At 33.4% G+C, this 72,089-nt stretch overlaps 6 protein-coding genes and 1 long non-coding RNA gene across 8 annotated transcripts; 5 read left to right on the top strand and 2 right to left on the bottom strand.

Annotated features, from left to right (window-relative positions):
* Window positions 1–6,731: 6,731 nt before the first annotated feature.
* LOC139490295 (uncharacterized) lies at window positions 6,732–8,566 on the top strand. The gene is made up of 3 exons (XR_011656269.1): window positions 6,732–6,829; window positions 7,633–7,742; window positions 8,222–8,566. It is a non-coding gene; the product is annotated as an uncharacterized lncRNA (long non-coding RNA).
* An 8,349-nt stretch (window positions 8,567–16,915) lies between these two features.
* LOC139488094 (synaptotagmin-17-like) lies at window positions 16,916–35,293 on the top strand. Of its 2 annotated transcripts, none has more exons than XM_071273476.1 (5): window positions 16,916–17,027; window positions 26,032–26,129; window positions 28,543–29,394; window positions 32,992–33,112; window positions 34,684–35,293. In XM_071273476.1, the coding sequence occupies exons 2-5, from the start codon at window positions 26,109–26,111 to the stop codon at window positions 35,034–35,036; spliced, it is 1,347 nt and encodes a 448-aa protein (XP_071129577.1). In that variant the 5' UTR covers window positions 16,916–17,027; window positions 26,032–26,108; the 3' UTR covers window positions 35,037–35,293. The 2 variants fall into 2 exon arrangements, with proteins under 2 accessions (XP_071129577.1, XP_071129578.1); XM_071273477.1 differs by lacking the exon at window positions 16,916–17,027 and adding an exon at window positions 25,528–25,598.
* Window positions 35,294–40,439: 5,146 nt separating this feature from the next.
* LOC139489918 (neuronal acetylcholine receptor subunit beta-4-like) lies at window positions 40,440–41,723 on the bottom strand. The gene has a single exon (XM_071276765.1). The coding sequence runs from the start codon at window positions 41,721–41,723 to the stop codon at window positions 40,440–40,442; it is 1,284 nt and encodes a 427-aa protein (XP_071132866.1).
* A 3,125-nt stretch (window positions 41,724–44,848) lies between these two features.
* LOC139489917 (neuronal acetylcholine receptor subunit alpha-6-like) lies at window positions 44,849–46,195 on the bottom strand. The gene has a single exon (XM_071276764.1). It carries the CDS (start codon window positions 46,193–46,195, stop codon window positions 44,849–44,851), a length of 1,347 nt encoding a protein of 448 aa, XP_071132865.1.
* Window positions 46,196–46,558: 363 nt separating this feature from the next.
* LOC139489916 (neuronal acetylcholine receptor subunit alpha-5-like) lies at window positions 46,559–47,893 on the top strand. Its single transcript, XM_071276763.1, has one exon. It carries the CDS (start codon window positions 46,559–46,561, stop codon window positions 47,891–47,893), a length of 1,335 nt encoding a protein of 444 aa, XP_071132864.1.
* A 9,537-nt stretch (window positions 47,894–57,430) lies between these two features.
* LOC139489915 (neuronal acetylcholine receptor subunit alpha-9-like) lies at window positions 57,431–58,837 on the top strand. Its single transcript, XM_071276762.1, has one exon. The coding sequence runs from the start codon at window positions 57,431–57,433 to the stop codon at window positions 58,835–58,837; it is 1,407 nt and encodes a 468-aa protein (XP_071132863.1).
* Window positions 58,838–65,800: 6,963 nt separating this feature from the next.
* LOC139489914 (neuronal acetylcholine receptor subunit alpha-5-like) lies at window positions 65,801–66,970 on the top strand. Its single transcript, XM_071276761.1, has one exon. The coding sequence runs from the start codon at window positions 65,801–65,803 to the stop codon at window positions 66,968–66,970; it is 1,170 nt and encodes a 389-aa protein (XP_071132862.1).
* Window positions 66,971–72,089: the final 5,119 nt, after the last annotated feature.

The following is a 72,089-nucleotide window of genomic DNA, read 5'->3' as shown; positions in this document are numbered from 1 at the left end:
CAACTTAAGTCAACTATCATGAATATAAAATACATTTTCGCTTTATTAAAATTTCATAGCAGATTTTGGCAGTATAAAATACCATATTTTCATTTGTAAAAAGAAAAATAGATTTCTCATTATCAGACATATGTAAAAAAAATTCTCATCAACAATACTAGCATGGTTAAAAATAACATTACGAATATCTGAATATACAGGACAGTTTAACAAAACATGTTTTTCATCTTCAACGTCACGCAGCTATTAAATCAAGAGTTCCAAGCTGTGAAATTGAAATCATCCGTTTGTAAGTTTAACGAACTCAACCGCGATTTGGTTGACGGGTATGGAACATCTGTTTCACCGATGATAGCGGACATGTTTCTTATGTCACTACCATCAATTCCCCTTTTCCCCGAATATGACCCACCGAGTTAGACTTATTACCGGGTTAGTACTTTAATACACGAACAACACAGCGGATGTTACATGTGGAACAGGCTCTTCTCAGCGTGCCTTCCAGAGTACATGATATGACATCCAGTTTTTGGCGGGGTTCGTATTGCTCAACCTTAAGTTTTCTATGTTGTGTTTTGTGTACTATTGTATGTCTTTTTGTATTTTATTTTGTTTATCCATATCAGTTTATTTTCGAGTAATGAGTTTGACTGTCTCTCTGGTATCTCGCTTCTCTATTACAAAAGACGTAAATCACGCGAATCCATGAAACGGTTCCTTGCATGGTCTATTAAATTTGAGTTTCAAATGTTTCGTCTGTACTGATTTGCATTTATTTCAATTAACTCCAATAAAAATCAAAAGAAATTTAAAAAGTGATTTTTATTTTCAACCAGTTTATTGAAATCCAGAATTTGAACGATGTTTTCCTTTTTTGCAATGGATGCGACGGGAGAATTCTTTTACGCTTATTTGAACTCCTTAAGTGCTGCAATTTGTAAATATGTGAAATTTACAAAAAGGAAAATGTGGTTTAAACATATTGCTATCAGTAACGAAATAGAAAAAGTGCGTTTAGTGTACCCCAACCACATGTTTTGGTGACTGTCTCAATTCATAATACTTTATAAATTCTGGTTCCAGGAAGGTAAATAAGGTAAAAGTCTTTCAGCAGATTTTCTGAATCTATAAAGTAGTCGTCGACTTGTAGTAGTCCCCAAATGTTAATTCCATAATATGGTTTAGTTTAGTTACGTTAAACTTATCGACATAAAGAACCAAGAACGCTCAAACAAATGATTTAAAAGATGAGAACAATATATATATATATATATATATTTTATGAGTACTCTAACCAAAAAAATAAGACCTAAACAAAAAGGTAAAACCAATAGACAATTACACGAACAAAACTATCATATTGTGAATTATAGTAAAATTGCGTTTAATCCTTTTAGTTTTCGCAATACAGTATAGTGTTTGTATAAATAAAAAGCGATATTCGGATCATTTTATAAGCACACAGCGATATCGCTTTTTATTTATACACAAACACTATCTGTATTGCGAAAACAAAAAGGATTAAACGCAATGTTCGGAAATGTCCACAAAAGCAAAATGCAGGACCAATTTAATTACATTTGTTTGTAGATCCATATGCCTCACATAACCTCAAGGTCGTACATAACTTTCATTGCGGATGATTTAAGTCAAAGCCATTAAAATGAAATATGTGACGGTATTTTGATCAAAACATCAATTAAATGGATTTTCCAAAGTGATGTCACTTCAACCTAATTTAAAGACATGTTCCACTGAATTAAACATTGTTACAATAATGTTAAAACTGAAAATGTAAACAATGTCACATTAAAAATCGTGTTTATTGTCGTTTTTTAAACATACTGTTCAATATTTAAAAGGTATACAGTTTGCACATAAATTATGCTTGTTATATGATGCAACATGTAGAAAATACTATAAATTCATTTACTACGATATAGTTGTCTTTCTTAGAACTTAAATCTTCTCATGGGAGTCAGTATGACGAAGGACGGAACTTTTTGTTGCTTTGTATGTGATGTTACATTGACTTTTATAATTTGGAAATTAGTATGGCGTTCATTATCACTGGACTAGTATATATTTGTTTAGGGGCCAGCTGAAGGACGCCTCCGGGTGAGGGAATTTCTCGCTACATTGAAGACCTGTTGGTGACCCTCTGCTGTTGTTTTTTATTTGGTCGGGTTGTTGTCTCTTTGAAACATGCCCCATTTCCATTCTCAATTTTATTATAATTGCAATGTTATTGTACAATTCTATGGTCTCTAATTATGGCTCTCCAGTAATTCGTTAGTTTACAGTTGGAGCAAAAATTAAATTTGCATTGGAATTCTTAACTCAACTTATTCTAGGAATTCAACAAGTTCGTATCTTCCTTTTTTGCATTTGTGTTCGAAGTAACTGCATAAAATCTGCTTAGAAATGAGAAATTGAGGCATATGAAAGAGACAAAACACACCAAAAGAAGAATCAAAACTCATAAGTCGAAGAGACCGACAAAATTATGACAAAAAGACGAAAAGACAAACAAAAGTCTAAAAAAAAAAACTACATTTAATTAATCATTTGTGTTAATACAAATGAGGGAACAATACGAATCCCGCCAAAAACCTTCATATTAAAAAGAAGATGCGGTTTGATTGCCGATGAGACAACCTCTGAGGAGACAACAGTTCACAAAAGGCAAAATTTACTCAGAAATTAACAACTACATGTACAAATGTATAGGTCACGGTACGGCCTTCAACAATAAGCATGACTATCTCCTTTTGGTATTCCACAAATTAAAATTAAAAGGTAGTGGGTTGAGATCTATTTTAATCTCACCACTTGAGCATGTATCTGTCACATGAACCTTGCCAGTGTTTGTATTTTTCCATTTCATATTAATGACAAATCTCGGATAGTTGAATTTATTAAAAACTTTTATAGACTAGGGAAGATTTAGAACTTTATTAACCAATTGTATAGGCCTTTATTTATGGTGAAGAATGTATCTAAAACTCGAAATGGCTCATTGGCATATACACCCTCCATCTCAAATTTTGAGAAGTCTCATAACTTCAAAATGACGAAATGATATCATACTTAAATACCCAGGTATTACATCTATGCTTTCATTCACTTTCATGAAGTGTAAAATTTAGTTAGAATCGACAATATATGACCTCGACACAGAGCAAATGCCGCTGAGCGGCTCGTACCAAGATAACCTCATGGCTCGTACTGCGTGAATCTCTTGGAACAAAGAAGCTTGTCTACGATTAATATCAATTCTGTATATAATGGTACCCTAGGGAAAAGAGATATGTGCCTTTTATGAGTTGATTTTACAAGATTTGTCAATCAAATAAGCGATTAATTCAATTGTATTGTATAAGTAAACATGAAATAATCTAATTTTAATTACTTCCTTGTCTATTTATAAATCGCTAAGGGTTTATATGACCTTGTTTTTTGTTAGAAGTGTGTTTCTTTTATCTTATACATGACACTGAAGTCTAGACTCAAGTAGAATGAAATTCAAAACAGTGTGGCTGTGGCCATTGATTGACACATTAAATTCATCCATTGACTGGGACAATTTAGGTGAACGTTTGTATGTAACGACCACTTCTCACTATGTACTTTTTAAAGACACTTAAACTATGGGGTCACCAAAGGTTCTCAACACCTTAATAAAGTAATTCGAAAAATTAATCAGAAATAACGCGATGTTTTGACTTATATCAATTATATAAATCAAAACATAAAGGTTATTCCTGATTAATTTTTCGAATTATTTTATAATTAAAGGCGTTAAGAAACCTTTTGTGACCCCACAGTTTAAATGTCTATCGTAGGTACGTCGTGAACAGTGGTCGTTACAGACAAACGTTCACGTAAATTGTCCCAGTCAATGGATGAGTTTAATGTGTCAATCAATGGCCACAGCCACACTGTTTTGAATTTCATTCTATATATAGAAGCGGATGTCATACTTGATTGTTTTGCAGTTTTAACCAGGAAAAAAAGTATCACAAAGGTCACTCGATCGTTTGTTCGTTTTGGTTTTTTTTACCATTATTAGATATTACAATGAATCAATAAGACAGAAACTAATCATAATAAAAGTTTTCAGTAACCACTTTCGTATAACTTTATGGTAATTATATCTAAGATAACTAGCATATGGGGTATATATCTCCAAGTTGATTTTTCCAGGGCTGGTATTTCCTATCATGATTGCCTTGAAAAAAGGTTGCTGCCAACAAGGTAGTTAGTATTTAACACAGTGGTGCCATTAGAATAGTCCCTTCTTAAATTTTACGGACATTATAACGAGTTGGATGACCATTATGAAATATCCGTCTCAAAGATGACAACGGATATGTTCCAATTGTCGTAACTACAATCCGTTCCCTTTTCCCTCGAATGTGACCTATCGTATTTGAACTAACATGAGCAACCCGACGAGATCCACAAGTGGAACTGTATCTGCTTAAACTGAGATAAATCATCCTCATGTTTAGTCGGGTTAACTGAGATCACCCTCATGTTTAGTCGGGTAAACTGAGATCATCCTCATGTTTAGTCAGGTTAACTGAGATCATCCTCATGTTTAGTCGGGTTAACTGAGATCATCCTCATGTTTAGTCGGGTTAACTGAGATAACCCTCATGTTAAGTCGGGTTAACTGAGATCATCCTCATGTTAAGTCGGGTTAACTGAGATCACTCTCATGTTTAGTCGGGTTAACTGAGATCACCCTCATGTTTAGTCGGGTTAACTGAGATCATCCTCATGTTAAGTCGGGTTAACTGAGATCATCCTCATGTTTAGTCGGATTAACTGAGCTCACTCTCATGTTTAGTCGGGTTAACTGAGATCACCCTCATGTTTAGTCGGGTGAACTGAGATCATCCTCATGTTTAGTCGGGTGAACTGAGATCATCCTCATGTTTAGTCAGGTTAACTGAGATCATCCTCATGTTTAGTCGGGTTAACTGAGATCATCCTCATGTTTAGTCGGGTTAACTGAGATCACCCTCATGATTAGTCGGGTTAACTGAGATCACCCTCATGTTTAGTCGGGTCAACTGAGATCATCCTCATGTTTAGTCGGGTTAACTGAGATCATCCTAATGTTTAGTCGGGTTAACTGAGATAATCCTCATGTTTAGTCGGGTTAACTGAGATCACCCTCATGTTTAGTCGGGTTAACTGAGATCATCCTCATGTTTAGTCGGGTGAACTGAGATCATCCTCATGTTTAGTCGGGTTAACTGAGCTCACTCTCATGTTTAGTCGGGTTAACTGAGATCACCCTCATGTTTAGTCGGGTTAACTGAGATCATCCTCATGTTTAGTCGGGTTAACTGAGATCATCCTCATGTTTAGTCGAGTTAACTGAGATCACTCTCATGTTTAGTCGGGTTAACTGAGATCACCCTCCTGTTTAGTCGGGTTAACTGAGATCACTCTCATGTTTAGTCGGGTTAACTGAGATCACCCTCATGTTTAGTCGGGTTAACTGAGATCACCCTCATGTTTAGTGGGTTAAATGAGATCACCCTCGTGTTTAGTCGGGTTAACTGAGATCACCCTCATGTTTAGTCGGGTTAACTGAGATCACCCTCATGTTAGTCATGTTAACTGAGATCACCCTCGTGTTTAGTCGGGTTAACTGAGATCACCCTCATGTTTAGTCGGGTTAACTGAGATCCCCCTCATGTTTAGTCGGGTTCGTGTTGCTCAATCTTTGGTTTTCCATGTTGTGTTTTTATGTACTGTTGTTTATCTATTTGTCCTTTTTTTGTCTTTTTTAGCCATGTCATCGTCAGTTTATTCTTGACTTATGAGTTTAAATGACACTTTGGTATCCTTTGCCTCACTTTTACATGTTATTTGTATGTATTTTTTGTTTTTATGTTTCTTCTACAGTAAAGTACCAAATATTATCTGTTTAAATTGTGTTTCGATGTTTGAATTCGAGTTTGCTGAATTATCTTATTTTGTGGTGTCAATGCAAAAATAGTATTAGATATAATAGACACTTTGGTTTTACTTTCAAATGTAGATTGTTTTGTTAGGTTTTTTATTTAGGTTTTTTGGCATAGTTCCTGTGAATGTTTTTGAATGTGACACCAGTCAAGTGGGAAAAAATCCACTAAAATATAATGGCTATCGTCACTTCTAATAAATAATCTTAGGGTCAACACCAAAATATCAAGGTTTAGGTTTGGGGAGGGGGCGTGGGGTTGTTGCGATTTTTGAAAATACTGTTTCTGTAAAGGCTGTTAATGATAGTCACAATCATTGAAAGGACAAAATAAATGTTCTGCAATATGAGCAGCACACTTTTACAGACCTGTAGAATCAAATAGAACCACAGTTAGTATAACACTCTGCAAGATTTCATCACAGATTTTGAAAAAAATGTATTTAACACAAAAGGCAAAACAATATCTCAGATTTTTGAATATTGATGAAGGATTCAAATCCCAAAAATAACCCTTTGTCAAAATGAAAGGATTCTTCATACCGGTATATGGACAGAGCTACATGTATGGACAAAAATAAAAATATCATTTGTATTTATTAAGCCATTCCAATTGATATTTTATAGGGTGTCATTCTATGTTGTGATATAACACTATTGTTTTAGATAATTTTTTACTAATGAAAATTAAATAGATGAATGATTCATCATGAATTGACTTATTAACTGGTAAGTGCCGAAGTTAACCTCATTGGTTGATATCTTTGGCGGAAGTACATGTGATACATCCTCATTCTTTCAATATCCAAGCTGTGGGAAGGTCGTGCTCCACGTGTTGTCGGCAAAGTAACTATATTCTTTAACTTTTACTTACATTTGCCTTGGTGGCTTTAAGACCTTGGTGGTCATTTATATATGCCTTGGTGGCAAAAGACCTAGGTGGTCATTTATATATGCCTTGGTGGCAATAGACCTAGGTGGTCATTTATATATGCCTTGGTGGCAATAGACCTAGGTGGTCATTTATATATGCCTTGGTGGCAATAGACCTAGGTGGTTATTTTGATGATTTTTCACATTTGTCTTGGTGGCAACATTGAATTAAAAATACTAGCATTGGGGGCGTCAAGACCTTGGTGGTCATTTATATTCGCCTTGGCGGCTTCTTGATAGAACTAGATGGTAATGTTTGACCTTGGTGGCAAAATGTTTTGGGATTTAGACCTTGGGTAGTTATTATCAACCCAGGTGGTCAGATATGTGTTGTGCCGTGCGGGGCAAAGTGCTATCGCTATATAAAATATATGTGGAAGTGGGGGCTCTGGCCATTTTGGAAACCTGTAGTTGAAAGGAGAATAATAAATTGTTTATACAGGGTAAATAGTTTCTTTTGTTACTTTTGAGTGTTGTGGACTCTTCATTGATTATTACATCGTGCATACTGATAGAAAATGCTCTTTAAAGACTTTGTAAGAAAAGAATAGACTTATTGAGAAAGTGGAATAATTTAGTGTGAGATGTCACTTGATATTAATGCTGTTTACCGGAGCTAGTGATGTGTATTGAATTATAAGGTGTCTTCGTCGAGGTCCGCGTTCAGCGGTCTGTTTGATTGTACATAGAATTGAATAGAATGTTTTTGTTTTCAGATGGTGTTACCTACAATGAATGAAGGAGAAGCGATATGACATTGCACGATGATTCATATCAATGAGTTCGAACAACCTAAAAGGAAAGGATTTTTTCTGATCAGAATATGGTGAGAATAAATTGTAATTTAAGTAATGTTTTGATTTCTGAAAATAGGAAAATAATGTATCTGTGATGGAAGCAGCTTTATGTTCAAATGAACCAATTTAAAAGTAAATCTAATAATTTGTCCGTAATTTCATGATGTTTACTATTGGATGTGTATATACTTTCATTGATGTGTTGAAATATGTCACAAAAATCTTTTTTGTCTTGGGAGATTAAACAATTGCAATATTTTTGTTTTGTTTTGTTTTATTTAATAAATATAATGTTGAATGATTTTTTATACTAGTACAAATGTATACTTAAATTTTATGTATGGTTAAAAATTTTAATTTAAATTTCTTTGTCTACAGTTCGAGGGACACTGATTCCCTAGTGGTTTTCCACGTGAATTGTAGGCAAAGGGATTTTTCCTTTTCAAAGTGTGACTAATGCTGTCTTAAGTACAAATAAACAATTTGTTATTGGTTAATATATTTTCAGCAGACATGTGAAGAATCAAGTGGAAATAGAATTGTCAATGTTCTTGATTAGGAAGTAAAGAGTGTGTTTGATTCAACAACAGTAAAGCAAGAGACAAGCCAGCATAGTTAACACTTGGAGGTGAAGTCCCTTTGCTTACAAGCTTTCCACATGCTGAAGATGTTATTAAAATAATGACAATGTTCATTTTGATATGATTTCATTGCCTTAACTCAACTTTTAAAAGTCTGTATGTGGTCAAATTCATGAGAATTTATTGAATTATGAACTTTTTATAAAGAACTGTGTACACGTATCTTGAAATGTTTAGTAGTGTTTTAAAGTAATTATGGAATAGTATTTAATAAAAAGTGTTGAAGATATTTTTGTTTTGAGTATTGGGAATACTATTCCTTAAGAGAAAGCCTTACTAGTGGTGTAATTTGAGATTGGCCTGCAAACATACTGTATGGACTATAGAGTTTTCTATGCCCATAACTTAACATGAACTGGATGCAAGATTATATCAATCACTGAGGATATGTGTATAACCTCATTGGTTGATATCTTTGGCGGAAGTACATGTGATACATCCTCATTCTTTCAATATCCAAGTGGTGGTTGGTTTAAGGGCTATGTTTGGTCAGGCAATATGTATTGCCTGTTTGGGTTGATGAGGTTCCCACCTCTCCCACCCATTAGTACCAAAATGTGGATATGTTTTTGTATTTAATGTATGCATTTTGGGTTGATGAGCTTGAGACAACATTAGAAAAACATAAGCATTACCATTGGATCATGTTGACAAAACAAACCTTCGCTTTATCGATTTTCAAGGGAAAGGTCAATTAGGGCAAGTGTATTGGTATGCTTGTGTTTGTTTTTTCATTACAATGGTAAAAATAAGATTATATATCTCGGATGACAATAATCATGATTATAATGCTTCATTATAAGAGCTTCAGAGTAGTTTTATAACTGAGAAACAACTGTGCACTATATCCAGTGAGCTCTACTGCAATGCATTGTGCATAGACATCCACATTTTGGTTTCTGAAACGTTTAGATATTATCTTGTATTCGGTTTTTTCCTCTAGAGTTTTCTATGCCCATAACTTAACATGAACTGGATGCAAGATTATATCAATCACTGAGGATATGTGTATTACAAACATGAATTGGTTTTTAGTGGTATATGGCCTTTTTTGTTTATTAAATCGATCGATATCTCGTTGTTTGAATTTCCCTACCATGCAGTCTGGAATGTTTATGGTAAAAGGGAGATAATTCTAAAACATTAGAAATCGTTAAAATTAAGAGAAAGTTAATTATTAGTGATGAATAATTAACGCAATGCAAAATGATTTGATTAATTGATTTTTGCATACTACCAAATTGGTTTCGTATTTGCATCTTAGACCTAAGTATGGATTTTTGTGACATGGCAAAATTCCATTCCAAACTGTTCTAATATTATCTTTTTTCATGTAAAAAGTAAAATCACAAAAATACTGAACTTAGAAAAAAATCAAAATAAATAACAAAACACATCAAAAACGAATGGACAAGAACTGTCATATTCCTGACTTGGTACAGGCATTTTCAAATGTAGAAAAATGGTGGATTAAACCTGTAATTTAATACATTTTATATTTAATATTTTGTTGATTGTTGATTATAGCTGGTTTTTTTTCTTTTCATACCTAGATCAAATTAAGCCAAATAGAACTGTTCATTGTTTCCCCCTTAGATCTATCTATCAACCTGTGGAGATGGCTAAATATAGTTTTATAGTTTTGATCATTACTATAGAAGCAGAGTTTAAAAATTTAATATTATTTGATATGAATAATATGTCCTATAAAATATAAGACATATTACATTAAATGTAAGAAATTGGATAGAACAGTTTGTGGTGCAAGCATGCAAGTCAAAGTATATAATTAGCAACAACCCATTGCATACTTTCGAATGTTGTAGACATTTTTCTTCCGGAAAATTTCTGAATAGATCAATTATTCTAATATAAGGACAGTTTTACTATTAAAAAACTTTTCCAAGTTTCTCCAACCTTCCTGAGCCTAATCTTTTGGTATATTGTTTATTCGTTTTTATTTGGAGATACACGAAATTTGTGTCAATAAACTAATGTTTGATCAATCTAACCTGGAACCATTGCGATTTGTTAGTTAATTATGCATTGTTTCAGATCGATTTTGTTATTTCTATCTTGGCAGTCAAATCTAGATTAATCTGGTCGACGATAGACTTGTTTGTCTTATTAATAAAGACTTTTTATATGCCACTCTATGCAAAGTGGTTTCTGTATTCTCTGATTCCATAAGTCATCAAATCGTCGACAGGTAATGAAATGTAAAACAGTCAATTGAATATATAAATGACAAGCGATAGCCTTTCAAAAAGTGCTATATTCGACTCTTAGCTGATGAAAATGGAAAGAGCTCTCGCTTTGTAGATTAATTCATTTACTAGAATAGCCACGTGCATCAATCAACAAATTTTACCACACACGTGAGGTCATACGTTATGAACTTGTAGTATCGTTTAAGAGTTGTACTATTAGCTATTTCCTTTTCTATGTAGTAAAATAACGTTTTCTGGTGTGTATTATGTTTCACTGTTATGTGTTCGAGGAACAGTTAATGTAATGTCCATGATACATCCAGTCAGATACGACAACTTATTCTAGAGCTTCTTTAATTTTGTACTTTGTCTATATACCTTTTTGTGTTTTTTTTTTTATACATATGACGTAGCTCTGTACTTATACATCCCGTCATTGTGTTATTGTTCTATGATAGTTGTTGTATACTTGTCTTTCATTTTATCTGATGTGCTGTGTGCTTCTCTGTAATATACTTGTTTATTTTTATAATGATTAAGATTATAACACAATGTTGACTGCTGGCAATTTTTGACATGTTTACCTATTATGTCTGTTTGTTTTGTTCACATATCGTTATCAATGTAATGAAATATGATGCAACTGTCAAACAAGTGAGAGGTTTAGCTAGCTATAAAACCAGGTTTAATCAACCATTTTCTACTTAAATCCTGTACCAAGTCGGGATTGACATTTATCCATTCGTATGATGTGTTTGAGCTTTTGGTTTTGCTATTTGATTATGGACTTTCCGTTTTGAATCTTCTTCGAAGTTAAGTATTTTGGTGATTTTACTTTCGTCTCATTCATTCCTTCATGCGAATCATATTCAAATTTTGGTTTTATCGCTAAAAAATTATACGCTTAGTATACGAATTTCAGAACATGTACATTTATGATTCGTTGCACATAATGATTCACAAGGCTCAATATTAAGTTTTTTCTCGAGTTTTGTGGACTGTTGTTTATCATAAATTTATGTTTATTGGTAATGGTGCATGTTAAGTGTGTTAATTAGACCAATGTTTTGTCATTGTTTAACTTATCTTGTATAGCTTCTTCTTTTGTTATATATTTTTTCCGACGTAATCGGTATAGTTTCGGTTTGTGCCCTTTGAACTTAAGGACGCTTAACTATGGCAACAGAATACGCATGCTCGAAAATCCTTTCTGTGATTGGACAAAATGCTGTCATGGTGGGTGATTTGGTTGTGTTTGAAAAAACGTCTCGTTAATTATATCGTGATGGAAAGCAAGTGAAAAACTATAAGTATTTGAACTAGATCTTACAAAGATTTATATTTTTATTAAAATAATTGTTTCTCCAATAGCTCTTTGCATCCGTGACAGCTGTTTATTCGGGAGAATTATATATTTTTTAATGTAAACTTTGTTGTACGAACGTACATCATTGTACATGACTTTTAGAACGCACCTACGCATGTGATATTTCCGCGGGGTTTTGGTGAATGTAAACAGAAAGATACGAGAACCGAGAATACTGAACACAAACAGAGAAAACGTTATTTAAATGGTATCTTTGTGCTTCTGAAGGTCATCTAAAATGATAGTTTTAAAAATATACTCAAAGGAGTAGGTCAAGTAACACCCGTTTTTGGCCCCAAAATATAGCCGTTTTACAAAATTGTTAAATTGTAAACTTTTAGTTATTTATTGGACAGTAGAATGCTTCTGCTACATAAATATGGGCTGTTTGCTGTTTTTGACAGTGCAATGCACATATATCGGGTACTAGCACCATTAAGTCATGCTAAATTACTGAAATCTTCACAATTTTAGCAGTTTAGTTAAATTATAGACGGATTTCGTGTAAAACGAAAGTGGCCACATTCGTGTTCATCCTTAATAGTCTATTGAAATGCAAGTTGTTTTTGGTGATAATACATAACATATATAAAGGTTGAGGATGAACACGGATGCGGCCACTTTCATTTTTGACAAAATCCATCTGAAAAGTGACATTTTTCGGCATATTTGGTAGATTTTTCATATTTGAGCTTGAATCGGATCGTTTTTAATGACTAAATCAGTTAAAATCTTTCACATAAACTAATTGAATCAAATAAAAAAGACACTTAAGTGTTTAAAAAGTGGTCAAAATCTTTCGTCAGATGAACCTGAAATTTGAGGCCAAAATTGGTTCTTACCGGACCTACTCCTTTAAATACGTCGGATATCTTTTTTAAAGATAGTTCTTGTTAAGTATTATATTCGGCTATTTTCTACTTTTTGGTCGGGTTGTTGTCTTTTTGACACATTCCCCATTTCCATTCTCAGTTTCGAACATGACAATAACATACATGTATCATTTAGAAAATAACCTCATAATTTGATAGACAAATAAAAAGATAATAATAAAAAATAAGCACATGCACAAAACAATACAATCATGTATATGAACAGTTGCTGATATAATTTTATTTAAAACATTGATACTTTAAGAGTTAAATGGGATTGATCACATTGACTTCTCCAATTCAGCAGTAAAACCAAGGCTAAAGAGATGCGTCGGTTTGGCTGTGCTGATATATAAATACGCAGCTATGTCCGATGGGAAGTTGAAAACATATGTTTTGTGTTTGATTGATACCTTGTTCTCTGCACTTTCAACAGCGATTGAGGGGTTATATAAGTCATCTTGTTGCAAGGTCAGTGTCTTCGCTTATAAAAGGGAATATGACACATACCGATATCTGAGAACCCGGAAGTATGTCTCTCAGAAATACAGACACTGACACGATATGTCTGTCTTGAAAGCTTTCAAAAAAATTCGTGATCATGACTATACAAATTTTGTAGTATCAATTTCAGTCTTTTCCCCTCATAACCCAGTTAGGAAAGGGTTTTTTCGGTCACGAAGTCTAGCATATATCAAAGCTGTTTTTGTAACATCATTTGTTTTCTATTATAAAATAGATCTTTAACCCAATTGTCTCAGACTTAATCGTAGTTATTTTCCGTCGGAATACAGTGTTCGTTTGTCCACGTTGATGATGTTCTCTTTAAGTTCAGTTTCCCCATTGATATTGGAATACAGTAATTGTTTTATTACACGTATCACACTAAGATTGTCTCATCTTCAGGCAATTTCATGTTTGTACTTTGTCACTCTTAAATCGTGTCATGTTTTTAATACCGAATTTCTTCCAACTGTTTGATCAATAAGAATAAAACAGAGCAATGACGTCATTAGAAGATGTATCATCTATTGGTCGACAACACTGCGTCTCAAGGATCCCTGTATAAATACTTATGGTCGACAAAATGTTTTTTAAGGTGGCAGGTGAATAAATTCGTGTTTGCTTTAATTTTTTGTAGCAATATAAATGCATTTTGCCTTCTTTTTATGTTTAATATATCCCAGGTGTTCCAGATGCTGCAATTGACAGGGTGTTTATACCATGTGACAAGCTGTAAACATAAGGACGAGGGGTCTGATGGGGGTGGGGGGGGGGTCTCATCACGATTCACGAGTTGATTTTTTTGCCAATCACGATTCACCGAAAATACATTTCCATGATCACGGATCACGAAAATATTTTAAAAAAATCTCTAGAAAAACGGATCACGATAGCGAAAACGCGCTGATCACGAAGAACGAAAATAACCCTTTAGGCCCCTCAAGGACCAGCAAACAACTTGATCATACAATTATAAAGCAACCTCACAGAATAATTAAAACTTGTTTACTCAAGAAAAAGGGATCGGATAACGTCTGGTGGTAGTATTTTAGCACTAGAATTGACTACTTTGTTTACATTATAATTCGCTGTATAGGCCTGTAAAAAAAAACTTGTAAATAATGACAACAGAAGTATACCGCTGTTTAAAACTCATAAATCCATGGATAAAAAACAAAATCGGGGTAACAAACTAAAACTGAGGGAAACGCATTAAATATAAGAGGAGAACAACGACACAACATTAAAATGTAACACACACAGAAACGGACTAAGCATTAGACAAAATCCTATGAGAATAACAAATATAACATCAAAACCAAATACATGAATTTGGGATAGATAAGTACCGTGACACGTCTTATAGTAATGTGAATTCACATTTAAAAATAAGAGAAAACAAACGACACAACAGAAACACAACGTTAAAATGTAACACACACAGACACGAACTATAATATAACAATGGCCATATTCCTGACTTCGTACAGGACATTTTTAAAGGAAAAAATAGTGGGTTGAACCTGGTTTTGTGGCATGCCAAACCTCCCTCTTTTATGGCCATGTGAAATATAACATTAAAATGACAACACAACATTACAGGACTACAATATAGATAAATAGGAGAACATATTGACAAAGAAACACACGAATAATAGCTAACAAAAGGCAACAAGTTTAAAATTTTAATACGCCAGAAGTGTATTTTGTCCACACAAGACTTACTAGTGACGCCCAGATACAAAAGTTTGAAAGCCGAAACAAGTACAAAGTTGAACAGCATCGAGGACCAAAAGTTCAAAAAAGTTGTGCCAACAACGGCCAGGGTTTTCTGTTAGGTACCAGAACATCTCTATTATTTAGAATAATTTATACTTATAACCATGAAATCGAATATCCACGAAAATACAAAGTTTCCTCTATTTACGAATATTGGTACCCACGGAAAATAATGAATCCACAGTAATAAATTCAGTCAGTCCCGTCAGTCACAGCTTAAAAAAAATCATTCTCATTATCAGAAATGAAGGGACGCATCCAATGATGGGTGTAACGAGTAAAGAGTAATTTTTGTATTATCATCACTTTTTTTTTTAATATTTAGCTAGTTTTAATCTTTAGTCAGTGCAATTGTAAATTATTATAACAATGACCAACACCATTATGATTCTGAAACGCAACAAATGTGCTATAGCCTTTCTTGTCTACATTTAATACATTTTGAAGACTTCGATTTTCTTTAATTCTTCTGTGAACAAAGTAATTACAACCTCTTTGCTAATTATGATTTGAATATATGAAGAGTTATGGAAGAAAGCTCTTTTTACCTACATTTTCAGGTAGCTCAGACACAAGTTTTAAAAAACTATGTTGAAAACAAATGTTCCTGCATTGCTTTAAAGGAAAAATCACCTTTTAATTTTTGTTATTGGTAAATAATATAATTTCTCCTTATATATTCTACGTCACCAAACTTCCGTTTGTCTGAAGAATGGGTTCTAATATCGTATCTCCGTCAATAAGACATCAATCAATTTTAAAACACCGCAAATAACAAAGGACATGAATTTTATTTCGTCAATGAATCTTTTTTATTAATCATAATTTTCCTCTGTTGTGGACGAAGGTCTTAACATATCCTGCATGCTTGCTAATTGGTTCTCAAATTTTTACAGTATATCTGAGTCTATTACTTAAGATGTGACTCTGAAACATTTTAAACAACTGTCAAAAAGGATTATAAAAGTTGAAATATTTTTTCTACATATTTGTAATTTTTAATTTTTATGACATTTTTAAATGATAAATTATACACATCCGATTTTTTTTTATTTTATTATTATTATTTTTTAGGGGGAGGTGAGATTCCTTACTGTTGACATTTTCGTTTCAATGTGATCAGAGTTAGATTGCTTGAATTAGCTTAATTGTGAGTTGAAAGAGGATATTATTATGATGAAACATTTAGTCAGAAAAAGAGAGACGAAAGATACCAAAGGGATATTAAACCCATAATTCGAAAACAAACAAACAAACAAAACACACATTGAATCCTAAATACTGAACGAACACGAACCCACCAAAACCAAATTGCAGCTGCTTTATAATGGTAAACAAATTGTACTCTACATTTTGCACCCATTGTATTGTATGATTTGTATGTACAAATCTTGTGAAAAGTCTAATTCGGTAGTTCAAATTCGAGGAAAAGATGACAATTGGACTGCATATCAATTTCGTTTCATATGAAATATACAAATGAATGATGTTTTAACTTGAAATTTTTAAGGTAATATCACATGCCATTGGCTGTAAAAATACTACACGAGGATTGCATTATGGCATAGTTTACTTCCTTTTCAAAACGTCAATATTCTAATAAATATTTCATGTATTTACATTGAAATCAAGAAATTTCATCTAAAAGTATAAGACAAACGTCTGACGTCATCATGTTCAAGAAATTAATATCAGGTTGTTGACATATTGGAACATGAAGAGCTTGTAAACTACTTTTACTCTCTATATGGAAACACAAAGCTGATACACAACCAATCAAATCTTCAAATCAGATGAGTTGCTAAGCAACTTGAGATTGAAATCAATCAAGTCTTCTCTGTATTCTAGTGTAATGGCAAGAAAAAGTTGACGACAATTTCATGACAAAAAAATCCATAATAAAATCATTCGTTGGAAGGTGCAGGCTGTTCTCTTGTTCATGGTAAGTAAAAATAATGTTAAAATTGTCTATAAGTTTTCTAAACCAACGAACATTGTCAGTATTATTATTTATTATTGTCATTTTTCTATATAAGCTATCTCACATTAAACATTTCATTTCAGTTCTTAAACGAAAATACAATTTTAATCACTAATACACTACGGTTACTTATTAGTATTATAAATGGCTATGTTCTGTGTTGTTTGCACTATTTAATACAATAATAAAATAATCAGAGAAACAAGTCATTTGTCGATTTGTATCTTATCTTTGGTTTTTTTGTGGAATCGTTCAAACATCGAAGTATTGTCAATTCCATTGTTTCGCATCAATCTAATTATAATATGAATCTAGTTTATAGACAGCGTGTTTGTTTTTCCGACGTCATTTATTGTTTACATGCTTTACGGTATTCGTTTTGCATATTGTTAAACTGTATTTGCTTACATTTGTTTTGCCTTAAGTTGGTATTTGCCTTTTGACATTCATACTCCATCTTCGTATTTCTATATCATTTTTTAAAACTTAATTGTCCCAGGGTTAAGGAGAGGGTTGGACGCCTGCAAACATGTTCAAAATTAACCCGTCACATTATGTACGTGCCTATTCAAAGTCAGGAGTCAGTAGTCAGTAGTTCAGTTGTTGTTTGTAGTTATTTCTTTTTTTTATTTTATTGTGTTGTACATGAATCAGGCCGTAAGTTTATTCGTCTGAATTGTTTTACATGTGTCACTACGAGGCCTTTTGCAGCTCTCTATGTGGTATGAGTTATTCTTATTATTGAAGGCCGTGCAGTTTCTAAATTCTACCACTTTTTACCTAATGAACCTATGAAAGTATATAAATTGCTATACCTTATTACATTTTCACGAAAAGTCCAACTACAACATGTTATGAAAAATATCTAATCGAATAAAGTAGAAACATGACTATTAGCCGGATTTGCTATGACATGAGCAACACGACGGTGTCACATTTGGAGAAGGATCTGCTTACCTTTCCGGAGCATCTGAGATCACCCCCAGTTTTTGGTGGGGTTCTTGTTGTTCTTAGTTTTCTATGTTATGTCATGTGTACTATTGTTTGTCTGTTTTTCTTTTTCATCTTTAGCCATGTCGTTGTCAGTTTATTTTCGATTTATGAGTTTGACCGTCCCTCTGGTATCTTTTGTCCATCTCTTAAGCTGATATCCACTGTCAGATTGATCGGAAGGCTCAACTTAATACATGGTCATGCTTTCTGAAAATACCGACGTTCTTCTCTTTTTAATTTTAAAATCTCATCCGACATATTAAGTACGGAAATGAAAATTATTCATTCAAACCTTCAAAAACATGTCCCCTTGTGTTAATATGTCTTTTGATGGAGTTAAGCCATTTCAATTGATATTTTATAGTGTGTCTTTCTATGTTGTGATGTTACACTATTTTTTCAGATGAAGGTTTTGTACCATTAAAACATTTAAACCCGCTGCAATTGTTTACAACTGTCCTAATTAGTCAGGAATCTGATGTTCAGTTGTCGTTTGTTGATGTGGTTTATATTTGTTTCGCGTTTCTTGTTTATATAGATTAGACCGTTGGTTTTTTTCCCGTTTGAATGATTTTACACTAGTATTTTTTGGGCCCTTTATAGCTTGTTGTTCGGTGTGAGCCAGGGCTCCGTGTTAGACTGTTATTTGACCTATAATAGTTTGCTTTTACAAATTGTGAGTTGGATGGAGAGTTGTCTCATTGCGGCACTCATTCCATATCTTTTTACATCTATTAGAGTTCAAATATATATATATTATTCAAATACTTAACCTTTCTCTTTTAATGATTGGCGGAATAACAAACAAAATACTTCTAGACTATAAAAAAGAATAGCGAAAATAAATTTAATAAAAATAGTACAGTCATCAGTGACAAAATTGTTACATTTCCTATTTTGCAAACCGATAAATGTATTTTAATCCTTTTAATACCAGTATGCAAATGAACAACATATACAAAAGTACAAGTACTAGTACAATACCATTTATTACCGTACCAATAAACAGTAAAAAGTCCAATCAAGAGAAAGAAAATCTTACAACACAATTTGGTAAAAGAGAACTTATTATAAGCTTTTCCCGTCCTACATTCTAATATCAGCAGCTGTACTTCAGATAGATTTTATGTAAAAACGTCATATACGCTTACACTCAGGTATACATTAATAGTTATCCCACAAGGACGCGGTGTGTCAGTGTTAGATCATCCCGATGACCGGCGGCAAGAGGGTGATCTAACACTGACACACAAAGTCCGAGTGGGATATCTATTTTACATCCCAACTGTTTTAGATAAGACGAAAACCCATTTACAATTCATAAAATCTAGTTTAGAACTCCACACAACCATTACAATATACTTTATATATTACTTTATGAGGTATACCCTTTTTGACCCCCAAACATACTTAAAGGAAGCAAGATATTTTTATAACTGGGGCGAGTTGGCAGACCTTTACTCAGTGGGGTTTAAACCCTTTTCGTTAAACAAATGAGTTGTCAGACTGATTGTTCAATTTGATTTTACACTTTTTTAAAGTTGGGCGTGTCGGTTACAAGAGTGGGGCGATTTTTTCATTAAGTGGCGATATAGTGTGGGCCGATTGGCCAGTGGGGCGAGTTGACATTGTTTGACATCTACTCATCGTGTTAGGGGTTCATAAAGGGTATAAATCATAAAGTAATATATAAAGTATATTATAATTGTTGTGTGGCGTTCTAAACTAGATTTTATGAATTGTAAATGGTTTTCGGTCTAATCTAAAACAGCTGGGATGTAAAAATAGTTATCCCATTCGGACTTATTGTGTCAGTGTAAGATCACCCTGTGGCCTCCGGCCATCGGGATGATCTTATGTAACATAAAATATTGTCCTCCATCAAATACTGTCTATCCGACAAAATTTCATATAAAATATTGTCCACTGACAGTATTTCATAATCAGGATAATGAAATATTGTCCACTGACAGTATTTCATAATGAAATATTGTCCACTGATAGTATTTCATAATGAAATATTGTCCTTGACGGCAATATTTTTTATGAAATAGTGTCTTTGTCCATGAAATTTTGTCACCTCCTTCTGGACAATATATCACTATGAAATTATGTTCATGAAAATACTTTTCTTTGAAATACTGATCAATACTGGCTTTGAAAATCTTTCTTAATCAAATTTTTTACACAATTAGAAATAGTACACAAGCATGCATCATGCACATTTCTAGATTTATAACTAAAATGGTTTTGTATAGAAGGAATTTATATTATTACCAATAGTGAGTTTCAAATTTGCATAGATACTTTACAAATGGTTTATTATAGAATAAAGAATTATCAAATATATAGGAAGATGTGGTATGAGTGCCAATGAGACAACTCTCCATGGTATGTTTCATTGTATTACATTATACTGTACAGATATAAGTATTAAAAATGTACTGACAATCATTTATTTTGTAAATATATACACAAAAATTCCTATAGACCTTCTCTAACTTGCATGAATATATGTTGATGACCTCCCCTACATGAGACAAAATTCCATGACAATCTGTCTATGAAATATTGTCTCAATACTCACAAAATATTACTTAAATATAACCTCCCTTTAACAGACCAAAATTTCATAGTATTCATCTGTGAAATATTGTCTCAATTCACACAAAGTATAACCTCCCTTTAACAAGACAAAGTTCCACAGTATTCATCTGTGAAATATTGTCTATATAAAGACAAAATTTCACTATGAAAATTTGTCCTTCTCTGGACATTTTTCCATAGACGAGGACAATATTTCATGATACATAGTTATGAAATATTGTCTTGTGGTACAATATTTCATAGGACAATATTTTGCTTTACACTTACACTGACACACCGCGTCCTTATGGGATAACTATTAATGAAATACAAAACGCAATGATTTATCAATAAGAATATTCAATCGGTGGAAACATATATAAGACTTTGTAATTCATAAATAAAATACCATATAAGTAGGCTGTGAAGATATCTGTAAGACATCCTACGCATGTTGTTTTGATTTTATGTCCATAAAAGGAAGAGGGTTACTTGTTTGCTCTCCTCCCTTATAATCATAGTCCAAACACGTGACACATTTTTTTGTTGTGATAAAAACAATTGCAGCTGGTAACAACAGATCGATTATTATCTGAGTTAGTCTTTCATCGTATGTGATTATCACTAGTATTTAATCCGTATCTATCTATGGGCGTGTTTGATATTTCAGCTTATAAGGATCATGTTTTGTATCTCACGTGCGAACAGAAAAAGTACAATATCAATAAATTAAAAAAAATACATAGCAATACAACTTTACATTTACGAAATCTATGAAAACTAGGTATAGTGCTTATACTTGATCTGTAAACAGCGTTTTTGGACCAAGCGTTTTAACAAGTATGTGCAAATCACAAACGGATATAAACACATTTATAATCAATGTTGGTTCGCACAAACCCATACTTTTGTAGTGACTCTGAGTACATGGACAATGTTCAATAAAGAAATCTATTACTGCATAAAAAATGTTACACCAGGGTTAACAAAATCAAAAACTTGTCAAAACATTAACTAAAACCAATACGTGTAAACACAGAAAAATCTATCGGACCTATGACATGTATGCAAATTCGGCCTTTTTAAGGTGTACATCATATTCTAAGAATACAATTAGTGACAATAACTAAATGTTATCATCACTGAAAGGACCTATTCGAAAACGTTAATCAACGTGCAGACATCTTCGACATTCCGGCATTTCACATCCCATTTTTATGGTTAATATATTCTATACAAAGCACATAAAAGGCCATTGACCCAAACCTTGAAACATTTTATTCACAAGAGATATTATTAGATAGTGTTTTCAAGTCATTAAAGATGGCATTGTTTGAATTTATAATGATGCTCTAAAAGACATACGAGTTCTCAAAAACACACTAATTCTAAAAACAGTTGATGACATAATACGGGTTATGTTCTTTTCGTGCAATTTATGATGATATGGTACTACATTTAATTTTAATTCTTACGGGAGTGAATGTAGTTGGTTTTCATTTGATAAAGACAATCTTTCAATCAATATAATTGAAGTCTTGAGCTGGCATGTCAGTTAATGCTACAAGTACTTTGGTAATTTATGTTGGTCATCATCATTTTGTTAGTTTCTTTTGTTACCCGTTTTTACAGCGGAATCGGACTTCTTTTAATCCGCGTATTTGTTGTGTCCTATTTTATTCAACATTGGCTAGACGTAAAGAGGTAGGGTTTAGATCTCACAAAACATGTTTTAACAAATCAAAACCAGACAGACATAATTGGTTAACGTGCCAATACATTGGATCCAACATCCATTTATAGGTTAGACAATACTTGGTCATGTTTTATGAAGATTTAAGCCCAAGGCGAAGCCGAGGGCTTAAATCTTCATAAAACATGACCAAGTATTGTCTGACCAATTTAGAACATATTCACACTTTCGAGTGACCTTACAAAACTATCCTTTCCCATTGTAATAGTCAAACCTAAATAAGAGTTCACTTTTTATAATGAACTAAATATAATACATAGGTAATGGTCATTTCAATGGATGAAATGAAATAGCACTGACATAGTTTGTGATGGATAAATTGTTTTTCTTCTGCTTCAGGTAAAATTTAATACTTATATATCTTTAGATTTTTTTTATTTAAAAAAGCAACACAATGTTATATAAATCCCCTTTTTGAATTTTTTTTTTTTTTATAAATATGAAACTCTCTGTATGAATATTTGAATTCAGACCATACAACATTAAATGTTTACTTTTTATTGATAAATTTAAATGTATTGTGTTTCTCCAAAAACAATCCTCTGCTATATATCAGCAGTCTGGCAATGTTTTTTTTTATAGAAAAAGAAAATAATTCCCTCAAATGTAAGGTTTATAAATGAAATAAATATTCATTTTATTTATCCTTATTATTTTTTTGTGTATTCTATATATGTGTATCATTAAAAAATGCATGAAATTTTGCAAAATTCAAAATATTTTTATTTTAATCTTTGCTCTTTCGTTTCTAATCAGTAGTCTATTTTCCCAAGAAAAATGCCTTAGGGGATTGTACACTTCGTTAGTGCAGCCATTAAGAGTTCACTTTCATAATTAACTGACAATGAAAAGTCATTCATGTATAGCATTTCATAGTGCATGGAAAACCATGTACTATGAAAATTAGAGGGCAAAAAACTGACTTTTCATTGGACGAGAAGGGGTGAGTATGTTCTAATGTGTAAACATACATGATGGTTAAATAAAACTATTGACTTTAAAATCCAAATATTAAACAATAATTAGATATAGCATAGGCGCCAACATAAAAGTTAGTTGTTGTCACTAATTGTATTCTTAGAATATTGTACGCTTTGAAAAGGCTGCATTTTTATACACATGGTGTGATTACTTTTTCTGCGTTTGTAAACACGTATTGGTTTGAGCACGGTCCTTTGCAGTAATATCTTTTCTTACAATTTAAAAAAAAGCAATCTTAGCAGCTGCGTGCAATGCATGTAAGAAACAATTAAAGCAAACACTTTTAAGACAATCATTTTTCTAAATATTGGAGATCAATCGATTACTTTTAAATAAAACATTATGCTGAAAAAGTAAACATTATATCCTTTCACCGAACACAATGTGTTCTTCAATTACATTTCAGCAACATAAAAATATCGTGATAGCTTTAACCTATTTGAGCACCACATGAGACGTGGGACATTGGTACCACTTTTAAAACAATGACCACAACGTAGGTCAGCTTTATTGCTATTTGACATTTCCATCTTTAACCCATAACTGAAAAGGATAATGACAAACCATTGTCAGTATTGGAAAACTACGACTTCAATTCTTTCTATTGAAACAATGTGAACATCCTTTGGTTATCACTGTTACGATGAATCGATGCTCATATTTATACAAATTTTTGGGAAATCTCCTGTTGGAAATATTATTGCATGGTTTATTAAAAGCCTATCACCATAGACTTGGCCTTCAAATCGCCTTATTAACAACGAAAAGCGTGAAATGTATTGGGTACGAGTTCCAGTTATCGTCACTTTTGAGTCAAACATCGAATAATTGAAGTTGTCACTAATTTGAATATTAAAATTGTAAATTACTGAGTAATGGTTAGAATAGAAGCCAATCATATCGTAATTCTGTTCATATATCCTGATTTTCATAAATGCCCCTTTCTCTTATTCTGACCTGATCATAAATTCGTCGGTTTGATTAAAAAAAAATACACTGTGGAGATGATGATGGACGACTGCCTAACGTCCAGCGGCAAAATAATATACATATACAGGACGATTAATGATATAAGAATATTAACCCTGTTTTGTACATGACCGACCCGCTGAGCCCAATTTTTAACGTGCTAGTTCACAAGGTAACTGTCCCCGCGAAGGTACACTGTATTGGAGAGGAGTATAAAGTCGGTTTTTAATTTTAAAAACTTTCTTATTTTTATAAAAGGTTTGTGTTCTTTAGCAGGCTCTCTTTTTAATCTTGTCTGAAAAAGCCGTTTTTCTATAATCGAGGACCTTTCCCCGCATACATATCTTTCACCGTGGTATATGTACATTGTATTATATATCTGCCCATGTCTGAAGTGTAAAACAACCCGAAAAACTCTAAATCTCCCAGTATTAATTGATTGACTGCAGATAACAGCAGTGTGCCGTTATAATTAGAGTGTTTAACAATACTGGTTAATCAATAAACCAGCAAAAGGACAGAATACCGAATAACAAACGTAAGGTTGGCTCCCTTCGTAAAATATTCAGTATGCCTTCGGAATATACAAATATTGTCAAGCTTGACGTCATGACTCAAGAACGGTCGGGTACCAGACTAAATTGCACATTGCTCATTGGCAATAATGCATCATCTACTTATTATAATAGTTATAAAGGTAATGGCGAATCTCTTACATAATGGCGCGAATATTTTATTTTGATATGAATAGGGTATATTTCAATAAACATCTTCCAAGTGATTATTTTACCCGGGAAAAAAATCGACGTCAAAAAGTTAATATATTCACGTCACTATGTCTCACTGATGCTTTTCCCCCTCGAATGGCCTCCGGTCAACATAAAATCGAATATGTCCATCTTTACATTTTTTCAATTCATTGAATCTTTTGATATAGTATGTTATGGCAATCTAACTCTATAATCAGACAATTAGCATGAATATTCAGGTTTACAAAACATACACCAACGTTGATATCCACATAAAAGAGAACTTTTTAAAAAATAAATCAGTAGGAGGATTTGTTTTATATTGTCCTCACTCCATTCATATATATCAACATTATATGGGACATCTGTCATCCAAATCAATATGTCATTTTAATGTAACTGTATAAATTATAAAATATCAATAATAGATACTAAAGAATAAAAAATACTCCCTTTTTTACCTATGTGATACAGATTTAGGACTATCACGCAACACCTTTCGTACGTATAGTTACAATACCGGTATTAATTCTCTGATATAATTAACTTTCTGTTTATAGTGTCACTGAGGTTTCTTTCTTTAACATTATCTTTCCGGTGTTTTTGATATGCATATGCATTGCTTTGTTCGTTTAAACATGGTATAAAATGTAAGATAAAAAAAACTATAACACCTCTTCCGATAAATCATATATATTCTATCAGCTGTCATACATTTTATACCCACTGTCTTACAAATGTATTTTTTCTGAACTCATGTTGTCTCATGTTTATCATATACATGTATATCTGTCGTGTAATAGAAATTCATAATTATTCATGGACGTATTTTTTTTAAATCCCAACAGGTGGTAAACTTTTTAATTAAAATAATTGTAACATATGTGCTTTAACCATTTATTTGGGTAAAAAAACATCTTATTCAATATTTCAGTGATTGAGGATGGCGAGGGAAATAATGGCCGCTGAAACGAAGCATTAATCGATAGACACGGGAAGGAAACTAACATCATGTCCTTCATATTTTCCGTGGTAAGACAAATTTTCAATTCTCTAATTAACTTTTATAGAAATATGTTTCTCCTTATTCTGATTTATTGTTAATTAGTGAATTTTATGTCTCTACCACGATCAGACTGGTAATCTCGTAGTTGTGTTTTTATCATCAGCCGTGACATTTGAAAATTTCAGCCGATGTTTTTAGGGAAAACCATGATATTATGCTTGGAAAGGAATCAATAAAGAGATGTCTGGTTAAATGAGGCGCTAACTATCTAAGGTTACATGTAAGGATTCTGATCAATATTGGAATCATAGTTCAATCAACAAGATATTGTCCATAGGGTTTAATGTCCGTGTAAAAATAACTTCTATACATCATAATAAAGAGCATGCAAGCTTTTATATTACTTGACGCAGAAAGTTTTGTGTCAGTTTAAACAAGCATTTGTAAGGCTTGTAAAAATTTTATGAGAATTGTTTTTACTGATTTTAACAACGTTACAGGTCAATTATGGATTTGTCTACTGATAAAAAGATTTACCATTTTCATTTTGAGACAAACAATTGAATTCAAAGTGCGACAAAATGAATATCGACAGATATATTAGGCTTAATATTAAATTTCATCCAAAACGAGGAAACATTATTCATAAAAAAATCTGTCATACATGTATAAAATTAGTTTTTGATTTATAACCTATGTATTTTGGTTGGTTAATATCTAAAGACTTATGCGTTTGAGGTTTCCAAACATGCTGATTAATCATGGCGTTTAATGGTTTTATTTATATACATGAACATGTTTCATTTGATTACTATGATGACTATCGTACCGATAGAGACACAACATGTAATACCGAAAGTGACATGACATGTCATACCGAAAGAGACACAACATTCAATACCGAAAGTGACACGACATATCTTACCGACAGAGACACATCATTCAATACCAAAAGTGACATGACATGTCATACCGAAAAAGACACAACATTCATTACCGAAAGTGACATGACATATCATACTGACAGAGACACAACATTCAATACCGAAAGTGACATGACATGTCATACCGAAATAGACATAAAATTCAATCTCGAAAGGGACATGACATATCATACCGAAAGTGACATGACATGTCATACCGAAAGAGACACAACATTCAATACCGAAATTTACACGACATGTCATACCGAAATTGACATGACATGTTATACCGACAGAGACGCAACATGAAACACCGTCCGAAAGTGACACGACGTTTTATACCGAAAGTGATACGACACAAAATTTTATTCCGAAAGTGATACGTCACGACATTGTATACCGAAAGTGACACGACATGTTATACCCAAACTGAAAGTGACACGACATTTTATACCCAAACTGAACGTGACACGACATTTTATACCGAAATTTATGAGACATGACTTGTTATACCGAAAGTCATACGTCACGATATTTTATACCGAAAGTGATGTAACATGACTTGTTATACCGAAAGTGATACGTAACAACATTTTATACCGAAAGTGATACGTCACGACATTGTATACCGAAGTTGACACGACATTTTATGCCACAAGTGACGCGACATTTTATACCCAAAGTGACACGACATTTTATACCCAAAGTAACACGACATTTTATTCTTGTTTTGTCATTTCGATTAGTTAAAGTTAATTGTGTTATAATTTTCCCTATAGACAATGAATTGGTAGTGTGATGGGCTTCAATTACAAGCTGTCGTGTACTTCATAATTATGTAATTACCGCCTGTAATGATGGTTGGCAAACATCAAGTGGTCGATAATTTGATATTTTTCTCTATTTATTTTGCTCGCATGTTGAAATTATTAAACACTTCAATTTGCAATGTCAATTATGTGATGTTATACAATGTTTGATTCGCCATTTTATAACGTGGAAAATAAAACATGCTGTCATTTTTATAAAAAAGTAATTTCTCAATATATTTTCATCAAACAGACTGCCCAAGTAGAATTTTCTTTGTGCTTTAAAAACACGGTTCAAGATTGGGAAAAGGGAATACTAATATGCGGCGTTTTACGTTTCCGCAAATTGGCATTACTTTTCCGGGAAAAAAAAGATGACTTTTTCGGGAAAAAAAGTTTACGTTTCCGCAAATAAATATCTTACTTTTCCCACTTAAATATCTTACACAAGAGAGAATATTAACTACACTAGACAGCATTATAACTACACAATAATAGTAAACAGTCTACATAGCAAGGGGACAATCCTTCATGCTGTATTTTTACCCAGGGAATATTAATTAAACCCGGTCGCGTTTTCACACCATACTCAAAATGTCACCACTTTTAAACAAATTGCTAAAGTCAGTGAATCTAACAGATTTATTTCTTCTAACAAAAATCGTTGTAGCTTTATGCATTTAATTCTATTTTTCCCACTATTGCAGTCAAAGAAGTGTTGTGAAAAACTATACGAAATTTTCTGCTGTAAAGAGGTATGTTGCGAATGTTGTCAAGAGGAAAGAAAGAAACTGAGAAAAAGTGACATTCAACATTCTTTCCGTGAATCATCTACTCGACTCGATTCTACAAGTTCCTGTGCAGAGAGTCACAAAAGTTTCCGTGAACGGATAGAATCTGACAGTACGTCAAGGACTGATTCGGTGTCGTCAGCATCTCAGATAAGTTGCGACTATAAGAAGGGTACCACCACTCCTATTATTGACATGAAGCCAATTGAGTTTTGGACGGCTAACAAAGAAAACGTTCAGCCACGGCCAGGTCGGCGGAGATTACCGAGTGAAACCGAAATTACAGTGGAGAATTTCCAAAGAGATTTGTATGATGATGTTATAAATGAACCATGTTTAACCGATGAAGAAAAGCTGGCCAAATTTCAGCTTGGACAAATTCACATTGGCTTACAATATGATGTTGTGAATCGTTTCCTTGTTGTCAAAATAATTGAGGCTAAAGACTTGCCGTTACCTTTTATTCTTGATGATACAAAACAAGATCTGGCCCATTCGAATCCCTATTGTAAAGTGAGCTTGTTGCCAGATCAGAAAAATTCACAACAAACATCGGTTCAAAGAAAGACACAAAATCCAACATGGAATGAATACTTCATGTTTGAAATACCGTTTGGTGAAGTTCAAATGAGGACGCTTGAAATTTTGATAAAAGATTTTGATAAATTTTCCCGGCATTGTATCATTGGCCAAGTATATTTACCTCTGGGTGGCATGAACCTGATCAAAGGAGGACATATGTGGAAGCCAGTACTGCCAAGTACGAAGGTAAGTTTCTTAGAACTGTTGTCGTCTTGTGTTTTTTGCTTGACCGTAGTTACATATGTATATTATACATAATGAAAAAATCCAAATCGAAATAATCGCACCTAACCCTTACCGCTCAAGCTTTTATTTTATTAAAACAAATCACAACAATCAATTGCCACAGTACCGAACGTGAACCTATAAGTCCCAGTAACTGTTCACAACTTTTAAGACTCTTATAAATGCCGTTTAGAGCTTCAGCCATTTAGAGCTTGACATATCTTAACGACTGCTGTTGATGAGAAGTGGATATTGACCTTAAATTATATATATATATATGTTTATCGCATGTCTTATCTTATTCATGTAGGCCATGACGTACATGTATACAACATCCAGTACACTAATCTGATTCATACAAAAGGTTAAATCCGAAAATCATTAAGATATTTCTAACTGTTTTCTTAAACATGAAATCACTCGACTAGTCTTGCTTTACTAGAATGACGCTGTAATTATGAAAACTAAGTTAAAAAAATATCAACTCTGACTTAGAGGCTAATGCTGTATAATTTGAATATATTGTTTAAATTAAGTCTGTCATTTGTTAAAACGATTTGTTCGTGTTTTTGTGAGAGCAGATGTCGTAAATAACCATTAGATTAGCATGCATGAGTTTTTATTAGGTACAATTAGATATTAACTATATATAAAATAGATTTAGAATGGGATAATGATGATTCGTGTGTGATGTAGTACTAATTGATCTAAGCTTAGACGGTAAATAACAGATTTAATTTCTCTTTAGATTTTAGCACAGCTGATCGTGCAAAAAATAAGTATACGAATTGAAGTATCACACTTTCAAATACAAAATATTGCTCAGAAATATTGTAAAACCTTTGTTAACGAAAGAGCTGATGAGACCTTTACTTTTTTTATAAATCAATAATCATATTCTTAAAAAAAGTCTAGTCTATATCATATCTCTGTTACGGATAACTTTTCATGTTCACCGCACATAATCTTAGGTGTCTGCTCAACTAGTTTTATCGTAAAAATGAGTTATTACAAGGTTTCTAAAATATGCATGGAACACCAATCGTCTTCGTTCGCGCGTGCGTATAGGTCTCGAATTTTATTTCTGTACTCTAACTTTAGTTTGCCTCAATCATATGTTCTAAAACTTATACACAATGCTTATTACATCCAATCATCGGTCAAGTTCAAATTTGGATGACGTAACTTTCACTGTTCTCGAGTTACCCCATTACAGCTGTTTGTTATTGAACAATGAAACCACTCAAACACCCAAAATATCTAATGACTACATACAGAAACAATGTCGTCAAGTTTCAAAAAATAAAAAGTTAATAAATATGAATTCGGGTACATTGACCTTGCCACAAACAAGTGAGAGCATCTGTGTCCATTGGATACATTCTTTATTTATTTCAACTTTTTTTTATGGATTTTCGAGGTAATTATTGTTGACGATTCAAACCAAATTATAAAAAAAGATGTCTACCATAAACTTGTAAGCTTGATATACCATTATGTTTTAGAAACATTCATAATGACTGAATAATACATTGGTTCTGTTTAATCATTGCTAGTGTTCTACAAAATACACGTGATATCGATCAGGAAGTGGTCAAAAGTTCATTCCATGTTTGTAAATGTAATAAACTATAATCCATTAAACACGACAATATTAGGTGACTCGTAATTTTTAACATGACCGATTCCTACATAAACTATTAGCTTTCATCAGATTAGATGATAGATGACACTGAGCATACAAGACTCGCAAGTCGAAAGCACAGCAAGTCGGATATACAGGCCAATAAAAGCGGTGATCAATTCTTCATTTTAACCAAAATACGTGATAACCCATTGATTCCGTGTAACCAACAAGTTACCTCTTTTTTCAAAGTATACATGGCAAAGCTGTCAAAGCAAGAAGACGTGTTTACTCTGTAGACATCTTTATTGGTAACGGTCTTGAATGCCCAACAATGAGTTACGACTCCTTGATATCCTCGACTCTGTTTGTACGTATTCGCCTAATGATTTAAAAAAATGTAATATCCCAGATTAACCCATTTACAGTTGAACGTGTGGAAGGTTAACAGTTTAATTCATTTAGACTTTGCAACCTTTGCCGTTTATCAATATATATGACGGGGTCTTACTGGACCTAATCCTTTGCATGAGGCAATTGCAAACTAAAGTTAACACAAGGAAACAAAAATTGAATCATCATCCAATGTAATACTGAAAGATGGACCAACAGTCCCTTAACTTTTTAATGCCTACATAAGGCAGTCTGCATAATGTCTCAGTGGCAAATATTTCAGATATCAGTATAAACAATTCATGTCAATCAAATAATAAAACTAAGAAGTGTATATTATACTGAACTCACTATATTGGTTGAGGGAATATGCTATATTTTGAACAGTTGTGTTCAAGGAATAATGTATTCAGTTCCAGTTATAAAAAAAATATACTGGAATTATATTTTAAATAAGATGGCACTAAGGGGCAATCAAAAACCATAAGCCGAAGAAAAACAGAACCCCCAAAAAACGAAGACATAAAGAGCAATTAAATTACAAAACAATACAACCGATTGGGATGTTGTACCTATCAAAATTCGGTAAGTGACCTCGGGTTGCCTGGAAGTTAGAACTTACTGGCTCGCTGGTGGTATCCATTGTTGCAATTGATAAGTAATATCGTTTTATAAGTCGCATTCGTTAATGTCAAAGGGATTTTGATTAACTCAAAATAAAAATATTGGCGGTCACCAGGGACAAAAATATGCCAATATAATAAAGATATACCATAATAACCATTTGGTATAATTGTCAATTAAATATAAAAAAAGAAGATGTGGTATGATTGCCAATGACACAACTCTCAAAAAGAGACCAAAATGACACCGAAAATAACAATTATTGGTAGTATATAATATCTAAATGGCAATGAACAAAGCTATAAAAGGCCCCGAAATGACTATGTCAAACAATTCAAACGAGAAAACTCACAGCCTTATACAAATATATATATATATATAAAAAAATGAACGAAAAACAAATGTGTTACACATAAACAAACGACAACCACTGAATTACAGGCTCCTGACTTCGGACAGGCACATACATACATAATGTGCCGGGGTTAAACATGTTAGCGGAATCCCAACCCTCCTCTAACTGGGATAGTGGTATAACAATACAACATAATAATGAACTATAAAAATCAGTTGAAAAAGGCTTAACTCATGAGATGGACAAAAATACAAGTTGACGTGGCCGGGTACTTGTACACCCCAACAACAAAAAAGACACCAGCATGATTGTATCGTTAAAACTATCGCAGATATAACATAAAATTTACCATAGAAAAGACAAAATGTGTAACTGTCTTATTTACCGGTAGAAAAGATTCATGTTAGAAAAGTTATTATTGAGGTTATTATACAAATACATAATACAGACCGCAATGCAACAAGCAGGCCCTCTTATTTATATATTATTCTACAAACTTAGCCGACAAAAATGGAAAATTACAGAAAAATTCAACTGTAATGGATTTTTTTATTTGTTATAGGAAAGAATGGATTTAGGTGAGATTTTGTTATCTCTGAACTATTTACCTAGTGCTGGACGTTTGAATGTTGACATCATCAAAGCCAAACAACTTCTACAAACAGATATGATAGGAGGTTCAGGTGGGTAAAAACATTGTAAATACTGTATATATGGCAGCTGCAGATACAAAGAGTTTATAAATAAATAGTAAACAATAGTAATGGTAAATACAACCATGATTTAAACAAACCAGTAAATAAACAAAACTAAATGAAAAAATAATGTTCCATATGTCCAAAGTGCTTTTTTTTACATTTAGCGTATGCGCTAACATAGTCTAATATATCCAGCATACAGTCTAGCTGTTATTTAATTAGTGACAATTAGGGACATACCCTTAATGTCGTGTTGTCTGATTTTACTGGTTTTTGTGCAATGTGGATGTTATACAATATGTCACATATCATTGAAGATATACATAACAATATGACCTACCCTGGATGTTATACACTCCGACATATCCTGGTATAATACAGTATGACATGCCTTCAATGATATTCACTCGGGCATATACTTGGGTTTATATAGTTTGACATACTATTGGTATATGCTTTGAAACACTAGATGTTATACAGTCTGATATACCCAGGAAGTGATACAGAAGTGATACAGACTTATACCCTCAGAACGAGACAAAATTGACAGAACAACAGATATGACTTGCAAAGTGGTTGCAAAGTGTCCTCTATTTTGTCTTGCAACATGCCACATACCAGCTCGCTAAAAATATTGAAATGTTTCATTAACGTGGGGAGAGCTTGGCACTCTACTCTACATTAACTAGAGATCGAATTTTAACGTCCTTATCCCTACCGGACATATCTGCGTTTTTAACTTTTTATACATCCCGCACAACCAAAACAACCGCCCTCATTTAATCCACGTGACTGTATTTCCTATGATCTTTTGAAAGGAAGACGAAGAAATTCCACAATGCATGAGCATTGTCGATTAGGTCAAACTGGGTAAATATAAAGGGAGGGAGATGGGGAATGCTGTTAAGATAGAAGTCATTTTGGTTTTTGCAGAATTTCTTCTTGAAGCAGTTTACCTTAAAACCCGTATGTTACAATGTTATAAAACTTACAATGACGATGGCAATCTGCCAACGTTTGAGATCATATTTTATTCAATTATTTTCAACAAATATTCATATAATTTTTCATTTTGTGATGAAAAATATATATTAATTTTCTGTACTCATACATGGATTTGTTTTATAAATCATTTGGAAGCACTTTTTTCATAGGTCAAGCACAAGTGCAAAAGTATGACTGATCATTAATTTGGAAAACTTAAGTTCAATCTCTGATTTAAAGCTGTTTCCCCCAAGATCGAGTATGTGTTTTCTTCCTGCGTTGCAGGAAAAGCAGTGCGAATAATTTCGAAAGATTTTGACCTCCACAATATCATAAACCATCAACCTTAAACAAACTTGTATGTTGAAAAAAATTCCAGGCAAACAAAAGAGAAATAGATGAAAGATAAGAGCCTCATTGGAAAAAATGCTTAATAAAAGAACGGTTTTAGCTTTTAATTACTGTGACGCCATCATTTTCCAAATGTGCATATAACTCTTTCACAGTGACTGTACATGCATGTTAACATAAAACAGAAAATTAATTAAATTCATTTGTGTGTATTTTTTCAGATCCAATTGTCAAAATTACCTTGGTGCACTTTGAAAAGCCAATCAAGACGAAGAAGACATCCTGTAAAAAGAATACCATTGATCCGATATTCAATGAATCTGTCAGTTTTAACGTGACACAACAACAGCTAGAAAACACAACTGTTGTTATAACGGTCTGGGATCACAACTCTAAAACAAAGGACGATTTTGTAGGTCGTATTTCTTTAGGAAAATACGGGACAGGACCTCATGAATACACTCACTGGAAACGTATGTTAAACTCACAGAGGTCTCCAGTTGCGCAGTGGCATTCGCTGCGCACGCGTATTGAGTGTGATCAAGTGTCACCTGCTTCAATTGCAGTTCAATGACATGTTCGACAATCATTTACTTAAAGTGCGAAATAACTCATCATATCATTTTATAATATGCTGATTGATTGAATTGATCAGATGATTTCAAAAGAAGACACGTGACTTGTCAGATAAATGAAAGACAAAAAGGGCATCTGTAAAGTGATATTCATTGGCATGAAACTGTTGAGAAATTTGACATTTATTTCAGATATTTTATTGTTGACAAATGTATGATATAACCTTGTTATAATTGTTAATAAAGATGAGAGTTGTTTTTCTGAGAGTTTATCGAATAATCATAACGAGCTTAATTGAATGAAATTATAACTATACTATCTGGAAAGTTATAAATGCAGAGATTAAAAGAAACAACAAAAAATAAATATTTGTGTATGACATCTTCTTTACGCGATATACATAAAATTATATGAATTGAATCTTGGATTCCAAAAAAGTCAAAATTTACAAATAAAAATTAATGTTTGAAAATTGAACTTATTCCTTAATATTTGTTTAAGTGTAAAAGCGGTTTAGGGTCTTTCAAAAGATATAAAATGACAAGAATGGTTCATTAGTCGTGACACTAAAACAAAAATGTCACATAAGGTACAGAGTTCAATTTTGATTTAATACAAAAATGCGAATTTGATGTGTGAATTCACATGAAAACTAAAAACATACCACAATTATCTCAGTAACAGGTTAATTTTGGGAAATTATAATACCTCTAATTTATAATGATTTGAATTAAAATGATTACCTGATTTAGTAGGATTGAATGTTTCTCTGGTCTCATTCAGGTTGATTAATTGTTGTTCTGATATCTTAAGGCTGCTTGGTTGTTGTTCTGGTCTGATATGGAATGATTGTTTCTTGTTCTGATGTAGCTCATGATGATTGGTTTTGTTCTTATATGGTCGAAGCTGCTTGATTGTTGTTCGGGTCTGGTGAAGGATAATTGGTTATTGTTCTGATTTTATTTAAGACGATTGGTTGTTCTTGTAAGATTGACGATTGATTTATCCGGTCTTATTTGGTGGATTGGTTGTTATTTTGTCTGATTTAAAATAATTTGTTGTGTTCTGGTCTGATTTAAGAGGATATATTGGTTGTTTTTTCTGGTTTAATTAGGGATGAGTTGTTGTTTTTTTCTGGTCTGGTATAGGCTAATATGTTTTGGTTCTGATCTACTTCTAGTTGATTGGTTGTTGTTTCGATTTGATTCTGGGTTATTGGCCGTTGTTCAGGTTAGATTTAGAACAATTGTCTGTTGTTCTGAACTAACTTTTAAAAGATGATTTGTTGGTGTGTTGTTATCGTTTTAAACGGTTGGTCGTTGTTTTGATTAGATAAACGGTGATTGGTTGTTGTTCCGCTCTATTTAAATTGATTGGTTAGTGTTCTGGGTTTATATAGGATTTTTGTTGTTGATCCGTAGCTAGGATTAAAGATGATAGATTGTTTTTCGGATCTATTTTAAAATGATTCGTTGTTTTTCTGATCTAATTAAAGATGATTGATTGTTTTTCTGATCTAATTTAAGATGTTTTTGTTATTCTGGTTGTACATATGATGATTGGTTGTTGTTTCGATCTTATCAACGAGATTTGATTGTTGTTCTGGACTGATGTAAGATGATTGGTTGTTTTTTCTAATCTAATTTTAGATGATCGGTTGTAATACTGATCAAATTATAGATGGTTGTTCTGGTCAGGTTAAGGTTGTTCTCGTGGTCTAACTTAAGATGTTAGTTTGTTCTTTTATTCAGATTTAGAATGCTTGGTTGTTGTTCTGGTCTGATTGAGGATGATTGGTCGTTGTTCTAGTCTGATTAAGGATGATTGGTTGCTGTTCTGGTAAGATTAAGAATGATTGGTTGCTGTTCTGGTAAGATTCAGAATGATTGGTTGTTGTTCTGTTCAGATTAAGAATGATTGGTTGATGGGCTGGTCTAATTTGGGATGATCAGTTGTTCTGGTCTGAAAAACAATGATAAGTTGTTGTTCTGATCAAATAGGTGATGATTGGTTGTTCTAGTCTGATTTAGGATGAATGATTGTTTTACTGTTTAGATTCATGATGAATGGTTGTTGTTCTGATCACATTCGGAAAGATAAGTTGTTGTTCTGATACGATGCAGGATCATTGGTTGCCTATCTGATCTTATTAAGGATGAATGATTGTTGTACTGACCAGATTCATAATGATTGGTTGTTGTTCTGATCAGACACAAGATGGTTGGTGTTTGTTCTGATCAGATATAAGATGATTGTTTGTTGGTCTGTTCAGATATCAGGTGATTAGTTGTTCTGATCTAATTTAAGATAGTAGGGTTTTGATCTGTTCAGATATAAGAAGATTGGTTGTTGCTCTGATCTAATTTCAGATGTTTGGTTTTTGTTATATCCAGATTCAGGATGATTTGTAGTTGCTCTGATCTAATTTAGGATGAATGGTTGTTGATTTGAACTGATTTACGATGATTGATTGTTGTTCTGATCAGATTCAGGATAATTGGTTGTTGTTCTGATCATAATCATGATGATTGGTTGATGTGCTGGACTAATTTGGAATGATCGGTTGTTGCTAGTATCAGATTCAGGATAATGGGATGTTGTTCTGATTAGATTCAGGATGATTGGTTGTTGTTCTTATCAGATTCAGGATGATTGGTTGTTGTTCTTATCAGATTCAGGATGATTGGTTGTTGATATTGTCTGATGTAGGATGATCGGTTGTTTGTTCTGGTCTGATGTTGGATGATTGGTTGTGATTCTGATCTTATTTATGATTGATTGTTATTGTTCTGGTATAGTTTACGGAGACTGGTTGTTATTCTGGCTTGATTTTTGGTGATTGGTGTTGTTTTGATCTGAATTAGGATGATAAGTGCTTATTTAATATAAGCTAAATGACTGCAGTTCTGGTCTCACTTTTTGGTAATTTGTAATGATTTTTATCTCATTTGAAAAGATTGGCGATTATTCCGGTCTGAATCAGGACGTTTGGCTTTTGTTTTGATCTTGTTCAAGATGATTTGCTGGGTTTTTTTTTTAATTATTCAGGACTTTTTATAAAAAAAAATTGATTGATACGTCAGAAGTTTCATAAACGTCAATACCATAAAATACATCTAAATTTATTTGTTGCAATAAAGTGATTTTTTTTCCGACTGTAATAAGGGAGCGATTCATCTGAACTGATTGAAGGTTTTGTCAATACGGTATGTTATTTGGCCTTGTTTGTTGCCTTTAAAGACAAATTGATAATTATTGGTAATATTTAGACGCTTATGCATTTAATAATCCAGAATTAAAGATATATTTTTGTCTTAAACAATGGATAAAAGCTTGAGTTTAATTAATTGATATCTCAGTGAACAGTCAGTAATCCAATGGATACTAATTGTACACCTCTACTGATCGACCTGTTTTTTTAAATTACATGAAGCAGTATTTATACAAAGTTTTCTCAAAGAAGTATCATTATGCATTGTTCCAGTCTTTTAATCCCTTCGGATAGATCCATGTTGCCCAGTCAACCTACAGATTATGGTGTTCTTGTATCTAATATATCACAGGGAACCCGAAATTAAAGACGCTTCCCATGCTTGAATCTCTGTTTTCTGTTGGTCTTATCCTTGATATGGACACAAATGGACGACAACACATTAGAATCTAACGTGATAATTTCAGCTATCCTATTTCTCTGCAGTAACATTTCTTCTGGCCGATATAGTATAACGTTTGCATATCTCAATTCATACGTCACGCTTTTGTATTTTCAAAGTACACAAATTCCAGATGCCGGTTGTGATCTTGACACCTAAGAATTTCCAGTAACAATAATTGTTTCGTCATGAATAAAACACATCTCTCGATTGAGAGAAGAAAAATCCGGGTTACAGACTAAAACTGAGGGAAACATATCAAATATAAGAGGAAAACAACGAAACAACAGAAACACTAAAGTGTTTGTGCATATCTTAAGTAAAGATTACCGTTTAATAAAAATCAAGTGGTTGTTGTTGTTGGTGGCTGTTCGTAATAAATTTTCGTTATAAATACTTATTAACCACAAATCAAGCCGTGCATTAAAGTTTCCCTTTTTAATTATTTGTCAACTGGGGGCGTTTTGAAGCTTTCTATACATATGGGATTTTTATAATTGTTGAAGGCCGTGCGGTGACATGTAATCGTTCACATACTTGACTTGTGATCTAATAATAAAAGATTAAACTAATAGAAAGAACATGCATACCGTCAAAACACAACACTCGACAAAAAACGTTTCATAAAAGACTTTGCTATTTTGATGTCTAATAATGCTAAACACTTCATGTGTAAATGTAAAGTGATCTTTGTTAACACACCTGTATGGTCGTTTATATGTAATGTAGTTCTGTCATGTAATGTTGTCATTTTAGTGTTATTTTTTTAACATTGCCATAAAATCAAGAGGTTTGGCTAGCCACAAAACCAGGTTCAACCACATTTTTTTCTTAAAATGTCCTGTTCCAAGTCAGGAAATAGCAATTGTTATCTTATAGTTCGTTTATGTGTGTGTTGCATTGTCGTGTGGTTTTTGTTGCACTTTAGTGTTTCTGTTGTTTAGTTGTTTTCCTCTTATATTTGATATGTTTCCCTCAGTTTTAGTTTGTAACCCGGATTTAGGTTTTTTTTTCTCAATCGATTTATGAATTTCGAACAGCGGTATACTAATGTTGCCTTTATTTAAATGTTAAATGTCCCCTAGCAATAAGGTTCCAAAACATTAAAATCTAAAACGTTACTACAGAAACGGGCAATGCGAACGAGTTCGAAAAATACACACCGTACGAACAGGCTAAAGGAAAATTCACAATAGGGAATGAAAATGTCTCTTTTCTTAATTTTAAGGAAATAAAATGGGATGTATTGCTGTAAATATCATATTATTTAAAGTATTCTTCTTGATACATATCAACAGTAATGTTAGAGAATTCTGGATTGTTAAAAGTAAAATTATCATCACGATAGCTGTTGTATTTGTTCCAATGGGGCATGTGTTGGCCTAATGACGAAATTTACCTACTGATAACTTCAAAATGTCAAATATTGCTTCATTCACCTTTTAAAATAGCTGGATACTAAAACTTCCATCATTATTATAGTTAAATAAGGTCGACAGCAACAATACCTTTGATCGAAATAAAATTGTATTAAGAAAATGAGAAAAAAACATGAAAAACTAGTACTCTTCCCCTGAAAAAATAAATAGCATCCTTGTCGAAAGATAATGTTTAAATCATAAAAATAAAGGAAAAAAGAAAGATGTAAATACTTTTATTTCTTGATATACAGTCCAGTAGCATTACCTACCCCATACTTCGATTTATTTTGATGTAGTTTTAACTTAAAAGATTTTAAACAGTATCCACTAAATATTGTAAATTGCCCCTTGTGAAAGTGGCACTAGAAACAGAATGGAACAAAGCACATGCATAAAAGTAAATACGTAGAAGAAAAGAATGTCTAATGCTATTCCTGTTGTTCGCCAGTCTATTCTCTCCATAGGTGCTAGAGTGATTGTTTCTACTGGAATGGTGTGTTCCTTGTCAGTTTCGATTGGCTGGACAGCATCCGGATCCGGTTTGACTTTTTTGGGACAGCACCATCGCCAAGTGAGCGTTGCGATGAAACATCTAACCGCCACTGGAACAGTTGAATCGGGGTCTTTGTTGTAAATCCTCATCAGAAAGATGTTGATTATGATAGCAAACGAATTGAGGTAAACCATACCTGTTAGATAGAATGAAATAAAAGGCATTGGGTTTGATGTTCTCGGTATTGTTCTTTGAACCATGTCCATATAAAACGCAAGTCCTAGAAATATGGTCAGAAGAAAAGTTAGTCGTTCGCCACAATCAACAGGAATCATGTTTACAAAAGCTGTCAACATACTTAGTAAAATGATCGGTGCTACCATATTTATAAAGAACCACAAATATTTCCTCTTAAGTTTAAACTCATATTTAAGGTAAGAAATTCCATCAACAGAATAGTTAGATGCAGCCCCAGCTTCCATAGTCCATTCTTCGTTTACTTCGTATTGGGCTGTATTCAACACGTCGTCTGCTGTGTAAAGATATACCTCTGAAACGTTATAACCCCATGGCGTGAAAACAATTTCGCATGTCTGTTCATCAAATGGATAATATTTAACATTTATGACGCATGGTATATCTGTTATAAGAGTTGTCACCCATTCAATGGGGGACTGAGTTCCTGTTCCGGATATAGGCAAAATTCGCACTTTATGGCTTGGATCGCTTATCATTTTGAATTCTTTAACCGTATTGTAAACAGTTATTGTAGGAAGCCATAGATAATCTTCCGGTAAAATCATTTCGGTAATGCTGCTGTGCTCGGAACCAATCATCCATTCTCCGATGTTTTCATCAACCCATGATAAAGATATTTTACCAGTCAGCGACAGAATTCCCGTCTCCATAACAAATCCTGTTATCGACTTCGGTTGAAAACTTAGTTCTACTCCAACAAGACAGTACTCAAAGTGGCATGGAAATATCCTCGAGTCGTACGGATTGTCAGGGCCGTAATGTGACAAGTATAACAGGTCCTTCAGTTCATTCAAGTCTTTTGATCCCGCTAATCCAAAATATGTGAAGATTAGGAGGAAAACAATTAATTTTGCAACCATTTTTATAAATCTTAAAGTGCAACGTAACGTGTTAACAGTTTCTACCAAAATTTAAAACTTTTGTTTTTAATTTTTAAAGTTATAACGTGGCAAGTACAATGACGGTATTAAGTTCCAAGTCAATTTATAATTATCAGAGTGAAAACACTTTCATTCAAATCCTATGACTTGTATCTTTATTTATTTTTAGGGTCAGGTTACCTTGACATGTAAGAATTATTCTAAAATAACAACTCAAATTTAGAAAGATAAAGTATGGGTTCACCTGAAATGCGTTTAGGATTTGGCTGCTTAAAGGGTCAATCAAATTGTATTCACTTCTACCTGTAACCCTTTCCCCTAGAAAAAGCAATTTGAAAGATAGGTAGTTACCAATGACAATTATGATACCTAATTAAACATTCAATTTGGTTTAAAGTTTTGGTTGTTTTTTTTCAGTAGTAAATCAGAATGAACAAAAAGTACCCCTAACAATAATACAAATACATTTTTTAGACGGAGTTTAACTATGCGTATTTCTATGAATTTACATTCCACATAAACTGCAGGTAAAGCGGAGGCTTGTGATCTCACAAAACTTTTTTTTTAAATCCACCGTCTGTCACAAGCAATAAACCTCTAGCTTTTGTTGGTTTTGTGGTTTTCTTTTTTATTTTGATTTATTTGGATGTTTCGGAAATTAGTGAGGCGTCCATTTCGCTGAACTAGTATATAATCAAACACCGTTCCTGCTACTAGTTCAACGAATACCGAAAGTCTTAAAAGAAAGGATACCAAATGTCCTTATACATATGCTAGGGAATTTCCTAATACAAAGGATACTGAAGATTAGTATATAAAGGATACCAAAGATCCTAATACAAAGGATATCAAAAGCTTATAATACAAAGACACCCCATAGGTCCCTATTTAAAGGATAACAAAGGTCTTAAAAGTAAATATACCAAAGATTATAATACAAAGGATATCAAAGGTCGTAAGATAAAGGGATACCAAAAATCCTAACATAAAAGGAAGCCAAAGGTCTTAGTGTAAAGGATACAAACGGTCCAAATACAAATGATACCAAAGATCATAATACAAAGGCTACCAAAGATCCCATTGCAAAGGCGACCACATACGAAGGATACAAAAGTTCCTACTACAAAGGATACCAAAGGTCCTATTCAAAAGAATACAAGCGGTCATAATACAAAGGATAACAATTGTCCTACTACAATGACTACTAAAGTTTATTGTAATAAGGATACCAAAGGTCCTAATAAATCGCTTCCAAAGGTCATAATGCAAATATTACAAAAGGTACTTATACAAAGGATACCGAAGGTCTTAATACAAAGAATACCATAACAAAGGTCCTAATACAACGGTTGTTAAAAGGTCATACTGCAACGGATACCAAATGTCTTATCACAAAGGCTAATGAATGTCATAGGACGAGTCAAAGGTCCTAATAATAAACATAACAAAGATCCTAATACAACGGTTTTTAAAGGTCATACTGCAACGGATACCAAGTGTCCTATCACAAAGGCTACTGAATGGCATAGGACGAGTCAAAGGTCCTAATAATAAACACAACAAAGATCCTAATACAAAGGATACCACATATTAAAAGTACCTAATACAATGAATACCAAATTCTTCACCTAATACAAGGGATATTAAAGTTCTTAATGTTAAGGATACCGAAGATCTTAATACAAATAATATCAAAGGTCCTTAAAAAAAGGCTACCAAATGTCTTAAAAGGAACAATACCGAAAGCCTAAGACAGGATACCAAATGTCCAAATGTAAAGTAGTCCTGTAATATTATGTTGTCTTTTCTATGTTATATTTAACATTGCCATTAAAGTGCGAGGTTTGGCATGCCACAAAACCACGTTCAACACACCATTTTTTCCTTTAAAAATGTCCTGTACCAAGTCAGGAATATGGCAATTGTTATATTATAGTTCGTTTCTGTGTGTGTTACAATTTAACGTTGCGTCGTTTATTTTCTCTTATTTTTGAGTGTAAATTGACATTGCGATAAGACGTGTCACGGTACTTGTCTATCCTAAATTCATGTATTTGGTTTTGATGTTATATTTGTTATTCTCGTGGGATTTTGTCTGATGCTTGGTCCGTTTCTGTGTGTGTTAGTTATATTGTAGTGTTGTGTCGTTGTTCTCCTCTTATATTTATGCGTTTCCGTCAGTTTTAGTTTGTTACCCCGATTTTGTTTTTTGTCCATGGATTTATGAGTTTGAACAGCGGTATACTACTGTTGCCTTTATTATATACAGAAGATCTTTATATAAAGGGATAACAAAGATCTTTATATAAAGGATTACCAAAGATCTTTATATAAAGGATTACCAAAGATCTTTATATAAAGGATAACCAAAGATCTTTATATAAAGGATTACCAAAGATCTTTATATAAAGGATTACCAAAGATCTTTATATAAAGGATTACCAAAGATCTTTATATAAAAGGGATACCAAAGGTTTTAATATAAAAGGGATACCAAAGGTTTTAATACAAAGGTTCCAAAGATCCTAGTATAAAGAATACCAATGGTTCTATTGCAAAGGCTTCCAAAGATCAATATGATAAGGATATCATGGGTTAATAGTCGAACACGATAGTCACAATATATTATGCCTTTAATGTATCCGCAAGCAACTAAACGTAGTGTATGCGATTTGGTTTTTTTTAATCTTTGTTCAATAAGTGTCGATTTACAAAAGCTAAAATTTTGATGAGAAAACATTATTACGTTTTTTTTTATGCATTCTATATATTTATAGCTTTATGGTTTTTTGGTTGAAACTGAGACACCAATATTATCCCAAAAGCTCTGCTCGAGGTATCAAAATGGTTTGGAATTGACACGGTGTGTGATATTGAAAGTTTGGAATTGACACGGTGTGTGATATTGAAAGTTTGGAATTGACACGGTGTGTGATATTGAAAAGTATGTATCAACAGAAACAATCATGTTGTTGGAGAAAACCTCAATAATGTCTTTATTACAAACATACAAAGAAAACAACACACGTTTTACATTCTTCATTTCCCATTTCCCTGTTCCTTCAAATTGCAAATGATTGACTACATCTAGTTGTAGTTATTTTCTATGAATTTGCAGTTACTAAAGGAACAAGAAAGTAACCACAAAGTCCTAAAGTACAAAGCAGGGTTAATATAAAACATATATAATCAAATGTAACAGATACGACTTTCCAATCAACTTCATCTGATTTTCTCTTCCTAGGTTCATTTTCAATGTTTTCTTTTCTTTTTAAATCATCCCTCGGCATTTCAAAGTCTCTCAGTCTTAATTCTACTTTGTTATTACTTTTCGTGCCAAGCGCTACAGTCGTCGGCGCTTTTCCGTTTAGCATCTGTGTGTCACCGTTCTGATCAAATGATTCAACGTCTTCGAAAGGAATAATTCGATTACGATTACTACCACCACACCGACAGCGTAAACATCGAACAAAACCTTCAATACACCAAGGCACTTGTTTTTTGTCATCGCGATTGTACAACATTACACTAATAACATCTAAAAATATCGTTAAAATACTTAACCCAACCATCGAAATGACGAATAGAGATAAATTGGACATATTATCAGACGATATAGGCAAGTTTGTGGAAATGATATCAAGATAAACAGCAAACCATAAAAACAATAAAACGGCATAAGTTAACCGTTCTCCTGATTCTGCAGGAACTAAAAATACTAATGCATTTAGCAAGGAAACTACTATTACGGGAAGAATCATATTCACTAAAACAAACCCAGCTTCACGTTTAAAGTAAATCGTATAGTTTAGATATGAAACCTCGTTTTGAATTGTTAGATTTGAGGTAGTATTAACTATCGTCCATTCACTATTTTCATTGTATAATGACATATCGACACTATCATTGAGAGCAGATAATAGAACTTCGGCAGCTTTGTATTTCCATGTAGTGAACACGATGTTACAGATTGGTTTGTCGAACGGAAATAAAGTGACATCAAACGTACAAGAAGTGGAATCAACGACTCCCAATAGCCATTCACATCTACCGTCCATGTCTATTTGAATACGAAATGACGAATCGCCAAGTCGCTTCCGCTCGCCCATTGAGTTATAAACAGTGATGTCAGGTGTCCAGATACTATCTTGTTCCACAAGTCTTGCATCAAAGTCCAACCAGTTTCTCTGTTCATCAGGACGCACTATTTCTTCTTCGCTTGTCCATTTCATTTTTAATCTACCAGCGAAATCCATGGAACCGGAGAAGGTATCAAGCTTACTAATGGATATGATCTGAAATTCCACAGAAATATCTACGGCGTTTGCTTGATCTGTCATCGGGCGTATCCTTGCATCATGTACAGATTCTTTCTCAATCACGTCTGATAAGTAGGTTCTGAATTTATCATGATACTCCGTCTGTGTCTTGAATAATGAAAACTTGGTCATTGCTAGAATCACAGTAAAAACAAATGAAGACTTCATTTCCTATTAAGTTTAAAACGTTAAAATAAGAATTAAAACTATCCAATTTAATTGAACATCATAAAGTTACCATATTTTCTGACTTTGGTATGTCTTTATTGTTTTATTTTATTTAGTAAATTAACTTTGTATACTATTCTATTGAAAGTTATTGTGTTTGAGCAAACTTGTTGTTTAGATAATTATTAACATGGAACTGTGATTTTCTAAGGCGATCATGCCATTACTATTTTTTAAATTGTATTTGTTTTTAAATGTCGTTTTAATATCAAAACAGAACAAATTTACAAGTAGGAACTCAATTCCACTTCTCAGGCAGATTTCAAAATGGAATATAAGTTTATCTTCTTTATAGCATTTGGAATTTTACCAGTTATTTATGGAAACACTGCAACGAACGTGGGGACTTTTTTGGATGACATTATCCAGCCACCAGCAGTTAAAACAAAGTATGATACAGCAGTACGTCCCAAACTAATCCAGGACGATCCACTACAGGTTACAATAAACCTCGGTTTAACAGCAATCAAGGAATACTACGAAGAGGCTGCAGTGTTGGAATTAATGGGATTCATTGAAATGGAATGGACGGATGAATTAATACTAGAACCTCTGACAGATGCTGGAATAACACTTATAAATATCACTTTATCACAAGATGATGTTTATATGCCTATCATTATCATGACAAATTCGGTGGAGGACCTAGTTCGTGTTGGTCATACGTCAACGCCTGTGGTATTGAAACCTGACGGGAGTATTTACTATAAAACTAACTTTGATTTCGAAGTATATTGTTCAGTGGATGCTACATACTATCCTTTTGATACACACGAATGTGTTATATCCTTTTTACCTTGGCAAATAACAAGCGAAATGATCACACTTTATCCGTCTGTCGAGAACGCCACGATAGATCTCACTCAGTATGCTATAAACCCTTCTTGGAATATTATGTCAACCTCTTCATCATATGTTCTAGGATTGTACTCAAAAGTGGAATATACTATAAAGATCCAGCGTCGAGGGGCGTTCTTTGCTATGTATTTTATTGTTCCGGTCCTTCTAACGGGTGTGATGAGTATTCTTGCATTCATGATTCCATACGATCAAGCAAGAGTAAGATATATCGTTACGGGAACACTTGTTGTTGCCATAGTTTTAAACCTTGTCACGGATGAAATACCTAAAACTACATCTCCTATCCCGGTTGTAGTTTATTTTCTTGATTGGCAGTTTTTGACGAACATCATGCTTCTATCGTATATATCGTCTACGTTACATATCTATCATCGACATGGCAAGTCTAAAGTATCTGGATGCTTGTCATGTTTTGTTTCATTGTTGTGGTGTTTCCCATGTCGAGGTAAAACACTCGGCGACTGGAAACCACCGTCGGGATATGGAATTCTAAATAAACGATTCAAACTTCAAGCAGCATCGGCATTTGTCAAGGAAGTGAAAGTCAAACGCAGGAGAGACGATGATGGGGAAGATGATATTGAAAAGGAGAAGAAAGTTCCACGAATAAAGTGGAAAACCGTTGGATCGACTATGGACATTTTCTACTTATTTTTATTTCTTTTTCTTAATTTCTGTGTGTATCTCATGTTCATGTATCCTTGGATCAATCTTGCAAAGGAAAACTTTATTTCAAACTGAAAATATTCATTTTATCTTTTGCATTTAAATTTGTTGAAGTATGAATTGTCGTACGCGTTGTCTTTTCCCCAGTTTTGTAAACAAAGAAAAGTCATCTTAATATCGTGTTGTTATAAAATTATTTATCATGTTGTATTAACACGGCCGACACTCGGCTAACCGAGGGATTGGTCGGTTAATCTATATTGAGTATGCGGCTATATCGGCGGTTGGTCTGTTAATCGGGTTGGCTAAAGTCTGTTAATCAGGTGTTATCGAGAAAATCATTGAAAACTCAGCATGTTTTATTGTATTACCTTTTAAATATATTTTTATCATAAAAAATATTTATGTCTAACAAAACTATTCAATGTACTGAATTCAGTGGTGTAATTATTATTTTTCTAGCTTCTATGTACGATCTATAAAATAAAAAGGCAAGTTACTCATCAATAAATTTATACACATTTTACACACACAAAATGTACACAAAATGACACTTTGGTTGAATTTACTTGCATGCAATATTTTAAACATCGAAAAAAGACAGGCATTATGTGTGTTAACCAAATTGATATCATTGTGTGAAAAATCTACACGTAAATCTGTATTTTGGTGACATAAATCAATCTTTATTTAAAACCTGGTCTGTTAATGGGTCGGATGTATAAAACCCGGTCTGTTAATTGGTCTGTTAAGAGTTATGAATGACAATAAAAGTATAATTTTATTACTTTATGGTGTGTTAATTTGGTAGGCTCAAGACGAGCGGCTAAAATATACGGAAACAACACTTGAGCAATGGAACATAAAATATATACGGAAACAAAACATGAGCAATGGAATATAAAATATACGGAAACAAAACACATGAACAATAATTAACAATTTAGGCAATGGATATTGAAAATTGATAAAAATGGTTTCAAAAAAGTGTTAAATTAAAGTAAATTTGATTTTATCCGAGAATGGTCGCATATATCATGTGGATTCTGTTTAATTGTCATGAATGACACAAATTTGTCATCTACATTGGTAACCAGTATTAAAGTCGTAATGTAACTAAACATCAGTAAGTAAAATATATTGGAATGCCTAAACATAAAGAATAGAGAAAAAATAATGAGTAAGATAAATAAAATGTAGAGAAAAGTAACATAACAATTTAAAGAATACAGAAATAATCAACACCCCCAATCCGGACCCTCATGGTATACACGAGAATCTGGATGGAGATACAGAATATAAATAAAAGATAAGTAGAGAATAAACTCATCATAGATACCAGGACTAAATTTAGTATATACGCCAGACGCGCGTTTCGTCTTCAAAAGACTCATCAGTGACGCTCGAATCCATGTGATGCATTGCTAAAAAAGAGAGAGAGAAAAAATAATTGTTGAAGACATGAAACCCCCTGGGTGTTGAAACAGTAACGGATTGCGATGTACTCATATTGGTGACAAATGCTTGAAGTTTACATGTGGACAACTGCAGTTCTCCTCTGCACATATGTAGAAAAGGAACTAAACGGAATAAAATGAATTAAAACTTAATACAACCAAATGTAGCTGCATTCGCTCCTTTCCATTTACTTTTTTTATAATTATTTGTAAACAACAGATGATCAAGTAATAGAAGAAAAGAACTAAATGGATGATGCTGACGAATTAGGGTTAAACGTCCAGTGACAAATATCATGTGCATATGAGAACGACAACACGTTATACTGTACCCTGTGTTGTATTAGAATAACACGTTCAGTCGAATTTGAGAACATGCTACTTTGAGCAGACACAAAAATTAAGGCCGATTGAAATCGTTAATAATAAATTCATGCATATTCCAGCGAACAACCCAGATCACGCTATATTGAAGTGACACACTCTTCAATAAAATGCAAAGAAAGTCAAAATAAAAATGCTTTTACTCAAGAACATCCCATTCTTAACTTTTTCATAAAGGTAGCAAAACTATTTTCGTGGCTAAATAACTCTTAACTGACACAATTTCAATTGTCCAACCCATTAACAGACTTTATTGCCATAATTTTCACTAAAACGTGGTATTACTCACGTTATATTACAATTATGAAATATTTACTAATGTCAATTATATTTAAGAACCAAAGTAGTATTTTGTGTCTTTTAAATGATATCTAAAATTGTTTGTTTCGCCTTTTATTAAAAAAAATTGCTATGCGTGTAATCATAAATACTACATACTTGCGCGACGCCTTTTACTTTTGCCGAAAACTGCGCAGACTATGAAATGTTTTTAAAGGTGGAAAATGTTCTATGATAGATATCCTTTTGTCAGACACTTTTCTTTTTTTGATTTGATTCTTATAATATGCCAAAAATCTGTATATTTGATAGAGTTTAACATTAAATTGTGCGTTTTACTCTTAACAGACGTATAGCCAACCCGATTAACAGACCAATCGCCCATATAGCCGCATACTCAATATAGATTAACCGACCAATCTCTCGGTTAGCCGAGTGTCGACCGTGATTAATGTCTTATTAAAAGAAAAATTATAAAATATACAGAAAACCATTTTTATAGTCTACTCTTGATGATTTTTATGTTTATTCTTTCTGTCCCTCTCACATTTTTTTCTTTTTGAACCTTTGTCCTATTATATGGATGGTGCCTTTAAATTATGCTAGTTTGCTTTTTCGTTCTTTTATTTTTTAAATCTATTTGTTTATTACAATGTATATCAAAATCAAATAATACACGTGCCCAGTATAACATTTACACTGAAATTTCTACAGTTATAACTATTTGTTTTGAATGTTATGACAATGGACGTCATTAAGTAAACACCAATTGATATAAAACCATGGTGGTTCTTAAACAATGGTATTTTAATTTTAGGACCAGTTCGATTACCTCATTGTTTCGTACAACACGATAATAAAATATCAAATATACGTCACTATACAATTAAAGTACTATTGTTTTATTTAGTTTTTGACACAGAGATATGCAATGATATCCCCTACACCGTCGATAACATTGATACTTCTGGTTCAGTGGAGAAAGACACAAAACAAATACCAAACAATTAAATTGCTCATCTCGTTTCGTGCCGTATTTAACAATGTAGAAGGTCGTACATGTGAGAGAAATATATATTTCAAACGATTGAACATTCTTTTGTCTTGATTTGATACAAAATTAGTGACTAAATCAAAGAATATATGTGGAGCAAATTTGCGATTCATTTTCATTGTATTACAAGCCATGATTTCAATACAAACAATATTTTTTTATTTAGTTATTTTCCATCTTGTATTACAGTTTATAACTGTGGTGTAAGAGTGTCTTTTCCATCTTGTATTACAGTTTATAACTGTGGTGTAAGAGTGTCTTTTCCATCTTGTATTACAGTTTATAACTGTGGTGTAAGAGTGTCTTTTCCATCTTGTATTACAGTTTATAACTGTGGTGTAAGAGTGTCTTTTCCATCTTGTATTACAGTTTATAACTGTGGTGTAGGAGTGTCTTTTCCATCTTGTATTACAGTTTATAACTGTGGTGTAAGAGTGTCTTTTCCATCTTGTATTACAGTTTATAACTGTGGTGTAAGAGTGTCTTTTCCATCTTGTATTACAGTTTATAACTGTGGTGTAAGAGTGTCTTTTCCATCTTGTATTACAGTTTATAACTGTGGTGTAAGAGTGTCTTTTCCATCTTGCATTACAGTTTATAACTGTGGTGTAAGAGTGTCTTTTCCATCTTGTATTACAGTTTATAACTGTGGTGTAAGAGTGTCTTTTCCATCTTGTATTACAGTTTATAACTGTGGTGTAAGAGTGTCTTTTCCGTATTCGTATTGTTCGTTTAAGGGGGTAGACCTTGGTTCAGGGAGATAACTCTTTAAATCAGTTAAGCGTTTGTAAAAGTCAAGTTCATCAATGTTTTTTAAGCATTTACCTGAAACAGATTAAAAATAATCTATGTAACCTAGAAGCTTAGAATATGTTTTTGAAAATGGTTGACACAAACGTACTGATGATTTTAGGAGTTATTTCCCTTAACCTAAGTCTACCTCCTTAAAGCAGCTTTCAATGAAAAAAAAAAGCTACAACTTTAAACCATTAAGGTACATAAATGAAGCGACAAACATGAAAACAGACAATTCAAATAAAGTGAAATAAATTTGATATATTCTTCGTTGTGGAAAGCAGTATGTAAAAATTTCAAAACGAATATGAGTACTTTTAAATTATCTGGACACGTGTTCTGACTGACAAGCAGACTGTTTGCGATATACTATAAAACGTCAAGACAACACAATGTGCTAAAATAACATATGGTTAGCTATCCATTTATTTAATTGTCTAGAAAACGAGTAAATATCATTTAACTGTTAGCGCTATAGCACAAAATATATAATTATATGAAATACAGGCACTGAAAACTCTCTAAAAGTGCACCCATCATTTGCCAAGAAATATTTTAGAATGAGTTATACGTTGCATCTGTTCTAGATAATGGAGACATGTTCTCTAAAATAGATGCAACGTATAACCCAGTCTGAAATTTTTCTTGGCAAATGAATTATGTTATAACACAAACGGTACCAAATTTTCGCATCCAATTCGCATTTTGACAATCAATGTCTCTTCAGTGATGCTCGAGGCCAAAATATTTGAAGATCCAAAGCTTATAAAAACTATGAAGAGATATGCACAAAAAAGGACCAAACGAATATTATAGGACAAAATTGCAAAAACATTCATAAGGTGTACAATAGTATTTAAAAGTTGTATCATAGGTTTCTCTATTAACAAAAACAAAGTTTTTCTAAGTGAAAATAAAAAGGGTTAAATTGATAAATCCTTTTGGGGTCAAACAGCTGCCAAAATGCAGATAAATACAACATCGTAAAAAAATAACCAAAAAAATACCAGAAAAATATCCGTAAAAGGATCAGATGGTAGCTTACACATGGGAAGTATTACATTTCTGATATCCAAAAACAATAATGGTTTGTAATCCTACGTCACTGTCAACAAGCCGGCACACAAGTCATTATAAATAGGAGAATATACAGCTAGAAATTCTTGAAATCGCAGGCAAGTAAATAGTTTTGTCGAGTTTATTTTAAAAAAAAATTCGTTGTAAACTGATAAATTGCAAACAGTTTTGATTTTGAAAAAGTACCTAAAAAATTTGCGTATGCTTAATTCTGGTTAATTGTGGTCCTAATTTTGCTATGACTGTTGTTGTGGTGGTGCGTTGTTGTTTTGATTTCCTCATGTCATTTTTTGTCAATATTGTTTCACTTATTGCCGTTTTAGAAAGTCCATTTTTCATAATTCGTCAACGGAGACTTTAGGGAAAACATGCTATACATTATGTCAGTATAAATTGATGAAATAGAAGTAATAAAAGGGTGTTGCTAAACGGCGGAAACGGAACGGAAACGGAAACGGAAATATCATTTATATAGACGGAATTTAAGGGTGGAAACAAAGAACTATGAAAATCAATAGATCTTGTCTTGCTGGTAAATTTTGCTATTTAAAGTTTCTATCTATTTATCATATATTTCAATGTAACAGGCGAACATGCGAGTGAGGAAATTCGTAATATAGGGTCGATAACTCCTATAAGAAGTCATGAGAATGAAAACGGGGAATATGCCAAAGAGGCAACAACCCGACCAAAGAGCAGACAACATCCGAAGGCCACCAATGGGTCGTAAATGCAGCGAGAAAATCCCGCAACCGGAGGTGGTATCAGCTGGCCCCTAAATAAAATTGTGTACTAGTTCAGTGAAAATGGGCGTCACACTAAACTCCAAAACATATAAATGAGATAAAAATTAGAAAAAACACAAGACTAACAAAGGCCAGAGGTTTCTGACTTGGGGCAGGCGCAAAATGCGGCGGGTTAAACATGTTTTGTGAGATCCCAACCCTCCCCTATACCTCTAGCAAATGAAGAATAAACTACATATGAAGCAATACACACAGGAAAACTCATTTTAAAAGAAGTCCGAGTCCGATGTCAGATTAGACATGTTTTTCACATCAGGTTTTCGTTATTCATAGCGTTTTTTTAATAGACAGCACTTGCATGTTATCCCTATGTTTTAATTTTAGCTATATCGGCTTGGCGGACAGGCAGGGTTATCCAATACAGTTTCTAAACTAGATACACCAATGGTAATTGTTGCAAAGTTTAACCAAGACTATCAGGCGACTCCCTAAAAGACAAATGTGCAATAACATTTGGCCCAGTAGTTTCAGAGACTGCGAAGTTTTGTAAAAGTTAACAAAGACGAAATCGGAAGACGAACGCCAAGTGACGAGAAAAGCTCACTTAGCCAGGCCAGGTCATATAAAAAAAGAACTCTCTCAAAGTATACCACTAAAGACTAAAGCAGATCTTAGAACCAGCAGAAAACGACCATGACAGAGCAAAAGACATTGAATGAACATTTTACTATATTTGTATCAACTAAGAAGACATCAACTAAATATGTACCACTAAATAAACCGTTACATCCAAAATGGAAAGACATAATAACTTAAGTTTGGGCAAGAACAAAATTAGAATATTGATTCAATACATAAAAAAGTATGAGGGCCAGAAGAAAAAGGCCATAGAATGTAAAAAAAATAGACCTTAAAAATAGAGAATGAATAGCAGCTATCATATTATTATTCACTTTTTTTAACAATCATCAATACTAGTGCAATACCTGATGAATAAACAACAGGAGACATTTGTGCATTTCCGCTAATTAAGTGTCTCAAACATGCATTCTCTGCATCCAGATGCTGCAACATATAGTATAGTCCAACATAATGCGTTACCGTCTAGATAATATAATATCACCAATGCTTTACGTCTTAGATGCATGATCTTTTTGTTAGTTGTTAGTGGCTTTGAACTAGCTGTCAGTTAACTGCGAGTACTCTCAGATCTGTACCTAGTATCTTTTTGTTATGGGAATGTACAAGTACCCGGCCACGTCCACTTGTACTTGTGTTTATTTGATGCGATAAGCCTTTTCAACTGATTTTTATAGTTCGTTCTTATGTTGTTATGTTATACCACTGTCCCAGGTTAGGGGAGGGTTGGGATCCTGCTAACATGTCTAACCCCGCCACGTTCTGTATGTATGTATAAAAAAAGAAGATGTGGTATGATTGCCAATGAGACAACTGCCACAATAGACCAAAATGACAGACATTAACAACTATAGGTCACCATACGGCCTTGAACATTGAGCAAAGCCCATAGCGCATAGTCAGCTATAAAAGGCCCCGTTATGACAATGTAAAACAATTCAAACGAGAAAACTAACGGCCTTATTTATATAAAAAAAGTGAACGAAAAACAAATATGTAACGCATAAACAAACGACAACCACTGAATTACAGGCTGCCTGTCTTTTGTACATAAATAAGGCCGTTAGCTTTCTCGTTTGAATTCTTTAAAATTGTTATTTCGGGACCTTTTATAGCTGACTATGTGGTATGGGCTTTGTTCATTGTTGAAGGCCGTACGCAAGCAAAGAGTTGTGGTAAATTTAACAACATCAAACAGGTCCAACATGCCGTTGATTCTGGGGATCTCAAGGAAATGTTCTGGGTCAGGTGTTATTTAGTAAATGATATCAGTGATATCTTGGAAAATCGGGTCAGGTGTTATTTAGTAAATGATAATAGCGATATCTTGGAAAATCGGGTCAGGTGTTATTTAGTAAATGATATCAGTGATATCTTGGAAAATCGTGTGTATGGCTAGTAGAAACATCCAAACGAGCAGATGCGTAGTGTGAAATAAAGTATCATTTCCGTCATAAAAAAAAGGACAGAACAGAATGAGTTTTCAGTTTTCTTGACATAGCATCAAAATCACTAAAGACTACCAATATAAATAAAAGTTCTTTTCAAATTTCAATATTCCTTTTGTGTGAATGTATATCTATATTAACGGGTGTCACATGTGAAGCTGGATCTATATACCCTTCCGGAGCAGCTGAGATCACCCCAAGTTTTTGGTGAGGTTCGTGTTGCTCAGCCTTTAGTTTATATGTTGCATTTTGTGTACAATTGTTTGTCTGTTTGTCTTTTGGTCTTTTTGACCTTTTCTTTTTTAGTCATGGCTTTGACGGTTTGTTTTCGACTTTTGAGCTTGAATAACTCTTTGGTATTTTTCGCCTATCTTTGTATGTTTTCTACTATAGTAAAACAGCATACTGAATGAGTGACACTATTTGCAATTGTAATATTATGAAATAAAAGTCACGGCTGCTTGAGAGGAATTAAGTTTTCAGAGCAGAATTAAGCGGCATGATATTTAAAGCAGCGTGGACAATTTGATTTTGAAAACCTTAGGATATTACTACGACTAACTTGGTGAGGGCACTGTGCAAATCGTTTATATCCATGTAGGCTACTAATTGTTCGCCACTTTTTGCACATCAATTCATATTTATTGATTTAAATTCTAGAGGATATAATGCTTTTCCTATGTAAATACCAAACAGCATGCTTCAGTATTGCAAGGATTTACTATACAAATCCTTGAGTATTGTAAAAGGGTGAGAAAGGCTTTGTGTAGTGAGAGATTTTGTCATATTTTTTTTTTCTTAAAAATAAAGTACATACAAGTTTCTATTCTAGTTCCCTGGTTTCCATATCGGATTTTGTCCATACACCATTGTCCTGTTTCTTTTACGTTTTCTTTCCCGCATTATACAAGAAAAGATACAACGAAAAGCACCAGTGCAGAACAACCAAGCTCAAGCTAGCAGCCACTTGCAGAACAACGCAACAAGATACACCACATCACTAATCTTGAATCAAGGCAATTAAAAAAGAAGCACAGAAAAAAATGATGCAAAGGATTTATTCGAACAGACTATCCTGAATCGCACGAACGATTACACATGACCTTATCAAATATTTCAAAAACATAGTCACATCTTCTGGTAGTTATTTCAATACTTTTTGCTTAAAATCTTTTATTTTAAATTTATTCCCCTGGTTTTTTTTTTCTTTTGAACATGTGTATACTATATAAAACATGACTATGTAGATAAAATAACCAAAAAGAAAAGATGTTAATTCTTCCTGTTTCCGTTTTCCGTTTCCGTTCCGTATTCCGTTCCGTTTTCCGTTTCCGCCGTTTAGCAACACCCGTAATAAAATATAATTCAAGTTTATGTCTAGTCAAAAGATTGAAGCACTGGGTGTGCCTATACTTGTTTTTATTATGGATCAAATAAAAAAAGGTGAAATGACAAACATCAAATAATGTCTTTCGTTTAATCATTAAACCTTCTATTCTGCTAACGAAATTATATCACCCGGCTCTATGTTTAACATACATGCACAGCTTTAATATGATGAACAACTTTAAAATGCTGAATTAAAACTAATACATTTGTTGTATTGTTATTCAAAAACATCATTTAAATAAATCTTTTGTTTTCGAGTTGATTACAAATAATTACACCTGATCAGATATGGAGTTCAACTATAACAAGAGATGTTTTGCCAAATGTTTTAATTATACATCAACATGGCGGACAAGAAATTATCACCGTTCAACTTTGGAGGATTTTTCATCTTTTTGTTATGTTTCCAAACTGCAAACGGAGTTACTTTAGCATCAGACTGGCAGTTCTTTTACAATAAGATATTTGCTGATTATAACAAACTTAGTTTCCCTATGAACAACCAGTCCGACCAGCTTAATGTGAGTATTTCAATGAAACTTGACAACATACAAGAATTCTCTGATAGGGATGGAACAATAACCTTAGTGGGTAATTTCATAATTTCCTGGAAAAGTGAAATTCTAACATGGACCGAAAAACCAGTGGGAGTTATAGATGTCATCACTACAGCAAAAATACCCCGGTCTGATCTTTGGTATCCACCGATATACACGTACAATGGCGTTGATCAGCTTTCCGTCGTTGGGACTAACAATGATCTAATTGACGTGAGATTTGACGGCACCCATACCTGGAAGCCTGCTTTTATCATTAAGGCTGGTTGTGATGTGAATATCGAACTTTTTCCGTTTGATTCACAGACATGTTCATTTGATATGTCGCACCTTGATTATTCACCGGAAGAATTAGCACTTTCCACTACTTCTACAAGTCTTGACACGACAGACTTCGCTCAAAACATTGTCTGGGATATGAATACTACAACAGTAAGCACTAAGTCAACAAGCAAAGCTACCTATGTGTCGTTTACTATTCACTTAAAGCGTCGTTCTACGTATTTTGTAATAGTTTTAGCTGCACCTATTTTGTTATTGGGAATCATAAATGGATTTGCATTCCTCATGCCAATAGATCATGGTAGAGTAGGTTTTTCTATGACTGTTTATTTAACATTCTCAGTTTTTCTGACAATTATTGGTGATAATCTTCCTAGAACATCTAATCCGCTGTCTACCTTGTCACTGTATATCGTGATTTTAATGGCCTTTAGTGGTGTAATAACAATAATTTCTATTTTTACTGTCAGACAACATCTTAAGACTGTTGACCTTAAAGTACCGTCTGTTGTAGCGTTCATAGTTGGTACAATGTGTTGCATGGTATGCAGATGTAAGCGGGAAAAGAAAGCAACGATTCACCCAGATGGTATATCTATTTCGTCATATGACTTTGCAGATAAAAAACGAAAATTTGATGTCTACTACCTACCACAAGAACACAAGTTTGGGGTCTCAAATGTAAAATGGGACAAATGGAAGAAACGTGAAGAAATCGAAGAACCACCACCGTATACAAAGAAGTTGACATGCTCAGAACGTTGCTGGTTTTGTAGGGTTCCAGAAGAAATGACCTGGGTAACAGTTTCGCGGGCTTTTGATTATTTACTGTTCCTTGCAACGATAGCTGTCCATTCATACCTTGCATACGTATTTTTGAATCCAATGTTGAAGGAAGGGGGATATGTCTGAATTTCTGTTTGTGAATGTGATTTTTAATCTGTTCTGGTTGTATATTACTCGGAAAAGAGAACTAAGATTTTATTTGCATTCTATTTTCACTTTGCATTAAATTCTCTAATAAACTTCGAAGAAAAAAAAATCCAGAAAGGCTTTTAATGAGACTTATTGTTTTAAAATGTACCATACTTTTCATTTCTACGATGTATCCTCTATGGAGGGAACTTAAAGAAAAGTTTGAATTATTAAAGAGAGCTTAAACATGTTTTGTGTATTCTATGCATTTCTGCTTTTTAAGAAAATAAACAAACATCGTACTTTTATTATCTTACAGTTTAGATATCAGCTATAACAATACAACGAATTTGAGACATGAAATGTCACTTTCACATAAAAAAAAAACACATAAAATCCAATAGTAAAAGCGTAAAAAGCACTATTACCAGATCTTTATATTATTTAATAAAGACATCCTAATAAGATTTCTCTGACCTTCAAACGTCATAAAATTTGGATAAAAACCGCAATTTTTATACGTGTGCATGTATCAAATTTCGAGTACGAGGGTTCTAAATTCAGCATAAGCAACATGTTCCAAAAGACCAAAAGAGTAAAAAAAATATTTTTACAAAACGCATTTGACTAACGGTCGAACAATTAAAGTGCTTAAACCCTGCTGACTGTCATTGACGATTGCCTATTAAATTGATCACAAGGTGTAACAAAATAAATCTCTATATTAATTTAATATCAAGTAGAAAACAATAAACTTGCGACAAAGATGTTAAAACACAACATGAGGTGCTTTTTTTTTACACCATATCCGGATTTTGACAAATAATGTCTCTTCATTGATATATATATATATATATGTATACAACTCGCCAAAACATCAACCCAACTATGTTAGATCTGTAAATTTGCTTTCGCAAATTCTTTGTTCTTCCCTCGCTGGGATTCGAACCCATGCTACTGAGATATCGTGACACCAAATCGCCTGCACTGTAGCCGTCCCGCTAGACCACACGACCACCTGGGCTTCATAAAATGAAGCTTTCGGTGGCCGGGTGTTACTTTTCCACGTCAGTTTTAATCTAGCGTCGTACTACAGTACATGATATATAAGGCATGAAGATGTTATTTTTACAGATCAGCTAAATTATCTATAGTAAAGGATCCTACAAATTAATGTAAGATACAGTCACATAAAATAATTATATTTATAATTATGTCTGAGCCAGTGACAACTCTACAACAGATTTATCCATCGGATCACCTGCAGTGATGGTGATACATGGCTGTGTGCATTATGTATATACAACTCGTCTAAACATCAACCCAACAATGTTAGATCTGTTTTTTTGTTCTTCCCTCGCCGGGATTCGAACCCATGCTACTGAGATATCGTGACACCAAATTGCCTGCACTGTAGCCGTCCTGCTAGACCGCACGACCACCTGGGCTTCGTAAAATGAAGCTTTCGGTGGCCAGGTGTTACCTTTCCACCTCAGTTTTAATCTAGCGTCGTACTACAGTACATGATATATAAGGCATGGAGATGTTATAAATACAGATCAGCTAAATTATCTATAGTAAAGGATCCTACAAATTAATGTAAGATACAGTCACAGAAAATAATTATATTTATAAGTACGTCTGAGCCAGTGAAAACTCTACAACAGATTTATCCATCGGATCACGATATTATACAAATATAGCCTTTATATGAGGTCGATACAAGGATATATTGACCTGAAAGAAGTATATTGACTGAGGACGAATCCTTGATACATGTAATACCAAAAAAACAAACAAAAAAAACGAAGAAATAAAAATCTATTTACATATTGTTTCCAAGGGTTAATTTGGGAAAATGTAATATTACATGTATATATACTCGTTGTCAATAGTAAAGGACAGATTGGAACATACCAGAAATATTGATTTAAAAAAATGTACGCACTTGTCGACGATACGTTTATCAACTGGATAACAGAAAGTTTCGGAACTGTATCGCAATTGAAGATATATACATGTATACATTGAACATAAGAAAGAAACATACATTTTGTGTAAATTGTTGTAAAAGTTTTGTAAATTTATAGACTAGTCCACGTATGCCAACAGTATGTAATAGACTATTGTATAGCAAAAGAAGAAGAAGAGAACGAATTTGATTTAAATACAGGTCGATATATAACTTGCTTTGGTTCATCAAAGTTATGAACATAGTAAAATCACATATTTATATATCAATTAGATTGTTCTCAAATAAAGGAAGAAATTCGTCATCATCACAATTGTTCCGACATTCATGTAATATATATGCAACTGGACGTACACTAATAATCCCCAAGGGATGTGAATATTTTCTAGGAAAACTATTGAGGATTAAAGTTTCAAATCAATTTCGGGATTTATTTTCTTTCTTGATATTCGATGACATCAATTTAAAGAATAAACTGCTTGTCCGCTTTAGGGGTATTTTTGCCAGTTGAACAGACTTATAATTACATTCAAAAATAGGGAAAGATGACATTAAATTCGTTGTCTTTTGTTTTTAAACATCGTTGGTCAAATAGCTAAAGAATAATACGTTGTGAGACGAAGACTATTTTAATCAGGACGTTCCCGATTAAGAATAAATTTGGTTGACGTTTTTTACATGCACTCGAAAAGAATATCTATTCGTAATTTTTCGATTCCATTCCAAGAAGATCCGGCCTTAAATTTCCTGTCAATTTTTAAAACATCTTTTTTTCAAATAGTGAAGTATTCATGCGTTGTGAGATTTAAAATATTTTGATGAGAACATTAATTCCTAAAAGTAATCAGGAGTCATAATTCATTTAAAAGTGAGCTTATGCAAAATATATAAAAATATACAACAGCTATCCAATTATTGTGCGACCTTATTACTCCCGTACATTAATTTTAATTCTTTTTCTTGCATTTCTGTGTCTAAAACTATAACTGACTCCCGTATATCATTAATACGAAATGTTGTTCACACCTGAAATGGTGAACCGTGACGCCTAGATGTCACTGAATGAAGATTGAAAGATTAGAATTACATAATGCTAATCTTTTAATTACCTTGAGTTTAACTACGCATTCAACATTCACTCAGTGTCACAAATTAATACACATTTTATTTCCACAGTACAAGTGAAAATGTTTGCTGGAATGAAGCAAAAAGTTCAAAATACAAACATGTATTTTTTAATACACTATCGATCATGTCAGTTTCATATGTTTGTTTAAAGTATTTGTAGAAAAAAATCGTAAAAACGTTCTATTGTATTATTTACTTTATTTACTTAAATTCGTATAAAAAAATCCGCACATAAATCCTACACTCTAATTTTAAAAGTTGCATGGCTATCACTTAATTTTCGTTGGTTAATAGAATACCAAAAGTCGTCGATGTGCTTTAAATAGCGTTATTAGATGGTTAACGTACAAGACTTACATGATATTAATTTCACTCCCGGCATGCAAAAAGACTTAAACTACGTCACATAAGTCAGTAAGTTTGAAGAAATAAAATTAATAATTCCCAATTTTCTTCTTTATTACTTTTCATATCAAAATAAAACTTGGTGAATATGTTTTTTTATGGTATTATGAACATAATAAGATGAAAAGTGAAAAATCGCGAATTATCCCATGCAACAACTCTTTGGGGGGTCCGTAGGTGGCCTGTTGCAAGGCAAAATTTCTGTCCCTATCCAATATACCCTCATTTTCCAGTGGCAGTTCAAATTTCCAAGACCATCATCCCAGATGGCCTTTATTGTGACAGGACCTACCTATTGTATTTATTGTGAACTTTTTCTCGTCCTGAATATGCATGAAATATTTGCCACTGGACGTTAAGTAACCAATAATCAATCAATCAATCACTTATTTATATCCGTTATCAGGAGTAACCAATCGTCTAGATGCAAAAAGTGATTCTGTATCTTGATTTGGTTAATCGTTATCTCGATTATTAACTTATCTGGTATTTCGACATATTCAGTTGTTTATCAAATTTAATTGTATGTTATTTCGATTTTTTTCTTCTCGTTCGGTCGATTTATTTCCCGTGATTTTAAATATGTTCGTTATCGCGATTTAATGATCCGTTGTCTTGATTTAAAAAAGCACAAATCCAACTTACAAATAATTAAATGATGATAACGACGGGTCTCTAAAAACACCGCAAAGGACCTCCTTTGTGCACAAAGGACCACAAAGGAGCTTCATAAGAGCACAAAGGACCTGAAATTCATTTTAAAACATAAAAATATTATAAGTCATGAAAAAAAATGTAAAAAAAAACAAAACAATTTCAATAAAAATTGCGATTTTAATAATGTACGATTTGTAGTTTTCACCGGTATCGGTTTGGAACCGACTTTATATCCGGGTTAAGAGATAGTTCATGTATGTGAATTTTTAAATAGTAAAAATGTAATATAACTGATAAAAACGTCAATTATTAATCTTGGTATCTTATTGTTGTAATTTTTCAAGGGTATGCCGTTACCAAAACTTCGAAAATTATATAGGATAGCAATGTGTTGTTGGTTGTTTTTTGGTCTCATATATCATCACTTTGTTTTCTTTATACGTATTATTTTTTTAAGTGAAGTAAGAATACTTGCATTATAACAAAAAAGTCAAAACTTTATATTTTCAATTATGATTTATTAAGATTAAATAAACATGATAAATAAATACATATGATTTAACAATAACATTTAAAATTTTGGCTTTGTCCTCACTGCAGCTGTTCTTGGTCGGTGACGTTGACCAGGCTTCTTGGCGAGACGTTTAACTTTTGGTATTGCAAAACCATTTGCTGCTCTTAACATATTGTCACTAAACTTTTTATCACTGGCAAGCTTTCGGTAAAGCACTTCTTTTTCAATTTGGGAAAGACTGTGCCATTTGGAATGTTGAATTCTGTGTTTCTTGAAATTTCCGAAAAGTTCATAATTGCCGTTTCCAACTATACTGCGTTTTAAATCTGTGTGGTGAAGTTGTATAACATTGTAGATTTTGTCTAAAAGTTCTGGTAATTGATGTGGTTTCCAGTTCAGTGCTACCTTAAACCGGTGGTTCATGGACTCACAGTTATTGTTTGTCCAGAGTCTGTTAGAATCATATTTGCGAAAGGGTTGATTGACATAATTGAACAAGCGGGTTTTAAGTCTTATCTCAAAATAATTGGCAAAACATGGAAAGCTATTACAAAGTTCATTGGATTTGATATCGAAATCTATGGTGTCATCAGCTGTTGCTATGCCATTATCGTTAAAAATGTTGGACATAATCTGCGATCTTTGATTAGATGTTAGAGGCAGCTTGTTTTTAATGTAATCTGTCACATTGTCTTTTATGTGCTTTGTGCAGAGTAATCTGTCCGGCTTTGAAAAAACGCTGTCTAATGCAACTCTCAAACCACCTTCATCGTCGCTACCAAGTTTGACGTCGAAACATTGCACCTCCGTTAGTATCCGAGCTTTGAAGTGTGAAAAGAAAGTGTGGTAAGTCTCCATGGAACCGTCCCAATGGAAAAACACTGGCACAATGAATATTGGATGGTCACGGGTTGACTTCGAAATGACCTTTTTGTTTTTATAAACAAAGTTTGTCACAAAAACTGAACCTAAATTGAAAGTTCTGTCAACACCAAGGACTGTACTAGGATCAGCTTGCAAGTGTGTTTTTATGTCAGCTATCTGCTCAGACGTGTAGCATATGATGGATGGTGGCTTACTGTTATCCTGTGTATATACAACCTCTTTCACAAAGTCATGATCATTTACCATTGACAAAATTTGTAGCACTTCATCGGCTATATTGGCTTTGGCAGCATGAGAAACCTGTTTTTTGTTGTAATGTTTTTTTGTATGGACTTGTTGAAGATATTTCGGTGCGTTATCAGGGTCTTAAAGTACCATGTCCTGATATATTTCGATGCAGGATTTCTTATTATTGAGTCCCTCGGTTATACGATTCATTACTGAAGGGTCTGTACGTATAAACTCATGTGAGACGTGTTTGGCATTACCATGTGTTGTGTTGGTAGTTGGACATGAACCTGTATACTCAATAACGGCTATATGTTGGCTATTCTGAAATGTTTTTTTCGTGAGAAATGCCTTTCCCCCCATTTAATAAACAATTTCAGGTCCTTTGTGCTCTTATGAAGCTCCTTTGTGGTCCTTTGTGCTCCTTTGTGCACAAAGGAGGTCCTTTGCGGTGTTTTTAGAGACCGGATAACGACTACATATATCGAGATAAGAATTATTAAAATCGAGATAACGATGAAAAACTCGAGATAATTAACTAATTACTTAATTGAGATATCGGACTATTTAATCGTGCTTACGGACAGGGAACAATGAAGTGTCCCCCTTTAGGACTTCCGAATATTACAATACAAACATTTGCACTTCAAATTTTAAAGTTGAAAACTTATTCATGATGTCCTGATTGAGTTCTATATCATATGTACGACTAAAGTTCTATCTAATTAATTAAATATGAAATATCAGTATGTTTAACGGTGTCGACCTCTTGTCTTTTGAAGTATTTAAACTTCGATTTAATCACACATCATTATTTTGATGCCAAATCTGTTCACATGGAACGGTTCGTTCTTAAATCATATAAGGAAAACGGAATTGTACAAACATCATGGAGTTGTTAAAGAAAATATGTGTTATAACTTTCTGCTTTTTCGGACATCAACATGTTAATGCGGTACCGTGTAATAAAAACTTTATCTGCACAACACAACCTGTTAATGCGGTACCGTGTAATAAAAACGTTAACTGCACAGAAGTGTGTACTCCTAATGCGAATTTAGTTTCTAAAACACAGTTCGAAAGTTTTTTGTCTACGACATTCACCGGAAGTAGAGCTTCCTACAACACGCTGGTTCCACCGAGAGCAGATTTGTCTGTTGTTCAGGTAAATATGTCATTCGATCTTTTACAAGTCATAGATTTCAACGAAGTCGCTGGAACTTTAGAGATCGTAGGATTTCTTACTCTGCTGTGGAATGATGAACTTGTCGACGATTCATTTGATGAGGTTGATCACGGAAGTCTTACCAAATTTCTTATTCCAGAGAATTATGTTTGGAAACCGCCTGTATCTGTATTTAACTCGGTAAAAGCTATTATACCGATCGCAGATTCTACATATCACGTTCGTGTTCAGATGGGCTACACAACTTGTGTTAAAAATGACAGTAATGAAGGAACTATTACAAAAACTATTATCAAAGAGGTACCACTAGTTACGTGGAAACCAGGTATAAATTCGAAGTCCGCCTGCTTAATCGACGTAACCCATTTCCCTTTCGACTCACAAGAGTGCGTAGTGAGGTTTATATCGTTTGGACATCCAAGCACAGAGGTCAAGTTCAACGCTTTGGAACCGGAAGTTAATTTAACTGACTATCAAGATAATATGGAGTGGACTTTGGATAGTACGGCTATCGAAGTCGAAGAAATTGATGGTTCATCTTTTATCCTTGTGAAATTAAAATTTACGCGACGTCCTTTATATTTTGTAGTAAATCTTGTTACTCCTATTTTGATACTAGCTGTAATTAGTACTCTTGTATTTTTGTTGCCAGGGAATTCTGGAGAACGAATCGGTTATTCTGTAACCGCATTCCTGACATTTGCCGTGTATCTTACAATGATTTCTGATAACTTACCGAAAACATCCGATCCTATGTCTACGTTGTGCTATTTTCTAATGTGTATGGTTGCCATTAGTGCTGGAACTGCGTTTGTGACTATCTTCACGCTTAGAATTTTCCATAAAGACGAGAAAAAAATGGTTCCAAATTGGCTATCTAATTTAATAGGCTGCTTAAATTGTAGAATTTGTAGCGAGGATGAATTTGAGGACCCAGAATACCCAGTCAATTTCGAATTACAAAAGCGAGGGAAACTTGACACCAGGAGTATAGTGACAACTGATTCGGACGAAGAACATAACCGTAAATGGGGAGTAGATTGGAAACTCGTTGCTTCTACTTTAGATATGCTTTTCTTCTTGGTTTTCATAGGACTAAACGCCATTGTATGCGTCGTATTCTTGGTTCCACTTTTGGAACAAATGAATACTTGATATTAATCTTATAGTGTGGCATATAGTTGATAACTTCTATGTCATATTGTCTCTAGTGGAGTGTTGTCTGATTGTAAATCATACCACATGGTCTTATTGTTTATAGATCTATTAAAACTTGTATTTATATGAGCGAAAGGGGTTTGCTTATTTCATAAAGATATTAACAACGAAAATGTATGTACAGTAACTCAATAATTGATTAAAATCATTTACATATTAAGTAGTTGTTGATTATGTATGCAAATGTTAAGTTGATAATTTTTAAAAACAGATATGAGGTAAACGTTAAAATCAGTAATATAACATAACAAGGTAATCAAAGATAAACACTAAAAGGTCACACCAAGAGGTTACAAAACATTCCTAACAATTACAAACATATTTTACTCTTGTCGTGTCCCATTTGTCCCCCATTTTGAATGGAAACTGATAATTTCAATATAATATCACTGAAACTTTCCTTTTCATGAGCATCAGGACAGATGACACTAGGTGAGCAGAAACGGAATATCTGAGTTAACCACAGGTTTTGGACTCAATTTTAAGTTTTCTGTATAGTATGATATAGACTACAATTTTCCTTGTTGGTTGCGAAGTACCCACGGCATCTCCTCCTTTTTTTAACATTGTTTCAAGATTACTCAACAACTGTCAAGAGAATGCAAAAAGAGGACCGAAAGATACCAAAGGAACAGTCAAGCTCTGAAATCGAAAACAAACCGACAACGCCATGGCCAAAAAATAAAAGGACAAACAGAAAACAATAGCAAACAAAACACAACAAAGAAAACTAAAGACTAAACAACACGAAGCCAACCAAAACTGGGGTAGATCCTAGGTGCTCCGGAAGGTCAAGCAGATCCTGCTCCACATGTGGCATCTGTCGTGTTGCTATGTTATAACAAACTCGGTAAATAGTTTAATTCGGAAGATCGCAATCGGTAGGAGGGAACGGGATTGTAGATATGACATAAGGAACATATGCGATATCATCTGTCTAACGAATATTCCATAACGGTCAACCAACTCGTGGTGGCGCAAGTAAAATAGAAGGGATGACTTCAACTTCACCTTGGAACTCTTGGTTTACAGTTACGTTTCAACATACAAATGGTAGCATACGGTATAATTTTATAACTTTGAAATACCAAACGGGATATTTTGTTAATAGTGAACAAAAACATGCTACAGAGGAGCAAATGATCAGTATGCTGAAGTTTCTAATTGACAACATATTTGTGGAATTTGAAGTAAGACTTTTTCAACAAATTGTCTGCATTCCTTTGGGAACAAACTATCAGCCTCTTCTTGTCAACTTCGTCTTATTTTCTTATGAGTCGGAATCCCTTCAGACATTTGTCAAAAAACAAGAAAACCAAAGAAACCAGATCATTTAACTTCACAGTTAGATATATTGATGATGTTCTTTCCATTAACAATCCAAACTTTTCTGATTGGTTTCATAAATATATCCACCAGAACTAAAAATTAAAAAACAACAGACACGGCTTCCTCTGTATCATTTTTAGACTTAAAAACTCGAATTTGACGTTAAGCGCTACCAAAGTCTAGGACAAAAGAGACGATATGAGCGTCACTGATGAGTCTTATGTAGACGAAACGCGCGTCTGGCGTACTATAAATTATAATCCTGGTACCTTTGATAACTATTTACACCACTGGGTCGATGCCACTGCTGGTGGACGTTTCGTCCCCGAGGGTATCACCAGCCCAGTAGTCAACATTTCGGTGTTGACATGAATATCAATAATGTGGTCATTTTTATAAATTTCCTGTTTACAAAACTTTGAATTTTTCGAAAAACTAAGGATTTTCTTATCCCAGGCATAGATTACCTTAGATGTATTTGGCACAACTTTTTGGAATTTTGGATCCCCAATGCTCTTCAACTTTGTACTTGTTTGGTTTTATAAATATTTTGATATGAGCGTCACCGATGAGTCTTATGTAGACGAAACGCGCGTCTGGCGTACTATAAATTATAATCCTGGTACCTTTGATAACTATTTACACCACTGGGTCGATGCCACTGCTGGTGGACGTTTCGTCCCCGAGGGTATCACCAGCCCAGTAGTCAACATTTCGGTGTTGACATGAATATCAATAATGTGGTCATTTTTATAAATTTCCTGTTTACAAAACTTTGAATTTTTCGAAAAACTAAGGATTTTCTTATCCCAGGCATAGATTACCTTAGATGTATTTGGCACAACTTTTTGGAATTTTGGATCCCCAATGCTCTTCAACTTTGTACTTGTTTGGTTTTATAAATATTTTGATATGAGCGTCACTGATGAGTCTTATGTAGACGAAACGCGCGTCTGGCGTACTATAAATTATAATCCTGGTACCTTTGATAACTATTTACACCACTGGGTCGATGCCACTGCTGGTGGACGTTTCGTCCCCGAGGGTATCACCAGCCCAGTAGTCAACATTTCGGTGTTGACATGAATATCAATAATGTGGTCATTTTTATAAATTTCCTGTTTACAAAACTTTGAATTTTTCGAAAAACTAAGGATTTTCTTATCCCAGGCATAGATTACCTTAGATGTATTTGGCACAACTTTTTGGAATTTTGGATCATCAATGTTCTTCAACTTTGTACTTGTTTGGTTTTATAAATATTTTGATATGAGCGTCACTGATGAGTCTTATGTAGACGAAACGCGCGTCTGGCGTACTATAAATTATAATCCTGGTACCTTTGATAACTCATGTTTTTAAAATCAATTTTCCCACCTAAATAGCTTTAAACCAACTACAACTGCATATGGGATATACATTTCCCAACTCATTCGGTATTCAAGAGCTTTTATTCATAGAAAGATACATGGTGCAAAGAACGTCCGTTTTCTAAAAAAAAAAAACTCATCGGAAGATACCAAGACCTTGCTGAAAAATATTCCGAATCATCTGTTCAAATAATATACTATGGTCTTAAAGTATAGATTCTAGGTTCTGACGTTGTTTATAATCTTTTCTCTAATTCTTCGTCAATTTATTCCTTTCTGCACCCATTGTATAATTTTTTTTTTATCAACGTGTGGTTCATTTGAACTCAGTTCTTCATTGGTTAAAATCCTATTATGACGTCGAATTTTCTTGTTTTCCTCTGAATTTCCAATTGTGACGGCATGCAAAAAGGCGACCATGCCTGATGACGTCACATAGAAAGAACACGACTTTTTGCAGATCAATCGCAACGAAGGAATAACTTTGCCTGCGTTTTGTTTGAAAATCATTAGAGAAACAGATTCCACCACCAAATCTCGTGTAATACGATATTTATCCACTCTCGACAGTTGAAAATTTAACTGTCTCGAGTGGATAAATATCGTATCACATTCGATGCAGTGGTAGAATCTATATTTATCATATATTTAGTAGTAAATACAGTAGTTTTGAATATTTTATAATTAGCCTGTTGTTTAACCCATATCGCACAATTTTGATGCGCACCCTTTATCATACCCGACCCTTTATCACACCCCTACCCAAACTCCGAAAGAGTGGTGACATCTGGCTACGCTTCTTTACAGAGAAAGGGAAGTATGCCCCGAACGATAACGCTGCATGGAGTTTGACCACTACCCTTTATCACACCCCTACTAGTTTTTTCTCTCATTTTTACATAAACTCCGTTTTAATTTATGCAAGCTTCACAAGATTTTTTCCCCCCTAAAAATTGGTCCTAAATGAACTGTCATTCGGGCGTGACGCAATTTATTGAATGACGTCATTGTTTGGAATGTGACGTCACAAACGTCGAGTTTCCATATTATGTAACTATAAAAAAGAACTCAATGAAATACCATACAAAACACACAAAAAAGAAAACAATAAACACAATATTTTTAAAACAACAGCACGCAAATTGTAAGGTAACCCATGTGCTTCGGATGAGTAATTGAGCAGTTCTTTGAGAGCTTTTAAAACAAGACAAAAGAAGAAATGAAGGTAACCCAGGTGCTAGGGATCAGAAAACAGTTCATATATATACTCTCCTGTTGAAATATACGATGAAGCGTATAAAATATGGCAAAATCCGTATCACATGCCTAAAGGCCCTCTGGCTGATATTGGTATCTCGGGATGATACGGCATATGATACGGATTTTGCCATGTATTATTCTCTATATTAACGTGTTATTGTATTATTTTATTTGTCTTAGTAAATTATTACTTTTACTTTTTAGTCTTTTTTTGGCAGTATCCATTGGAAGTGGCTCGGTACTTGTACATTCCGCCATTGTGTTGTGTTATGGTAAAATTTGGTATTCTTATCTTTTGTTTTTGCTATTGTGGTTTGTCTACTTACCTTTTTTTGTCTTTGTTAACATATCTGCATGTTTTTGTTGACATTTTGCTTGTTTTTGTGTATTACACTATGTTTCCTGCTGTACCCCTTTTTATATTTTATGTCTGTGTTTCTTGTTCACACATCTTTATCAATATAACGGAGTTTTATGCAACTGTCATACAAGTGAGAGGTTTTACTAGATATAAAACCAGATTTAATCCAACATTTTCTATCTAAGAAAATGCCTAGTCCTAAGTAGAAATAAGACAGTTTTATCCATTCGTTTGATGTGTTTCAGCTTTTGATTTTGCCATTTGTTTAGGAACTTTCTTCGGAGTTCGGTATTTTTGTTATTTTACTTTTTTCCCGTGTCTTAAGCTGGGGTCACACATTCACGATTTTTACTGCCGTCCTTGACAGGACCATTCCCGATTAAAATTTATCAAAAGTCTGATCAAGATCCTGTGAATCGTGGATGGCAATTCAAACTTACCTGTCGATACATTTATTTTTGGCATTGCACAAGTCATGTCTTATTTGACTATTAATGACGAAATCCCTGTGATGTGTTTTAGTCGATTTTAGTCTCTGATGCATGATTTTTTATTATTTATTGGTTTTGGCTTTTAACTAGTCAGTAACTGTCAGTAACTGCGAGTACTCTCAAATCGTATTTTCTTGTTAATTCGACCTGTTGATACTGTTTATAATGCTTTTTTGTTATTTTTATTTATATGGATCTTGTCTGTACACCAGCTTTCATTATTTGTAATATCTTCAATTTTTCAC

The sequence above is a fragment of the Mytilus edulis genome, chromosome 9 (assembly GCF_963676685.1).
Source record: "Mytilus edulis chromosome 9, xbMytEdul2.2, whole genome shotgun sequence".
Taxonomy (NCBI): Eukaryota; Metazoa; Mollusca; class Bivalvia; order Mytilida; family Mytilidae; genus Mytilus; species Mytilus edulis.
This window is presented reverse-complemented; position numbering and strand designations above follow the sequence as displayed.

Bases quoted from the DNA above. Each gene is read 5' to 3' on its own strand.
- LOC139488094 (XM_071273476.1), top strand. From the start codon at position 26,109: ATGTCCTTCATATTTTCCGTG. The intron at 26,130-28,542 runs GTAAGACAAATT...CCACTATTGCAG, and splicing joins TGTCCTTCATATTTTCCGTG to TCAAAGAAGTGTTGTGAAAA. The intron at 29,395-32,991 runs GTAAGTTTCTTA...TATTTGTTATAG, and splicing joins CAGTACTGCCAAGTACGAAG to GAAAGAATGGATTTAGGTGA.
- LOC139489918 (XM_071276765.1), bottom strand. From the start codon at position 41,723: ATGGTTGCAAAATTAATTGTTTTCCTCCTAATCTTCACATATTTTGGA.
- LOC139489917 (XM_071276764.1), bottom strand. From the start codon at position 46,195: ATGACCAAGTTTTCATTATTCAAGACACAGACGGAGTATCATGATAAA.
- LOC139489916 (XM_071276763.1), top strand. From the start codon at position 46,559: ATGGAATATAAGTTTATCTTCTTTATAGCATTTGGAATTTTACCAGTT.
- LOC139489915 (XM_071276762.1), top strand. From the start codon at position 57,431: ATGGCGGACAAGAAATTATCACCGTTCAACTTTGGAGGATTTTTCATC.
- LOC139489914 (XM_071276761.1), top strand. From the start codon at position 65,801: ATGTCATTCGATCTTTTACAAGTCATAGATTTCAACGAAGTCGCTGGA.